The sequence below is a fragment of the Setaria italica genome, chromosome V, assembly GCF_000263155.2.
Source record: "Setaria italica strain Yugu1 chromosome V, Setaria_italica_v2.0, whole genome shotgun sequence".
NCBI classification, from domain to species: Eukaryota; Viridiplantae; Streptophyta; class Magnoliopsida; order Poales; family Poaceae; genus Setaria; species Setaria italica.
The window spans coordinates 38,039,684-38,107,767 of NC_028454.1; the positions used below are offsets into that span (position 1 = coordinate 38,039,684).

General features: G+C 50.2%; 6 protein-coding genes and 1 long non-coding RNA gene across 7 annotated transcripts; 1 reads left to right on the forward strand and 6 right to left on the reverse strand.

Moving 5' to 3' along the window:
- Window positions 1-19,776: 19,776 nt before the first annotated feature.
- On the reverse strand, window positions 19,777-20,815 carry LOC101766116 (protein LURP-one-related 5-like). The gene has a single exon (XM_004970056.3). It carries the CDS (start codon window positions 20,610-20,612, stop codon window positions 19,944-19,946), a length of 669 nt encoding a protein of 222 aa, XP_004970113.1. The 5' UTR covers window positions 20,613-20,815; the 3' UTR covers window positions 19,777-19,943.
- A 662-nt stretch (window positions 20,816-21,477) lies between these two features.
- On the reverse strand, window positions 21,478-21,977 carry LOC106804355 (uncharacterized mitochondrial protein AtMg00810-like). The gene is made up of 2 exons (XM_014805227.1): window positions 21,846-21,977; window positions 21,478-21,705 (listed from the first exon to the last, which is right to left on the reverse strand). The coding sequence occupies exons 1-2, from the start codon at window positions 21,975-21,977 to the stop codon at window positions 21,478-21,480; spliced, it is 360 nt and encodes a 119-aa protein (XP_014660713.1).
- A 7,574-nt stretch (window positions 21,978-29,551) lies between these two features.
- On the reverse strand, window positions 29,552-32,818 carry LOC101766526 (uncharacterized protein At2g39795, mitochondrial). Its single transcript, XM_004970057.3, has 3 exons — window positions 32,190-32,818; window positions 30,265-30,432; window positions 29,552-29,970 (listed from the first exon to the last, which is right to left on the reverse strand). Coding segments are annotated over exons 1-3 (732 nt in total). The 5' UTR covers window positions 32,753-32,818; the 3' UTR covers window positions 29,552-29,969.
- A 430-nt stretch (window positions 32,819-33,248) lies between these two features.
- LOC101766945 lies at window positions 33,249-35,310 on the forward strand. Its single transcript, XM_004970058.2, has 2 exons — window positions 33,249-33,614; window positions 34,636-35,310. Exons 1-2 carry the CDS (start codon window positions 33,427-33,429, stop codon window positions 34,994-34,996), a joined length of 549 nt encoding a protein of 182 aa, XP_004970115.1. The 5' UTR covers window positions 33,249-33,426; the 3' UTR covers window positions 34,997-35,310.
- Window positions 34,307-34,640, reverse strand: LOC111257399. The gene is made up of 2 exons (XR_002677862.1): window positions 34,499-34,640; window positions 34,307-34,376 (listed from the first exon to the last, which is right to left on the reverse strand). It is a non-coding gene; the product is annotated as an uncharacterized LOC111257399 (long non-coding RNA).
- Window positions 35,311-35,768: 458 nt separating the features above from the next.
- LOC101767344 (protein SPA, chloroplastic) lies at window positions 35,769-37,634 on the reverse strand. Its single transcript, XM_004970060.3, has 4 exons — window positions 37,288-37,634; window positions 37,159-37,195; window positions 36,189-36,272; window positions 35,769-36,054 (listed from the first exon to the last, which is right to left on the reverse strand). Exons 1-4 carry the CDS (start codon window positions 37,570-37,572, stop codon window positions 36,002-36,004), a joined length of 459 nt encoding a protein of 152 aa, XP_004970117.1. The 5' UTR covers window positions 37,573-37,634; the 3' UTR covers window positions 35,769-36,001.
- A 551-nt stretch (window positions 37,635-38,185) lies between these two features.
- Window positions 38,186-53,138, reverse strand: LOC101768019 (ubiquitin carboxyl-terminal hydrolase 12). The gene is made up of 33 exons (XM_004970062.3): window positions 52,882-53,138; window positions 52,572-52,707; window positions 51,474-51,609; window positions 51,228-51,385; window positions 50,142-50,407; window positions 49,849-50,067; window positions 49,654-49,762; window positions 49,447-49,562; window positions 49,062-49,160; window positions 48,491-48,600; window positions 48,111-48,185; window positions 47,722-47,800; window positions 47,499-47,645; window positions 47,341-47,421; window positions 47,144-47,263; window positions 45,086-45,208; window positions 44,832-44,912; window positions 44,609-44,697; window positions 44,416-44,524; window positions 44,241-44,309; window positions 44,054-44,164; window positions 42,500-42,555; window positions 42,237-42,414; window positions 42,064-42,165; window positions 41,919-41,990; window positions 41,765-41,830; window positions 40,418-40,483; window positions 40,207-40,281; window positions 39,421-39,537; window positions 38,981-39,055; window positions 38,794-38,883; window positions 38,638-38,709; window positions 38,186-38,521 (listed from the first exon to the last, which is right to left on the reverse strand). Exons 1-32 carry the CDS (start codon window positions 52,903-52,905, stop codon window positions 38,668-38,670), a joined length of 3,396 nt encoding a protein of 1,131 aa, XP_004970119.1. The 5' UTR covers window positions 52,906-53,138; the 3' UTR covers window positions 38,186-38,521; window positions 38,638-38,667.
- Between the last annotated feature and the right edge of the window lie 14,946 nt (window positions 53,139-68,084).

Sequence of the window (68,084 nt, forward strand, 5' to 3'; positions counted from 1 at the left end):
GGAGCCTCATTCGATTGTTCTTCCATCTTGCTTAGATAATTATCTGCATCCAAATCCAACTTATCCATGGCTTCCTCCAAAATATCAAGAAGTTCTTTTGACTTTGAACACTTCAATGCAATAGATGCACCGTCCAAATCCCCTCTTTACTGACACTAAACTGAACACGAGCATCGCAATCCGTCCTTGTAGTGTGCCTTGATGACTCAGTTTCTCGATGACCTTCGTTACTGCAAACCAAATACTTTTGACGTAGAGTCCCATCACCTCGTCGCTTTGTATGGCTCTTTCTAATACTAAACCCAATCTTGCCAGCATAGGTGTTGTACATCTCATAAGCTTTATCCTCTGATTCGAAAGCCATTCCAACTTTAGGAACGATCATAGGTTGCACAACTTCATCAACCATCTGCTGTACATTAAGTCAGAATTAATGTGACTTACCTTTACGATACGAAATAAATTATGCTCTTAGTTAAATAAATTATTTGTAATTTAGTTACCTTATCTTGTGCTTCATCTGCTATTTCTTCAGGTATCATGCAACAAACTCTGATGTTATTGTCGGAGTAGTTCTGTGTAATCTAGCATATATATGGTCACAAATCAGTGGAGCTAGAGGTCATGTAACACGGTCAAACACACACGTGAAAACTCATGATGACCAAAGAATGTGAAAAAAATATGTAACTGCGTTGGCTGCATTCCATTGTGTGCTAGGGTAGGCACAGACGACACCATAAGCGACGAGTCGAGAACGTTGTCCTTCTCCTGGCTTCCTACTGCCATTGCAGCTGCGATATGTGAGGATGCTTCTCCTGTCGTGGAATGCATACTGCTATCCTCCTGGCCTCCTTCTCCCATGATGGCTGCTACGGCTGGGATGCTCGTCGAAGATTTTTATGGCGGCTGTCCTCCTGTGCCACAATCAGGATCGCACAAGGACGTCTTCTCCTGATCGAGGCTACGGCGTCGGAAAACGGTGGCAGCGTCGGTGGCACACAAGGGATGCGGTGGCAGACAACGAACGGATTCTCACGCGAAGGTTTTGATGAGAGGCGGTGCGGTTCTCATCTAGCAGAGGTTTTAACGCGAGCGGACGACGGTTTCTGCTAGATGCGCTGGTTTCTATTTCCCATTTGGTTTTGACGATGAGCCGAGTGAGCGAGCTAGCGACGGATCGATCGAGCGAGCCGAGCGAGCCGAGCGAGCTAGCGGCCCAGGCGTTCCCACGCGACAGAGCCGAGCGCACGCTTCCGTTCGTACAGAAATTTGGTAAAAAAATGTACCGCTTGTAGATAATCCAAGAAACATGTGCTGGACACCCACGCGGCAGAAATCAGGAGGGGGGTCGCACGGGAAAAGTATGCGGACGGTCCCCACCCAATTTTTTTCTGAACGGTGGATGAAATACCGTCCACCCCTGACCTCATCTGGGCGGCTGCCACGCATCACAGAGCCGCCGCGTTCCCGCCGGTACTACCTACTGGCTTTGCGTGTCTTATCTCCCGGATAGCGGGTTGCAGCGACCAAGCAAGGGATGGCCATGCTGGTCTCGTCCCCGTCCAGCAGGCACGCAGGCGTGGGCGTGCAAGTCGGTTGCCACTCAGACGCCGCCGCGCGTGTCGACGGACTGGGGTAGACAGCCTATATAGCCTGACAAGTCTGCGCTCCAGTCGAGCGGCGACCGCGCGAGCGCGGTAGACGCACCGATGCGGCCTCGCCGAGAGTTCCAGACGCCAAGAGTTTCATGGGCGTGACCCTGCTCGGCTGACGCACGGATGCCGTTTTGCAAGCCGCGCTTCTCAGCGTCTGTTGCCGGTTCAGTGACCAAAAACTCTCAAGAATGCGCGTTCCTCGCGGCAACTGAAAACCTGCAGGACAACTTCCGAACCAAATTAAACATGCTCCATTTGTGAAAATAGCATGCAGCAGCAGTGTCGTTGTCAAGATCAGCAGATCAAGACTTAGACTAGTAAATTTCTTTTATGCGCGTGAGCCTCAGGTGGTTGCGCGGGAGACACAGATTAGACTGGTTCGGGCAAAGGAAGCCCTACGTCCAGTATCGAGGATGCTCGTGTTGCCCACGCGGGGGTTCTGTAGTAGGGGGTTACAGATTGGCGAGAGAGGGACCGGTCCCAAGTCTCTTCGGTTTTCGTGCTCTTAGGAAGAGTGGTAGTGTACTAGGGTGTGTGGGAGAAGAAGCTGATTGATTGATCTGATCCCCCCTCTCCGACCCCGAGTTCCTCCTTTTATATCGCAAGGGGACGGCCGGAGTTACATTTGGGATCGGGTAAAAAAGAACTGTAAAGGGTAAAGCGTAAAAAGGTAAGAGATATGACAGGAAGGAGGAGCGAGATCCTAGGCGTCCGATGCCCTGCTGACCCCAGACGCGTGCCGGCGTGCATGCCGGAGGGGGAGGTCGTTAGGTGCCAAGTGTGGTTGCTCCCCGCAGATAGCTACTTCGATGCTCGTAGGTATCAGATCATGATGAGAGTGTTCCGTCGTTACCCCAGTGTCCGTTAGGGGGGACGGTGGATGCCGCTGCTCCGGCGATGGCTGTTGAGAGGGAGAGCTTCACATCCGTACTGCTAGCTGCGCGGGACCCGAGGGCGTGTGGGACCCGAGGACGGGCCGCTCTCTCCTTTGCTCCGGTCGGCGCAGGCCATGAGTACCCTGCGGCGAATGGGAGCCGGCCGCCAGCACTGTAGCCTGTACAGGGCGGTCGTGCACGGGTACTTGCGCCGGGTTGTGTGAGGGGCGCGGTCGCCCTGCCCTCTGCCAGGCCTGCGACACATTTATGGCGAGGCCGACGGGGGGACCCACTGGATTTTGTATGTCTTGCTTATGTGGATCGCATCCGAGGGGGGTTCTGGCCCCGTGGGCCCCAGCGTGCCCGACTCCTTCGCTTGGGGTCGGACGAGGCGGAACTTTCGTGGCACAGGGTCGGGCGCCCCCGACCCTGGGGTCGCGGTCAGGCGAGGCGGAAACCTTGCGGAGGGAGGTCGGCCGTTCCCAATCCTGGCGTCTTGATCGGGCGAGGCGGAGTTTTGATCACGTCTTGGTGGGTCTGGGCCTTCTGAGTTTGCTTCCTTAAATGTTGCTTAGGGGATCGTTAATATTTCCCCCCAACAGTAGCCCCCGAGCCTGTGGTGGAGCAGGAGTGCTCCTCCGGAGGCTTTTTTCCGCTGTTTTGCCGCGGGTTTTGTGTTATGGCGTGCTTGTTTTATTTCAGCCACGCTTGTGAGAACCTGCAAGTTGTGACCACACGCGTGGCAGTTGGTTGCGAGGCTAGCCCCCGAGCTCCCGCTCGTTGCAGGAAACCGATCGGGAGGCTAGGTCGACTTTTTTGATCGTTGCCCCTCAAGCGTCCGTTCGCTTGGACGGAGGGGTTGAGCCGTGCCACGTTACCCGTGTTGGACGAACCGTGGTGCTCGTTTGAGCTGCAAACAGGTAAGTTCGAGTGGAGTCCCGGTCCCCGTTCGGGGGGGGGTCCGGCTTGGGCCAAGCTGGTGGCGTACTCCAATTTCCCGTCGGTCAGTTCATATAGTTCCCGGACCCGTTCGACCGGATCTGAGGGCTCGTTGCCTTTCCCCGTGGAAAAACCATGAACTTTACACCGAGCGGGACTCGAACGTGAGGTTGGGGCGCCCTTGGCGTTCGCTTGCCTGGGTGTTGGCCGCTAGCGGGCCCGCCCCTTCTCACCCCTTGCTCGGTGGATGTCCTGAGGCAGCTGTCGAACCCGTGTTGGGCCAGCTTTCGAACCCTTGGACCGTACTGGGCCGTAGGGACGTTTTCAGCCCCGTATCCCTTTCTTACCTCCCTGTGGGCCTTGGACCGGAGCGGAGCAGTTGGTGCGCCTGGGCCGAACGTGGGGAGCGTCGTGGGCGTGGTACCCGGGAAGTGGAGTTATGGAAGCGCCGTCCCGCGAATCGAGGAAGGTAGGATGTTTTTCGCGGCCGATCGTGCGCGCGGTTTTCAAAAAGGAAACGGGCGTGGCAGGGGCGTACCTGGCGCCGCATTTATGGCGGCCGGGGTGTCGATTTGGCTTCCCCAGTACCTTTCCTATAAAAGCGGGAGCTCGCCGTGCCGGTTCTTCTCCTTTCGCACTCGAGCCTATTTGCCTTCCTCTTGGTTCAGCTGCGCTCGCCTCGCTCGCCTCGTTCCCGTCGCTCCACGCCACGCGCTTTCGTCTTCCACCTCCGTCGGTCTCCTCCCTTTCCCGGCGATGGCCTCCTGGGGAGTTTCCCACTTCACCTCCAACCGCGCCGAGGGCCTGGTGCGAAAGGGGCTCCTCTACGAGAAGACGGAGGCAGACGAGTGGTTGCTGCCGGGGCTGGAGCAGGTTCCGTCGCCTCCCGCCGGCTACGTCGTCTCCTTCGCCCACTTCCACGAGCGGGGGTTCGCCTCCCCCCAAGCCGCTTCTTCCGCGGGCTCCTCTACTACTACGGGCTCGAGCTCCAGCACGTCAACCCCAATGGGATCCAGCACATCGCGGCGTTCGTCGCGCTGTGCGAGGGATTCCTGGGCATTGAGCCCCACTTCGCGCTGTGGAAGTATTTCTTCATAGTGAGCTTGTATCAGAAGGCGGGGAAGGCCGGGAGCCAACAGCGGTCGCCTCCGGTGCCGATTGGGTGCGCCGGGATCCATCTTCGTCATACCCGCTCCAAGGAGTACATGACGGTGAAGACCTCGGTGTCCCACAAGGGGTGGCACAACCAGTGGTTCTACGTGAAGAACTACCCGAACTCCCCCCTGCCAGCTTTCACCGGCCGCACCATCGACGCGGCGCCCAAGGTATGGGCGTACGGGCCGGTGGAGAAGGAGAAGAAAAAGATCTCCGACCTGCTGCAGGCCATTGAGCAGCTGAAGCGGAGTGGGCTCACCGGCGCCGGGGTCATCGGCGCGTACCACGCCCGGCGGGTGGGGCCGCTGATGCTGCGGGTCCGGCCGCTTGGCGTCATGACCCCCGACTTGCCGCCCGAGGGCACCGTCCTGGCGACAGGCGCGCTTGCCGCCTCTGAGATCCGGCAACAGCTCCGGGAGGCGCTGGAGGACAGGGACGTCGACTACCCGATTCCCGGGCATCCACCGATGCGCCCGGAGCCGGGCTTCGTGGACCTAGTAAGGAGTTGGGGCACCGTTTCTTTTTCCTTGCGTCCCGCCGTTTTGTTGTTCTGACGCGGATCTGCTTTACGTTTGCAGGGCATGCTGACCCGGGTCGCGGACTCCCTCCCGCCGGTGTCGGAGGATGCCGAGCGGAGGGCTCGCAACCGCCTCCTGGCTGAGGAGCAGAAGCGCCGCAAGGACAAGGAGATGGCGAAGCGGCGGAAGAAGGCCGCCAAGGAGCTCCAACGGCGGCGGAGGGGGGCGGTTGTGTCTGACGACGACGACGATGGAGAAGAAGAAGAAGAAGAAGAAGAGGAAGAGGAAGAGGAGGAGGAGGAAGAGCTGTTTGCCCCCCGATCGGGGGCTTTGGTGATCCGCGACGCACCCCCGCAGACGGCTGCGGGGGGTGCAGTGGCGGGAGCGTCCGCCCGGGGTCCGGCTCCCCCGGGTCCTGGGGCTGTGCCTCAGGGGCCACAGGAGCCGGTGCGGACCGCCCCTCAGGGGTCGGCGCAGCGCGCGCCCAAGGAGTCGGCGCGGACTGCTCCTCAGGGGGCGGCGCAGGACGTTCCCCGGGGGTCGGCGCAGGGCCTACCCCAGGAAGGGGCGCGGGGCGCCCCCTCGGGGTCGGCTCAGGGCGTTCCCCAGGAGCGGGTGCGGGCCGCTCCCCCGGGGTCGGCACAGGGCGTCCCCTAGGACCGGGCGCGGGATGCTCCCTCGGGGCCGGCAAGGGATGCCGCCCCGGTGTCGACACCGAGCGCCCCTCAGGGGCCTTCAGAGCCTGCCCCTGCCGCCGCCTCTGGTCCGGCGCGGGGTGCTCCCCAGGAGTCCGCTCGGGGTGCTCCTCGGGGATCCGTGGGGACTGCCTCCGCTGCCGTGCCTATTGGTGGAGGGCAACGGGGTGGCGACAAGCGGCCACTGCCAGATGCCCCGGGGTCGGCGTCCGGCTCCGAGTCGAAGCGCGCACGCCGCCCCTGCGCTTCGAGGGCGTAAGTTGACTTTCCCTACGTGTCATCCTTCCTTTCTTTTTCCATTTGTTTCTGCTGACGCCTGGCCGTCGACGTGCAGTACTTCTCCCCGCGGTGTCACCTTGCGGCTGGCGCCCAAGAAGGCGCTGCTGACGTCATCCTCCTCCGGGGGGCGGGCCGCGGCCCCGCCAGCGGCGAGTGGCGGGGTTCCTGGTGTGGCCATAGGTCCCCCCGCGGAGGTGGCCCCTACGGAGTCGGTTGGCGGAACGGCGGCGGAGTCAGCCGCAGGAGGGGGAGCGGACTCCACTCCGCCTGCGGCCCCACCGATCGCCCCTCCGGCTCGGGCCGTGATCCCCCCGGGCCCTCAAGCCGGGGAGGTGATCGACCTCGACGCCGACGAGGCGGAGGAGGTGGAGACGACGGAGGGCAGGGCGGATGCCCCCGCTGCCATGGTGGGGTCAGAGGCAGAGGGGGCGCTTGCTCCCGGAGACGCGGTGGCGATAGAGGCGGTGGTGACAGAGGCAGGGGCCTCCGCCCCGGTCACTCTCGCGGGAATAACTCCGGTGGCTGAGACGGAGGTGCCCGCGGGGGTGCCGTTAGCGGCCTCGGTGGCGACGAGCGCGCAGGCGTCGGGGCCGTCGGCGGATCCAGGGGTCTCCGGCGTCGTGATGCCGTCCCTGACGGCGACGTCAGAGTCGACCCCTGTTCCACCCTCGGCTTCCTCCATCCCGGGGGCGTGGAGAGGGCCCGTTCTCCACTGGACATCCCGCGATGACCCGCCGAGGCACCTCTACGCGCTGGATGATGCTGCCGAGTGGCATAGGTGGCATGCGATGCACGGCGGCGTCGCCCAAGTTCAGGTGGCTCTGACCTCGGCGTTGGGAGTTTTGGCCAACACCGTGGTCCCTAGCAGCCAGGTATGTTGTTCCTGCCGCTTGGCGATGAGTTCCTCCTCTTTGCTTTTTTGCTTTAACGGCATGCTGCTTTGCAGGCTCTCCAAGAGGGCAGCCGGGAGAAATCTGATTTCCTCCGGCGGTAGCGGAACCTCTGGGAGCACTACAACACCGAGAGGGAGCGCACCAGGGATCTGACCCTGCAGCTTGGCGCCGCCCAGGGGGCCGTCCGTGACCTGGAGGGGCGTGAGCAGGCGGCGTTAGAGGGGGCGCGGCGTGCTGAGGCCAGGCTCCAGGCCATCACCGAGAAGGCCCACCTCGACCTCGAGGAGTTCCAGGCCACCATGGACAGGGCCCGCCGCGATGCCGAGGGGCTAAAAGCCGCTGCTGCTGAGCGGGCCCGCCGCGACGCCGAGGAGCTGGCGCGGCTGAGGGGGGAGGGTGGAGCCCTCCGCGCGGAGAACGAACAACTCCGTTTGCAGGTGCAGGGGCTCCAGTCCGCCTTGTCCCGCAGCGTCGACCGAGAGCGCGAGCTGAAAGCCGAGGCCGACGGTGAGGCTCTTTCTGCTCCTGCGTTTTTGTGTTGTTGGTGTTTTGCTTCTTCTAACTTGGTGGGATTTCTTGAGTGGCTCCTGCAGGTGAGATCGCCAAGTTGCGGGCTCTGCTCGACGAGGAGCGCGGCGAGTATAGCGCCCTGCGGGATGCGGTCCGCGTCATCTGCGAGGACTTCGGTGTAGCTCCGGAGGAAGGGTCGAGCTCGCTACCGGCTCGTGTCCTCGAGGTGCGCCGTCGCCGACGCGAGATTGCCGTGGACGCGCTTCGCCTTGGCGTGCGGCGCGCCTTCGGGGTCTTCGGCTCTCACTATTCCGACATTAATTTTGTCGGGATGAGTGAGGGGTACTGCGCCGGCTACACCGATGCCGAGCTGGACGAGATCGACGCCAGGGTGACCGCGCCGGCGGAGGCCCTCGCGAAGCTCCTGGAGGATGAAGCCGTCCCCCCTGCCGACCCTGAGGCCGCTCCTTCCGACCCTGAGGCCGCCGCCGCTACCGACCTTGAAGCCGCCGCTCCTGCCGACCCCGAAGCCGCTGCTTCAGCCGACCTCGAAACCACTGCTCCAGCCGACCCTCCTGTCAATTAGTTGTACCGGGCTCGCGCCCGAAAAAGTTTGTACTTATGTCAGTCGTTTTGAACTCGTTTGCGTTGGCCATACGGGCCTGTTCTTATGACTTTTTATTTGCGCAAAGGAAACTGTTTCCCTTTGTTATTCCTTTGGTCTTGAAAGCTTTAGGATGCGTTGCCGGGTGCGTCAGTAAGTTTTTGATGAGCGAAGGTACCGTAGCCGCTGGGGCGTAGGCTTTTTCGCAGTCTGATCGTAACTTGCCTGAGTACCGTTCACGCATCCTTATCTTTTTGCATCCAAAGGTTTTCGAAAGGGAGTGTTCGGTCTTGAGAAAAGAAAAAACATTTTTCTTTTTAGATGGCGCCCAGCGGCTGGGGTGGGGACCCGTGATAGCCCCCGAGGGGTATGCGGTCCTGGAGCCAGGCCAGGGTCGGATACCCCTGAGCTAAAAAGAAAAGGCCTTCTTTTCTCGTAGAAGATCAAAACTGGTAGCCCTTGAGGGGTATGCGACCCTGGAGCGGGGCCAGGGTCGGATACCCCTGAGCTTAAACGAAAGGACCTGAGCCAAGGTGGCTCAGGGTTTCTTTTTTCGCAGAAGAACAAAACTGGTAGCCCCCGAGGGGTATGCGACCCTGGAGCGAGGCCAGGGTCAGATACCCCTGAGCTTAAACGAAAGGACCTGAGCCAAGGTGGCTCAGGGTTTCTTTTTTCGCAGAAGAACAAAACTGGTAGCCCCCGAGGGGTATGCGACCCTGGAGCGAGGCCAGGGTCGGATACCCCTAAGCTTAAACGAAAGGACCTGAGCCAAGGTGGCTCAGGGTTTCTTTTTTCGCAGAAGAACAAAACTGGTAGCCCCCGAGGGGTATGCGACCCTGGAGCGAGGCCAGGGTCGGATACCCCTGAGCTGAAACGAAAGAACGGAAAAGACGGCAAGACCATGCATAACTTGGAAATGAGAGCTATGGGTAGAAGCGCCTTAGCTGTTCTATGTTCCAGGCGTTGCTGAAGATTTCCCCGTCGGGAGTTGCCAGCTTGTAGGTGCCTGGCCGTAGCACTTGTGCGACGATGAACGGGCCTTCCCATGGGGGAGTCAACTTGTGCCGACCCCTGTTATCTTGGACGAGGCGGATCACTAGATCTCCGACGTTGAAGGTGCGGCCTTGTATCCTGCGGCTGTGGTAACGCCGTAGGGCCTGCTAGTACTTAGCCGAGTGTAGCAGGGCTACATCTCGCGCCTCGTCGAGTTGGTCTTGTGCGTCCTCGAGTGACGCCTGGTTTCCCTGTTCGTCGTATGCTTTGACCCTCGGCGACCCATACTCCAAGTCGGTGGGCAAGATGGCCTCTGATCCGTAAACCATGAAGAACGGGGTGAACCCTGTCGCCCGGCTGGGGGTCGTCCTTAAGCTCCAGAGGACTGCTGGGAGCTCCGCAACCCATCGTCCGCCGAACTTTTTAAGGCGGTCGAAGATCCGTGGCTTGAGACCCTGAAGTATCATGCCATTGGCTCGCTCGACTTGCCCGTTTGTGCGGGGGTGCGCCACTGCCGCCCAATCCACTCGAATGTGGTGGTCGTCGCAGAACTGGAGGAATCTCTTCCCCGTGAACTGCGTGCCGTTGTCGGTGATGATGGAGTTTGGGATCCCAAAGAGGTGGATGATGTCGGTGAAGAACTGTACCGCTTGCTCGGACCTGATTTGCGCCACAGGCCTTGCTTCGATCCATTTGGAAAACTTGTCGACAGCGACGAGTACATGGGTGAAGCCCCCGGGCGCCCTTTTGAAGGGTCCGATGAGATCCAGCCCCAGACCGCGAACGGCCACGTGATGGGGATGGTTTGCAACGCCTGCGCGGGCAGGTGGGTTTGGCGGGCAAAGAACTGGCATCCTTCACAGGTGCGGACTACCTGGGTAGCGTCCGCAACCGCGGTTGGCCAGTAAAAACCTTGTCAGAAGGCGTTGCCCACAAGTGTCCTTGGCGCAGCGTGATGACCACAAACCCCAGCGTGGATATCCTGGATCAGCGCCTTTCCCTGCTCGATCGGGATGCAGCGCTGGAGGATCCCAGCGTGACTTCACTTGTAAAGCTCCTGGTCGATGATGGTGAAGAATTTCGCACGGCGCGCGATCCTGCGGGCTTCGGTTTTGTCGACCGGGAGCGCGTCGTGGACAAGGTAGTCGAGGTACGGGGCTCTCCAGTCGGTCGTGGGGTCGGCCCCCGAGGCGGGGCCCGCCTCGATTTCCATAACCACGGGGTCGGATGGCTTGGCTTCCGGGGCCGGGTCGGGTGGGGCAGCGTTGGTTCCCTCGGGGTCGGTGCTCGGGTCCAGGACAGGTGGCGCGCTGCCGACCTTCCCCGGCTTGGGTCCCGACCCCAGGGCTGGGCCTGCCTTGCCGACCCCTGCTGGCTCCGGATAACGGATCGAGGGTTTCAGCTGGTCGCTAACGAAAACGCCGTCGGGGACGGGCATCCGGCCGGACGCCGCCTTTGCTAGCTCGTCAGCGGCTTCGTTGAAGCGCCTTGCGACGTGGTTGAGCTCCAACCCGTCGATCTTGTCCTCAAGCTTTCGGACCTCGTTGCAGTAGGCGGCCATTTTAGGGTCATGGCAGCTCCATTCCTTCATGACTTGCTCGACGACCAACTGGGAATCGCCTCGGACGTCTAGTCGACGGATGCCAAGCTCGATGGCGATGCGGAGCCCGTTGAGCAGGGCTTCATACTCAGCGACATTATTGGATGCAGGAAAATGGAGGCGGATCATGTACCTGATGCGTACGCCCAACGGAGAGATGAAGACGAGGCCTGCTCCGGCGCGGGCCCTCATCAGCGACCCGTCGAAGTACATCGTCTAGTACTCCCACTCCTCTGTCGCCGGCGGTGTTTGTACCTCTGTCCACTCGGCCACGAAATCGGCAAGTACCTGGGACTTGATGGCGGTGCGGGGGACGTAGGTGATACCCTGATCCATAAGCTCAAGCGCCCACTTCGCGATCCTTCCTGTTGCATTTGTGTTCCGGATTACTTCACCAAGCGGGAATGAAGAGACGACCGTTACCGGATGGGAGGTGAAGTAGTGACGCAGCTTCCTCTTCGTGATGAGGACGGCGTAGATGAGATTTTGGATCTGCGGATATCGTGCCTTGGACTCGGACAATACTTCGCTGATGAAGTACACCGGGCGTTGCGCCTTAAGAGCGTGCCCCTCTTCCTCCCGCTCCACTACTAGGGCCGCGCTGACCACCTGGGTGGTTGCCGCGACGTAGAGCAGAAGGGTCTCGCCGTCGGCCGGCGGAACTAAAATTGGGGCCTTTGTCAGGAGGTCCTTGAGTCGGTCAAGTGCCTCCTGTGCCTCGCTGGTCCACTTGAAGTGGTCAGATTTCTTCAGGAGCCGGTAGAGATGAAGTCCTCACTCGCCGAGGCGCGAGATGAAGCGGCTTAGGGATGCTAAGCACCCCATGATGCGCTGTACTCCCTTCATGTTCCGGATCGGCCCTATGTCGCGGATGGCCGCTATTTTCTCCGGGTTCACCTCAATGCCGCGCACGGAGACGATGAAGCCTAATAGCATGCCCCTTGGGACACCGAACACACATTTCTCGGGGTTAAGCTTGATACGCTTATCCCTCAGCCTTTCGAAGGCTAGCTCTAGGTCGGGAATGAGCTGGTCGCCCTTCCTGGATTTGACAACGATGTCGTCGACGTAGGCCTCAACGGTCCGCCCGATGAGATCTCCGAAACACTTAAGCATACATCGCTGGAAGGTAGCCCCCGCGTTTTTAAGGCCGAACGGCATCTTAACGTAGCAGTAGGGGCCAAAAGGGGTGATGAAGGAGGTAGCGAGCTGGTCGGCCTCTTTCATCGTGATCTGGTGATAGCCGGAGTATGCGTCGAGGAAGCTGAGGGTTTCGCACCCGGCGGTTGAGTCGACTATTTGATCTATGCGTGGCAACGGAAACGGATCCTTTGGACACGCTTTGTTGAGACCGGTATAATCAACACACATCCTCCATTTCCCGTTCTTTTTCGGTACAAGAACAGGATTGGCCAACCACTCGGGGTGGTGTACCTCCTCGATGAACCCGGCCGCCAGGAGCTTCTGGAGCTCTTCACCGATGGCTCTGCGCCTTTCTTCGTCGAAACGGCGCAAGCCTTGCTTTACTGGTTTAGAGCCGGCCCTAATGTTCAAGGAATGCTCGGCGACTTCTCTCGGGATGCCTGGCATATCCGAGGGCTTCCACGCGAAGACGTCGCTGTTCGCGCGGAGGAAGTCGACGAGCACGCTTTCCTATTTGGGGGATAGGGCCGCGCTGATCCGTACGACCCCACCACCAGAACTGCCGGGGTCAAGAGGGACTTCCTTAATACCTTCGGTGGGCTCAAAGGAGGTATCTGACTGCTTGGCGTCGGGCTGGTCCTTGATCGCCTCCGCAAGCTGGACCGCCACGTCGCTCGAGAGGGTGATGGCCGCGGCGTACTCGCAGCACTCCACGTCGCACTCGTACGCCTTCAGGAAGGTTGTGCCGACGGTGATGACCCCGTTGGGCCCCGGCAGCTTGAGCTTGAGGTAGGTGTAGTTGGGGATGGCCATGAACTTCGCGTAGCACGGCCGTCCCAAGATGGCATGGTAGGTTCCGCGAAACCCTACCACCTCGAAGGTGAGAACCTCCTTCCTGTAGTTGGAAGGGGTCCCAAACGTGACGGGCAGGTCGATCTGCCCGAGAGGCGTCGCTTGCTTCCCTAGCACGATGCCATGGAAGGGCGCCTTGCTAGGCCGGAGACGGGAGTGATCGATCCCCATGGCATCGAGGGTCTCAGCGTAGAGGAGGTTGAGGCCGCTGCCCCCATCCATGAGTACCTTGGTGAGACGCGTCGTGCCGATGATGGGGTCGACGACGAGAGGGTAGCGCCCTGGATGCCAGACGCGTCCAGGGTGGTCGGACCTGTCTAAGGTGATGGCCGGTCCGGACCAATCGAGGAAGGCCGGAGTCGCAGGCTCGGCCGCGTAGACCTCCCGGCGCTCCAGCTTCTGCTGGCGCTTGGTGTCATACGCTGCGGAGCCCCCGAAGATCATGAAGCAGCCGTCAACCTTAGGGAAGCCATCTTCCTTCTCTTCGTCGCCTTTCTTTTCCTCATCGGGTTTCCGCTTCCGGTCACCCCTCACCGGATTGCCCACGAAGAACCTCTTCATGAGGTTACAGTCTTTGTAGGCGTGCTTGACGGGGAACTCGTGGTTCGGGCACGGTCCCTCGAGCAGTTTGTCGAAGAAGACGGGAGCGCCTTCGGGGGGCGGCTGCCCTCGCTTGCGTTCGACCGCGGCCACGAGGGGGGCCTCGCGTCGCTGCTTGCCCTTCTTCTTCTGCTGCTGGCGGTTGGAGGTGCCTTCGTCGGCGTCCTCCTCCCGCTTCGCCTGGCCTTTGGATCGATCGAAGATCGCTCCGACAGCCTCTTCACCAGAGGCGTAGCTAGTGGCGATGTTGAGGAGCTCTTCTGTAGTTCGCAGGCCTCGGCGCCCTAGCTCGTGGACGAGGGGCCGGCAAGAGGTCCCTGCTAGGAAGGCCCCTATGACGTCGGCATCGGCGATGTTGGAGAGCTCAGTGCGCTTTCTGGAGAAGCGCCGGATGTAGTCCCGGAGGGACTCGTCCGCCCCTTGGCGGCAGCTCCGGAGATCCCAGGAGTTGCCAGGGCGTGTGTACGTCCCTTGGAAGTTTCCTACGAAAACCTCCTTCAGGTCGTTCCAGTTGCGGATGCGCCCTGAAGGGATATGTTCCAGCCAGGCTCGCGTGGAGTCCGCCAGAAAAAGGGGTAGGTTGCGGATGATGAACAGGTCATCGTCCGCCCCGCCAGCTTGACATGCAAGCCGGTAATCGCTGAGCCACACTCCAGGATTTGTCTCTCCCGAGTATTTGGCTACACTTTTTGGTTGCCTGAAGCGCGGTGGAAAGGGCGCATTTAGGATGCGCGTGGAGAAGGCCCGAGGCCCGGCCGCTCCGGGGCTCGGGCTGCGGTCTTCCCCGCTGTCGTAGCGCCCGCCACGGTAGACATGGTAGCCTCGATCTGCCCCGTCTTCTCTGTCCGCACGGGAGCGTCTCCGCGCGTTCAGGGTGTCGCGGGCGTCGCGGACGAGACCGACACGTTGGTGGACGGATCGAGCCTCGCCTACCGCGGGTGGCGGAGTTCGTCGGGCGGACGCGGCCTGATTTGCCCCCGGAGGGGGCTGATGGACCGATTCCCCCCGCCGTTCCGGGGGCGCGCCATGCATTGCCTGGCTGGCGTTCTGCCCGCGTCGCCGTGACGCTGAACTTTCCGCCTGCTGGACGGCGGCGCATTCAAGCAGGTTGCGCATTTCTTGGCGTGCCCGTCGCTCCTCGGGCGTCGCTGGCTCGGGGAGCTGTCGGAGCAACACCGCCGCGGCGGCGACGTTCTGGCTAGCGTGGGCAAAGAACGGCGGACGCTCTCCATCCGCACAGATGCGTTCCTGGACGTCGCGCGCCCGTTATCGTGCTCCCTCCTCGTGGTGGGGGTGCTCTACTTCTTGGCGAGCGCCCACGTGCGCTTCCGGTTGCTGAGAACACTCTAGGGCCCCGTTGCCTCCCCTCGGCACCATCGCCATTGGACCCCTCGGAGTGCGCGTCAGCCATGAAGCACTCGCGCGAGGGGCGGGGATTCTCGTTACTGGAGCCAGTGTCGGAGATTGTCCTTGCCACGCCCACGAGCTCGTTGCTCGCGGGCGACGTGGTCAAGGACCGCGCTAGGAGGCGACCGTGAGCCCCCGTGGTGTTGCGTAGCCCGAAGAGCCATCCTTCTGGGGAGGTCCTTCTAGTAGGCGACCGGCCGCTCGCCACCGTCCTGGCGGCGGGGCCGAGGGCAGCGGGACGAGCGGGCAGGACGAGGATAGGGATCAGCTCGATCCCTTCCCCGGTGGCCAGGAAGTCCAGGCTCTCGAAACGGATCAGGGAGCCCGGAGCAAAGCCGCTATCGCGATTGGCCATCTGAGGCTGGAGATGCACGCGCAAAGGTCCCCTACCTGGCGCGCCAACTGTCGTTGTCAAGATCAGCGGATCAAGACTTAGACTAGTAAATTTCTTTTATGCGCGTGAGCCTCAGGTGGTTGCGCGGGAGACACAGATTAGACTGGTTCGGGCAAAGGAAGCCCTACGTCCAGTATCGAGGATGCTCGTGTTGCCCACACGGGGGTTCTGTAGTAGGGGGTTACAGATTGGCGAGAGAGGGACCGGTCCCAAGTCTCTTCGGTTTTCGTGCTCTTAGGAAGAGTGGTAGTGTACTAGGGTGTGTGGGAGAAGAAGCTGATTGATTGATCTGATTCCCCCTCTCCGGCCCCGAGTTCCTCCTTTTATATCGCAAGGGGACGGCCGGAGTTACATTTGGGATCGGGTAAAAAAGAACTGTAAAGGGTAAAGCGTAAAAAGGTAAGAGATATGACAGGAAGGAGGAGCGAGATCCTAGGCGTCCGATGCCCTGCTGACCCCAGACGCGTGCCGGCGTGCATGCCGGAGGGGGAGGTCGTTAGGTGCCAAGTGTGGTTGCTCCCCGCAGATAGCTACTTCGATGCTCGTAGGTATCAGATCATGATGAGAGTGTTCCGTCGTTACCCCAGTGTCCGTTAGGGGGGACGGTGGATGCCGCTGCTCCGGCGATGGCTGTTGAGAGGGAGAGCTTCACATCCGTACTGCTGGTTGCGCGGGACCCGAGGGCGTGTGGGACCCGAGGACGGGCCGCTCTCTCCTTTGCTCCGGTCGGCGCAGGGCATGAGTACCCTGCGGCGAATGGGAGCCGGCCGCCGGCACTGTAGCTTGTACAGGGCGGTCGTGCACGGGTACTTGCGCCGGGTTGCGTGAGGGGCGCGGTCGCCCTGCCCTCTGCCAGGCCTGCGGCGCATTTATGGCGAGGCCGACGGGGGGACCCACTGGATTTTGTCTGTCTTGCTTATGTGGATCGCATCCGAGGGGGGTTCTGGCCCCGTGGGCCCCAGCGTGCCCGACTCCTTCGCTTGGGGTCGGATGAGGCGGAACTTTCGTGGCACAGGGTCGGGCGCCCCCGACCCTGGGGTCGCGGTCGGGCGAGGCGGAAACCTTGCGGAGGGAGGTCGGCCGTTCCCAATCCTAACGTCTTGATCGGGCGAGGTGGAGTTTTGATCACGTCTTGGTGGGCCTGGGCCTTCTGCGTTTGCTTCCTTAAATGTTGCTTAGGGGATCGTTAATATTTCCCCCAACAAGCAGGAAAATTAAATTAGACAGCGACGGAATTGTTGCACAGGACATCCTTGGTCGTTGGCCGCAGTCCTTCCCGCTGAGCGGTGAGCATGGCCAACGACGAATTGAGATGATCGCAACCAGAACGCTCGTGGCACGCCGGTCATGGTGATCTCGGACGCAGCGACCGGCGACAGCCAAGGGCGGTCTCGTACATCACAGAACAATAGAGCATCCTCAGTACCCACTGATCGATGGACGCGCGTGCGGCCGACGATGCCCCGTCCGGGCGTCCGCGACGCCGCCGTCGACGTCGCACGTCTTGGGGCCTTGCAAGAGCGCCGCCGCATGCCCGCGGCTACTATCCGGCCCCGACAACAAAACGACCAAGTCGATCCGAGTGATCTCCTGGCCCATCCCGGACCATACATGTATGATCCGACGGCCATCTGGAGCCCAAGGGGTGGACGGTTAATGAAATACCGTCCACCCCTAGCCGGCGACCATATATATGCGAGCGCGCAGGAGGCGTCAACGACGACGACGCGGTGGTCTCCACGGCGGCGCGCGGCTGTCCCTCAGGTTAGAATGGGTTCTTGGTTGTCTCCGCAGCTTCTTGGATCCATGTCTCAGATTGGTTTCGCTCGGCAGGAATCGCTGTAGGGCTGTAAGTGCAGTGAACCTGCAGATGAATTAGGGTGGGTGTCCGTGTCTAATCGTTCTTGAGATCTACGCATTTCTTTGACCGATCGTTGAATTAGTCGTACTCACTAGCCTGTGAACTGGTGCCCACATATGGAAGAAGGGCGAGCCGTACTTTTAAGGCCTACGCATGTCTTGGGCCCAAACTGGGCTTACTTTCTCGTACTGCGATCGACTGGGCCGATTCTGCGGAATGCAATGTCTATTTTACGAAATGGCTTCTCGGTGTACTTGCACTCCCCTTTTTTTCAGCAAAAGATGAAAGCTTTGCCTGAGGCTTGAGCCGGTTGTGGGTACGGTATATTTCACGATATGAATGCATGGTATGATCTGCACATCGAGTTTATTAATGTTACCCTAAGCATCTCGTCCTGTTAAAAAAGCATCCAGGAGGAAGAGAACCAAAAGCATCATTTGTGGTAGCAGGTGCAGCATTTGTGTTCCTCGCAAAAAAAAAACAGCAGTTATAAAAGACCTCGCTGATCATCATACTTAGACAAAGTGAAGCTGTACACACCACACACGTACGTACACGCCTCTTAGCCGCAGAGGCGTTAATTAATTAAAACACATCAGTGTCCTCGCATGGAGATGGAATTCGCTTTCTTATTCCATATAAAAGCAACGTGCCAATAATGCGAGCGGCACTAAGCAGAACGTAAGCTAGGTACACATGCTGCACCTGCTACTACAGACTGAACGGATGACCAAGACCAACCAGCATTCTCTTTCAAGTCCTGTCCTGCATTTCTTCTCCCTCCGTTTTTCAGCAAAAGTTGAAAAGCTTAAAAGGAGGCAAAGACCGCTGAGAGAGCGTTTGGAAATCCTAGAACTCCAGCCATTGTTCTGTGGACTTGAGCACTGGGTAGTGTCGGTTCAGTACTGCATATATTTGAGCTTTCAGGCATACGTTCTGCATGCGCATTTTGCAAAGCGCTTTTTTTTTTTGCGGGGTTTGCAAAGCGCTTATTGATCTGCATTGCATTGGCCTAAGCATCTCTCGCCGGTCGCCCCCTGCAAAAGGGCCCGCGTCCAGGCGTGAAACAGAATCAAAAGCAGCTAGCACTCGTAAGCAACGCGCCGATCAGACTATTGCCGTTACACGTCACAGGATGAGGCGTTCAATCGTCATGGAAACGAACCGCGTTGCCGTTTAGTTTTCGCAGCACGTTTGTGTCGCTGTTGGGCACACTGTTCCCGCCCGGCCGCCCGTGTTGGGGGTGCACGCCGTCTCGAGTCTCGACACCGCCTAGTGCGGGGGGCCGTGTTCGGTGCCAACCCCCCGCCCTGTACGCCACGTCCCGGCTCCGGACGCGAGTGAACGGCCGCGCGCCCGGCCGGGTCCCTTTTGCTCGAGAGCACGAACGCGACCGGCCGGGCTGGGCGGTGGTGGTGGCCAACAGACTGACCGATCGCCGCCGCCCCGGCCCGTCTCCTGTACGCCGGCGACCGGTCAAGCTGGAAAGCAACGGCACACGCTGCCCGCGTCCTCTTCGTCCGGCATTCCAACTCCCAATAATTGTGCTGGTGGAATTGGTAGGTTTGCACGCAGCGGGCCTGACTGTGTGGGGTTTATATTAGCCCCTGGATAAGCTGTGGGAGAGCTAGGCGCAGCGCGTATATTATATGGCATCATGTTCATGTGCTGGTTCAGCAAAGTTGATCGCCGTATCTTCTCGTTTGGGAGCATATGTGCAATGCCAGGGGATTCCACGTACTATTGGATACCTTTTCTTTTTGTTGCGAAAGTCGTACTATTTTGATACTGCAGTGTGACATATACAAATGATACGGCAGCTTAGCTATGTATTAAATTCGCAAAGCGCAAGTGCAATTTGCGGATGTCTGGTTGGTCTGTATTATAAGCAAAACTAATCAGGAATTCAGGATCATCACTTCGATGCGAATAGGAGCATGCATGCAAGTGGTGTGGAGAGTCTGTGTCTGACGTAAAAGGTGCAGCTAGCGAAAAGAAAAGCGCATGTGTTTCCCGTAGCATACTAATAATAAAACCGGCAGCGGATGAGATATCCCTGTCGGGGTCGCAGCCTGATCAGCTCACTGCTCACACCGTTCTTTTTTCCCACGCCAAGATTCCTTTTCTTTTGTTGTTCTCCTCCAGCTGGCCTGGCCCGATCTAATCAGCAGTGCAGTACTACAGTCTACAATGATCGCTGCCCTTGATTTTTGTGTTTGGATTAACGAACGCCTACGTAATTATTGGTAGTATCTCTATCTCTACATCCCAACGCCAATGCATGCAACGTGTTTCACGAGACGACGGAGACCGGAGGCGTCTTTGTCGGATGCGTCTCTGCAAATAATGATCTGCGTCGTCGTCGTCGTCATCGTCGTCGTCGTGCTGTTCGACATGAACTTCTCCTTGTGGGCACGTACGGGGTAGACCAACAGACCTGCCAAGCAAGCTCTGCCACGGAGAAAGCCTCCTCCGTATGCAACTTGCGCTTCGAGGGCCTTGACTCCTGAGGCTGATGGCTTCACTTTACTGCCGCACGGCACGACGTCTCAACGTCGCTGACTGGCTCCAAGATTGTCGCGTTTTGATGACTGGAGCAGTTGAGGTGGATTACCAAAGTTAGTGATACAGAAGAGGAAGACCCAATTATTGGGAGGAATGGGATTGGGGAAAATGTTGAACACCAGCAGAGAACTGATCGATCAAAAGATCGAATCATCACTGCAAAGTTTGATTGAACATGGCTACTCCTGAGTCCTGACAAGGTTCACAGGTTCCTGTCTCATGCAACAACAGTGAGTAATCGGAAATTTCGAAACGTAAAATCGAGAACGTATTATGCATTGCCATTTCTCTGGAGCCATGCGCGTACACGAACACGCGGAAAAAAAAGAAGGAAAAAGAAAACAAGATCCACAGCTCTATACACAGCTAAACCAAGAAGCGAGCGACCTGCAAAATCATCGGTCACCAGATCTTGGCGTCGAGGACGTCCGCTCCGGCGTCGGCTCCGACCTCGTCGCCCGCGATCTGGTCGAGCACGAGCACGATCCCCATGGCGAAGGCCGCGTCGAAGCCGGGCCTCACCTTGAGCACGAACACGTCCCTGCCCATGACCACCCGCGTCCCCTCGTCCACCTTCCTCTTGATCTCCGCCACCATCTTCGCCTTCTCCCCCTCGGCCCTGGGCGCCGCCACCACGCGGCAGCACCGCCGCGCGAAGGATCCGTCGACGCGGAGCAGCTCGGGGGCGCCCGACGACGAGGAGAGCGGCGGGAGGAGCTCGACGATGGCCCCCGCCGCGGCGCCGCCGAGGATGGAGGACCGGCGGGCCGAGAAGAGCGGCTTCTGGCCGTCGGCGCGGGAGCCCAGGAAGCCCTCCCAGCGCTGGTGCAGCGACGGGCGCCGCCGGCGAACGGTGAGGAGCGGCTCCCCGGCCGGTCCGAGCAGCGCGAGCTCGCCCGACGACGCCGCGCCCCCGCCGTGGCCCCGGCCGTAGGTGTCGGCGCGGAAGGCCAACCCGCCCGTGCGGCTGTCGTAGGCCGCGAAGCCGTCGCCGGGGGAGAAGTGCGAGGTCTTGCGCACCGTCAGGACGCGCTCCTCGGGGTCGCAGTACTCGGCGCCCACGATCGCCATCGCTTCTCCCTCCCTGCCTGCTTGCTTCCTCTGAGCTCGAGCTTGACGCCGCGCGCGCGTGCTTGCTTGCTTGCTTCGGCGGCTCGAGTATGCCGCTAGCTGCTAGCTCTGAGGTCTGTGCGGCGTGCCGAAGCGGAGGCTGCTCCGAGATTTTAAGTAGGGGTGAAGCGAGGGATAGACGGCGCGGTCGGTGGAGATTTCACAGCCAGCAGAGCGAGAGGAGAGAGAACCAGCGTGTTGGTGTCGCGATGCCTGCCCTTTTGAGGCGCCTGGACTCGGTCCACAGGCGAAGGTGAACTAACAACTGGTAGCGTTTAGTCCAGCAGGTCGTGTCATCAGATATTCAGATACGTATCAAAGGATTGATTCACGTAGAGAAGTAGATGGAAACACCACACTCCCTGAGACCCTGACTAATATGGCTTGAAGTATAAGAAATACATCAAGTGTATAAAGAAAGGATAAATACATTCTAAAATACACATATACTCCATAATACCCGCTTGCAGTCGAAGCGGGACGATCACAGATGCACAGACTGGTCCTAAATAAACAAAGGAGTTGGCAGACCCTTTGTCATGATGTCTATGAACTGGTGAGAGGATGGCACATGGAGGATCCGGACCTCACCCAAGGCCACCTTCTCACGGACGAAGTGAATATCAATCTCGATGTGCTTCGTGCGCCGATGATGCACCAGGTTGGCTGTCATGTAGACAGCACTCACGTTGTCACAGTAGACAACAGAGGCCGAAGCAAGCAGGACATGAAGCTCCTGAAGAAGTTGACGCAGCTAGCAACACTCTGCCACAGCATGAGCCACAACCCGGTACTCTACCTTAGCCCTGGAACGAGACACCGTGGTCTAGCGCTTGGAGGACCAAGATACCAAATTGTCGCCGAGGTAGACGCAGAAGTCGGAGGTCGAGCGTCTAGAGTTCCGGCAGCCAGCCCAATCGAAGTAGGTAGTTAGAGACTGAATAGGGCCGGTACCGATGTGAAACCCGAAGGAGAGCATTCCCTTCACATAGCGTAGGATGCACTTGATCAGGGCCATGTGGAGCTCGCGTAGGTCATGCATGAAGAGGCACACCTGATGAACCGCATACGCCAGGTCAGGTCGAGTCAGAGTAAGGTACTGAAGAGCCCCAGCAAGACTCTGATACTCAGAGCCGTCCTGGAGCTTGGCGCCATCGTGTGCTGAAAGCTTAGCATGAGTGTCAACGGAGTCACTGTAGAGTGATACTCAGCCATGCCAGCATGCTGAAGATCCAGGGCGTACTGTCGCTGAGACAAGAACAGGTCCTGGGAGGAACACGTGATGGAGATGCCGAGGAAGTGGTGTAGGTTGCCAAGATCCGTCATGGCGAACTCGGAGTGAAGACACCCCATGATGTGCTAAAGAAGAGTCGAGGATGAGGCGGTGAGGACGATGTCGTCAACGTAGAGCAGCAGGTAGCTGATGCTCGGCCCCTCTTTGGATACAAAGAGGGAGGTGTCAGAGGTGGAGGTGATGAAGCCGAACTATCGAAGGAAGGAGACGAACCGCTGGTACCATGCCCTTGGGGCCTGCTTCAGTCCATATAAGGACTTCTGCAGTAGATAGACGTGATCGGGGGTGGCAGGATCGACAAAATCAAGAGGTTACTAGCAGTAGACAGTCTCCGCGAGGTGTCTGTGAAGAAACGCATTCTTCATGTCCAGCTGGTGGACCGACCAAGCGCGAGAACTGGCGATGCTGAGGACGGTCTGTATCGTCGCCGGTTTGACAACCGGACTGAAGGTCTCATCATAGTCGAGACGTTGGGAGAAGCCACGAACCACCCAGCGCACCTTGTGCCGAGCGAAGGACCCATCAGCATGGAATTTATGCCAGAAGATCCACTTGCCCGACACGACATTGGCACCGGGCGACAGTGGGACAAGGCGCCAGGTGTCCAAACTTCACAGTGAACTAACTCAAAAGGAGCAGAGCTGCGAGAGCTAGAATGTGAGAAAGGTAACCGCACATGTTTCCCTAATTGACATGAATGACATAGAGTGTAATTGTCTTTATTACAGGCAATAGATGAAGTTTGTCTAAGGGTAGTGATGGCGGTAGGACTAGGATGACTAAGATGGAGATGCCACAAACTGGAGGAGATGGCAAGGCCGGCGTAGGGCGCTGCAAATCTGGATGCTGGAGGCATGGTGTAAAGATCGCCGACGCTATTGCAACGAAGAATCACGTGTCTGGTTAGAAAATCCTTGACATAAAACCAAAAGCATCAAACTCTATGGTGCAGTTATTGTCCTTTGTAAACTGATGAACAGAAATCAAATTACGAATTAAAGAAGGGACAACAAAGATATTGTTAAGGCAAAAGTGGGAGGAGGGGGTGGTGAGGGTGGAGTTGCCATAGTATGTGTGGAGTTGTCATAGTATGGGAGTGAGAGCGAGGGAGGCGGGAAAGAAGAATACCATCCAAGGACGACATGTGGCCGGATGCATCCAAGTCAACGACCTAGCCGCTGTTCTGCAGCGTCATCTGGTTCAAGGCGGGAACCAGGCCCGCCTGGTCCCAGGTTGGCGCCTGAGGGGGCGCCTGAATAAGGGCGTAGGCGGCGTGGGCCTGCAGAGGAGGGCCGAGGAGGCCAGGGGCGCTGGCGCGCCAGCCCCTACCGTCCTGACTGATAGCCGGCTTGAAACCCAGGGCGCCGTAGGAGCTAGTCTCGGACTAAAGCAGAACCATGGGCGGGTGGGCCGTGGGGGCCTGCCGCCGTGGAAGCTGCCGCTGCCCTTCTTATGCTGCTACTTCTTCTTGCCACCGCCGCCGGTACAGCCGCCATTGCCGCCGCTACGGCCGCCGCTATTGGTGCTGCTACCGCCAGTCTGGACAGAACCAGGCAGCGGGGGACACCCGCCCGTACAGCCGGAGGATGAAGACGACAAAGAGTTCCCAGCGAGGAGGGCGGTGGAGTTGGAGATCTTCTCCTCGTTGGTGAGGGAAAGTTCCTTCAGGGCGAGCATGTCCCGCGCCTGGGCGAAGGACAAGAAGCCGGTGGTGAAGTTGGCGATATCGTCGACGGTGTTGGAGAAGCGCGGGTTGAGGTTGCGGAGGAAGTTCAGGATAAGCTAGGAGTTCTAAACGGGATGGCTGACGTCGTGGAGGGCGTTGGCGAGGATCTTCATGCAGCTGCAGTACTCGGTGATGGAGGAGTCGTCCTGTGTCATGGAGTGAAAGTCATGGCTAAGGATGATCGCTCGGGACTGCTTGTTGGTGCGGAAGAAGCTCTCGATGGCGAGCCAAAGATCCCGGGCGGTCTGATCGTCGTCGGTTATGGCGAGGTGGAGGACGGAGTCATCGACGGAGCCGAAAAACTAGGAGCGGACATAGCAAATCCGCTTGATCCCAGTCGGGGTCCTGGGGGGCGCCACCATACCATCAATGTGCAACTTGAGGCCGAACTTGCCGCACATGGACTTGAAGAAAGACGCCCAGTTGGTGTAGGCGGAGTACTTCATCGTCAACGTCATGGGAACGTGAGACTTGACGGAGACGGTGACGTAGGGATGGATGACGGGTGGCGGAGCATGAATAAGATGCAAACTGCCACCAGGGGAAGCGCCACTGCCGGTGCCAGGAGGGGGTCCTGGGGTGGCACAGGGGCACCACCACCGGCGCCAATAGGCGCACCAGATGGCGGCACAGAGCCATCAGTAGGAGCGGTGGCATTGTCGGACACGGAAGAATCGATGGAGGAGAGGGTGGCCATGGCGTGTAGCAGGGAGGGGGGCACGCGACAGAAGGTGCAGCGGAGGGGGTGGTGGCGGCGTAGCAGGAGGGGTGCCGCTCTAGGGTTACGTGTGCTAGGGAGAGGAGAGGAGGCCCACGATCTAATCTCGTGATACCATGTAGAGAAGTAGATGAGAAACATCACATCCCCTAATGAGGGAGGTAACCTTTCTATATATAACCAATATGGCTTGGAGTATAAGAAATACATCAAGTGTATAAGAAAAGGATAAATATATCCTAAAATAGGCATATACTCCCTAATAATTCCGATCAATGGTGGATTAAGAAGTGCGCAGAAAAACACGCTAGTGGCTTAAGAAACACACTAGTGGATTAAGAATCGGGAATCATCATGGTTTCTTACAACTTTAGCGTATCGATCGCATAAATCTGGCGTTGTTGACCTGGATGTACTGAAGAAAATTGCTAAGATTACGAATTGATTGCTAATCGAAGCGACCGACGCCACAGCCTGCTCTGCTGGTCCATGCGCACGGTACGCGCGCAAACATGGCGAGCTCTCGCCGGCTCGATTGAGATAGGGTGCACATCGACGAGACGTACGAGGTGCGAGCGGGAGGCGCCCCACGGAGCGGAACGGAGGCCACACCCGACGGCCCGCCGCCGCGGCGCGGCGCGCCGACGAGTTAGCCGAAAGCTACCTAGGCAGGGGCAAGGGCGCCGGCGCACTCGGTTTCATGTTCTCATCGACTGATCAACCACGCGCGCGCGCCCTCGCTGGTGGGTGCTCGTGCGCGCGCCCTCGCTGGTGGGTGCTCGTGCGCGCTTCGTCAACAGGGACAGAAACTGAAGCGTCTATCGGTCGGTGGCTGTCCGATTCGTTCCTGTCGGGTCGCAGCAAGTCGCCAGGCGATGGGAACGTGTGACGCTGGGTGGGTTTGGGCGGAAGATCAAGATAGGGCCGCCTCGTGGCGAAACGAGTGGATATGACATCCGAGTGAAAAAGGTCCCTCTAACGTGGGAAATTGATTATTGGTATTTCTTTTTTAACCCCCAAAAAAATGATCTTCACGCCATAAAGACGTTTGCTTTGGGCGTAGCCCAGTCGAGTGCTAATCAATATGGTTTTCCACTTAACCTGAAGTTCATGAGCACTTAACAAAAGTATTATTGGTCACAACAATGTAGCATCGGTACAGTTTATTTTTTCTTTAGAAATAATTGCCAATGACAAATTGACACAGTTGATAAAAAAAAACCTGTCTGGGGATTACTATCGGATTATCTTTCTTCTAGATTCGTCGGCACATAATCAACATTGACAAAAAGAAAAAGGAAGGGCGTCATAGTAGTCTAGAAGTTCGATAGTAATTTCAAAATGTCGGACAGCCTCGTTTGTTTCTTCATCTGATTGCCAAGCGCAGATGTCATACTCATGGCAGTTCGACGTGAAACTACAGCAAAGACCAAAAGCTGGCAATGTTTACGCTCAAAGTACAGCCAATATGGCAATGTTAACACCATCACCGCCACAAAATGAAGCAGAGTTCAGAAAGGAAAAAGTGGTTACGTGCGCATCATATCTTGCCTAGTCACCAACCTCTGTCCACTGTTCCGTCCACGTACGTGTGGACCCTTTATTTCCGGCCGCTGACTCAGCAGCCGGTGCACGTCAGCCCCCGTCGGCATCAGAGGAAGAAGAAGCTTCGTTCCCAACGCCGCGGACCTGCATCCTCGTATGCATCTCCGGAAATATCCCGTGGCGAAGTCATGGCCAAGATCCTCCCGTGAAGCGGTAGCATGGACACACTGCCACCTCACCGCACACGGGCAACACGTACTACGTAGGATAGGATGGGGTTGGGGAAGGAGCCATGCTTAGGCCACGCCGTACCCCTTCCCTGACGGGGCTGAGCCATCCCGCCGTGGCGTGTGCGCAGGGCGGAGGCCGCCGCCGAGCGCCGACGGCTTACGCTAGACGGTTGGGTCGAAGCGGCAGCAGAGTCTCCCGTCCCCCCAACGCGAGCCGGCGGTTGCGGGGCGTGCCGCGTCGTCTGGATGAAGCGTGTGGCCGTGGGTGGGTGGCGCGAGGTCGCCGACCTCGGCCAGTCGGCCTCGAAGATGTAAAACGGGTTGACGTTTCGGTTCACTGCACCTCGGCCGCTGGCACCAGGCCCGGCCCTGAGGGGGCTCCTGTTAACGCCCTGTTAATCCACCAAATCAGCTGGTCTTATTTTTTTCTAGCGTTGAAACCGGCCGGAGGACGGCACCTTCTTACGTGCACCTTGATTTTCGTGCAAAATGAAGATTCGAAGGGGAAAAAAAACGTAGTTTCCAGACAAGTGTCCAAATCAAATTTGGATTGAACCATGACGTTACTTACGACGAGATCTGCAAAATGAGATCACAATTGACCATATTTTGAATCAAATTATTTTTGAACATTTTTCGAATATAACAACATTTTATTGATGTTGGTCAATATTTTTCTTTTTAACACTTTTTCTTTAAAATTTTTAATGTAATAATATTTTTTTACATTCACCAACATTTCATTAATATTCATCAACATTTTCTTTAAAGCCGAGCTTAATTGTTACCAACATTTTGTGATATTAATCAATATTTTTTGTACACACCAACATTTTTCTTCAACTTTTTTACAAATGGTGAGGTAGTTATTAAAAAATGTTGAAGTACTACATTAAAAAGTTGAAACAGTACGTAAAAATGTTGAAGTAGTTATTAAAAATGTTGAAACAATACACAAAAATGTTGAAATAGTACATTACAAATGTTGAAATGTTAAAAAAAATGTTGAAACAATACTTAGAAAATGTTGAGTACTTATTAAAAAAATGTTGATGTAGTACATTAAAAAAGTTGAAACATTAAAATAAAAAATTTAAAATAACATATTGGAGCTCATTGTGTTGCAACAATTCCAAAGAATATTATGGTTTAAACGGGTTTCAAATCGGATTCATGGTTTAAGAGAAAAAAATATTTGAAATTTGAAACTCATTTGACATCCCATCCGCCCCCACCTCTCCCATGACGACACGTGTGCTGTACTTGCTCCACCCATGCAGCGGTACGCGCTTCACATGCTGCTCCCTGGTGCAGATTAATCCCACACGTTTATTAAGACTTGCACTGATCTCAAACAACGAAAGATACGTTTGATTTAAATCTTTGGATAGGATTTTCGGAGAGGGGCGCCCGGGCCCCAAAATCATAGGGCCCCCACGTATGTATGTACAGCAGTCGTCAGTCCGTATCCATCTTTCAGTCTTGCCATCCTGATTTAAGCACAAGTAAAGTTTTAAAAAAAAGGATTTAAGCACAAGTAAATAACAGACCAGCACCAGCCAGGACCCGCTGGCAAGCAGGCACATCTACAAAGCAAGCCAACTATCAATGCAGCAACCGGGATAGAGAGGGTAGGAATTTTTAATTTCGCCCTAAGACCGTAAATCCTCACCGGATTAAGATAATTAGAAGAGTTGATATTTCATATTTGATATATATAAATGACGATCAGATCGATATTATGTGCTCATTGCAGTAGGCTGTTGATAATCGATTGATTTGGACATTTATCTATAGATGATATTTGGATTTGAGTTTTCTTCGTAGTAATTAGTAATATTTTTGTAAGTTGATATAATACACTTGCAACATGCACGCTAGCTAGCTTTCATTTAGTAACTATTATTACTTTTTCAGCATATTCATAATCAACAAAGACTTTGTATTTAGAAGTGTTTAAAGAAATTTTAAGGTAATATGTACAAAATATTTGATATAAATATATTGTATATGTATGTTGAATTATTGGTATTACTATTACTATCCCTTCGTCCAAAATTACAATTCACTTTGACTTTCTTAGATACACAACTTTAGAATAATATATATCTAGATGCATAACAGAAGGTACATATAAAACTCAAAATGAATAAAACTCAAAATGAATGAATAGTAATTTAGGATTGAGGAAGTAGAGATCCCGGTGGTTTACTACCACACCCGGGCCTGGTTGGCACCGACCCAAGCGAGACGTCGTTGTGCGGGGAACGGAAGATGGTAATCTCGCACGCCAAAAGACTTGTCGCTGTGCGTTTACTTCTGCAAGTGGCGTCGCGCGCATCGACTCGAGGCGCTTCGAGCTACCTGAGCTCAGGCAGGACGCTTTCACGCTTCCTTGCTCAGTTGCTCACCGTTTCTTCGTTCACCAAATTACCAAATGCGTGAACCGCGCGGCGTTCCTTCTCCGATGCAAGGAACTTCGAAGCGACGGGCAGTAAGAATAATCCAGGAGCAATGATAGCATGGGTTAATACTAACCACAAAACAGTAACTTTTGCAACAAGTTAAATTAATCAGGGTTTGGTCCACCAAACTTTCTGCTCCCCGTTGCGGCGACACCAGCATCACTCGAGGACCCCCATCCAGTTGCCCTTTTCCGCATGTGTATCAAGTCAAAGCACGCCCGCGTCAGCTGCAGACTCGGGCGACGTGCAATTTGGGAAATATCCCGGGCATGGGGGCTCGGCCACTCTCCCACGGAGTCTATCTCTTTTGGGCAGGAGGGCAGGTTAGGTTAGATTCGGGGGTGACGCGAGGCGGCGTCCGCACGCGAGCTTTCCCGCTCGGCCGCGCGCCACGTCGCTGCCGTGACGCGCCGGCGCGGGGACACGGAGGCATGCGCGCCGGATCCTTGGGCCCCGCCGCCGCCGGCCCTCGTGCTCCGGTGGACCGCGGGGAGCAGAGCAGAGTCAGTAGCCCGTAGGAGCGTAGGACTATACGCCAGCGAGAAACAAAAGGCAGCCTCAACGAACGCTCGGTTCGATTCGAGCTCTTGGATGTGCCGCGATACGGATGCCGAGCAGTAGAAGCACCTTGCACAAGCGCAGCAGGTAAAAAGAGAAGATTAGGATAGATCACCGACAACCGCTACTAGATGTTTCAGCGCAAGTGGTGCAATTATTGAGGTCGAGCGCAGCTGATTCAGGAACATTTCCCATTCGCATTTCTGATGAGAAACACAAATTCAGGAATATTTGCAGCATAAAGCAGTCTACAGTTGCTTTTGTTTATAATGGAAAAATATTGGGCCAGCAGCATATTTTGGGATGCCACGATTGGCAAGCCCATATAAAGGCATCCAACTTTTTTATAGGAGAACTGCATATAAACGAAGCAAACCGGCATATGCACTAAGACATACCCATCGCATATGCTCCCCGCCATTTGGAAGTTACAACGGCGATATTTATGAAGAAAAATGTATACACGTGCGTCTTTGCAGGACGACATGTTGCAGTGGACATGTGTGGAGTCTGAATGATTGAGAGTCTGACAACCTAGCAAGGTCAGGCAGCAAAGCAAAGGAATAATGACAACTCATGCAACCACTGCCCCCAAACACATTAAGCACACCAGTGGCATTATCAACCCCTAATCCCCCAGGGCACAAAAACTGAAGAGAAGCAAAAACTCCTCGCTGGCGATACTTTGCACTTGATTCCCTTATCCTAGCACTATTCTCCATCCTGGCTAAAACTGTTCTGCAACCGCATTTCAGATGATCTTCAACATGGGGTTCTTCACATCTGTGAGAAGAAAAAAACAGCAGTCAGACCACCACATTTCTATCTGGTGCCAATAGTGAGTATGGTATTACAGTTCCATGAAATTCCACCATGGCAGCTTGACTGCAAAACATAATGTCTTGCTTTGTGAACCTGCAAGCCTACTCGGATAACTTTATGCTAAGTAACATTCACATACGTACTTCTACAGTGGGCGCAATTTTAGTGTGGCACTGAGTTACAGATAAACAGAGATATTCCACATTGAAATGACATATTAATCAGCACAGGAGCAACGATGGCAATGTGCCTTACTATGGCTTTGGCTCACTGATGAATGTGGCCACACTCTTGAACCAACGTATGAGGTTGCGGTGATCCTTTACATAAAGCCAAGCTTGTAGAAAAGGGAAGAGCTTCTCATTTATGCCACGGGCTTCAATGTAAAGATGGAGTGCATCCCGAACCTTCTCATCTAATTCTCTGTCCATTCACAAGAAGAAGAAAAAAGATATCAGTTCAAAGTTGTCTGTTAACACTCATGTGGTCTGTTCACTAATCCTTTGTTGGTATTATCAGTCATGTATTTGTACTGTATCGACCAAACTTCAGACCACCACATGAGCCAGATTTAGTGAATCAAAAGTTAGATGGACAATGGTAAAGAAGAATTACACACTGGACCATCAATATTACTTTTAGTATTTTTTATGCATTGCACATTGAATAGAAGGAGCAAAGGGAAGACATGCATTTATCTGCCTCAAACTCTTATGGCATCAGTAACTTCACCAATTGGCCCATCAACAAACATTTCAGCCAAGTAACCAGAGCAGTCACAACCACAAGACCCTTGTTTGTGACAACTGAATATCCATAGCATAAATTGCTATTTTAGTCACAAGGATTTGTTTCATCTAAATATTCCAGAAATGCTGGAATATTCCTTGCTAAATGATGTTAGTGACTGAAAAAAGGAATAGGTTACAAGGGAAGAATCAAATTACGGGCATGCTAGTACACCTTAGATTCTTCTATATTCAAAAAGGCCAAAATGAATTTACATGGGGCAGCCCCAATATGTCTTTTCAACACCTTTGCGTACGAGTTATTCTTAGAGGTTAGGTTAGTATCCTTTTATAAGTTTCAAATATTCTATCTGAGTTGTCAGCTACAGTCGGTCACAATGGGGGAATTCAGGATATGACACTCAAATCAAATTGCAATTCAGAATTTGTGATCCAATGTCTCGCATTCACCTGCAGCCCCTGAACCCCACATGTCATTGAGCCATAACGTCACAAAATTTTGAATTGCCAGTGAAGAGTGCCATATCCTAAATCATTCAAATAATCCATTGTTTTACAACTAATAATCAATCAAAACAAAGTCAAAATAGCTTTTCACAATATTTTGCACCATTTCCCTGAAGACATCAATAACTTTACCAAGTGGCTCATTATTCGTCGTATAACATTTAGAGCAATAATGGAAGCAGCCATTATATTACATAACACAATTTTCATGGTTATTATTATATCTAAAATTTCCGTAGTGTCACAACTTGCTATTTCGTTAAGCATAAGGATTTAATTTTCTTAAGTTTAACTCGACAAGTAAAGTTCACAAGAAATGTTTGTGATTGGGAATTGTCTCAATTGATGGTCTAGCAAGTAGTCACTGAAAAGTGGAATTGGCAAGAAGCAGAATGCACATGCTCATGCTAGTACCTAAAATTCTTTCATGCTCAGAGGAACAGCTATTAGAATCATAATAAAAAGCTTTAAAGTACTGACAAGTTAACTTGAACCACATTTGGACAGGGGATATGCAAACAGAATATCTCAAACCACTGCAGGATAGTTCATTCTTCCTATCAATTTCAAACTTCCAAAAAAGCCACTGGCCAGTGGCTACCGGAATATCAACCATGGTCCATCTTAAGATCAAAACTACCATCTTCGAGCTCAAGCCTTTAAAGTCAACCAATAGCTAGAGATCGCAGAAAATACTCTTAAATTAATTCTGATTGCTGGAAACAAGCTACAAAATTTGTCCTTAGCACACCCATTCTGCCATCTATATTTTCACACCTGCATTGCACCATAATTAATCCCCTCCTAACTAATCCTACTCAAGCAGTAAATCAAATTCCTAGAAAACCAATGAATTGTATACAAACTCTTGTAGAAAATTAAGGAAACACCTAAATTTCTCATGCATTAGGAAGAACAACTTACTGGAAGATGCGGCCCCGGTACTCCCCACCACCCTTCGAAGCCATATTCCCCTCCCACGACTCGGCGCTCTTTGACCGGAGGCAGACCGAGTGGATCCCGACGGCGTCCGGGTACAGCCCGCAGAGGAACTGCAGCGACTTGCCCGTCCCGGGCTTGGAGATGTCGACGTGGAGGAAGAGCTGGCTGATGGACGCGCTCAGACCGCCGTCCCCGCCGGCGGCGTCGGAGTCGGAGTCGGCGCCGGCGGGCAGGATGTTGGCGAGCCTTGCGACGGAGATGGAGATCTCCTCCCCCGCGTCGCCGTACTCTCGGCGCAGCACGGGGCCCGATTGCTGATCCAGGGCTCCCTTGACGATGGTGAAGGGCTTGGGCGGGCTGGTCTTGGGCGGCGGCGCCATCTTGGAGACCTCGAGGTAGTGCTCCTTGAGCGAGCGGAGGAGGATGGAGTTCACGGCGGAGGAGGAGGCGGCCGCCGTGGCCTCTGCGGTTGGGGAGGGGGATGCCGAGGTGGAGACCGCCCGGCGGCAGAGGGCGGCCGCGGTGGGGGCGGCGCGGCGGAGCATCTTGGTGAGCAAGGCGGGGGAGAAGCGAGGGTTTAGGGGTGGGGTCGTGGGGAAGGAACGAGGAACGATCAAAATTGGTTGTTTTGGTTTTCACTACGGTGGAGGGGATTTCGGCGCTGCGGGTGACATGTGGGTCCCACTGCACCGATATGTGTTTTTCCCTGTGATTATTTACATGTACTAATTTCGGCGTTGATCGTAGAGGAGGCTCTCCATTTCCAAATGAGTTTTCTCACTAAATATATTTTTCGATAAATTCCTAGCCACAAAATCCTGCTACCTATATGAACTCCACCAAAGTGTGGAACAACGCTTACCACTGCAGAATATAATGTAAACTAAAAGAATATGTAAACTATTTCGTTATTTCAATTATTTTGATTCCCCTCATCTGAGCCTAAAATGGCATTATTAATTAATTATTTTTTCTTGGAGAAAGAAAATGCTATCCATTTTTAGATGGAAAGCCTTCGCCCAGTGAGATACACGCGTGGGACAGACAAACAAGGCGCCTTCCACATCCTTCTAGAGCCACCCAGCCCACGCCGGCTTCCGCACACTGGATTGCTCCCCAAGACAAGCAAAGCCCAAATCCGTGTCCAGAAATAAACCGCAGCCGAGCGGGAGCAGCCCAAACCCAGATCAGACTCGATTCGCCAATTCGATTCGTTCCCATGGGTTGGCGTTGGCACGACGACGACGGCGACAGCGGCCGGGGCCTCGCCGGCGGCGGGGGCGAGGGGGCGCAGTGCGCCACGCGCCGGGTGGTGCAGTCCCGCTGCCACACGGAGGAGGTCGAGCCCGGCCGATTCGTCCGCAAGTGCGAGAAGACGGAGCAGCTCCTCCGCGACTGCGTCGGCAGGTACGTTAGCCTGCGCGTCGCTCTTCCCCTCGATCCGTTCTGCCATCCCGGCACGAGTCCAGTCTTCAGGTTATTATGTTTCAATAGTATTGAACTATTGATGCCCCGTTCTCTGGGGTTTAATCGGTGGCGACTGTGATCTTAGGTTGTGTGAATTGATTTGCGTGAGATGCGAGATCGAATGAGGTCATACGGGGATCAGGGGATGATTGATTTCATTAAGAAAGTGAAATTATTTGCCGGAGCACGCTGATCAACTTTTTCCCAGTACGGTTGTCCTGATGAGTTGGTAAATTTGTGGGGACTTCTTCTATGGAACCAATACCTTTTAGGTTTACAACAGGGGATGGCTATGCATGCCAACTCTAATGGCTTATAGGGTTAATTTTTTTTCTGCTTGCGGCTAATTTAACTGTGCTCTACTTCCATTTCCAAGTAATCGGCAATTTTTCTAGGTAAAGGTGGTACTATTACTTTTGAGACCTATAAGTTGTTGTTGGTAACTTGATGCTAACACATTTTCATCCTGTTATGTGTTATCGGCAATGGAGAATTTTTCAGTGCTATATTTTAGTCTGTTCTTATTAGTGAAATTTTAGGAACTGCTTGAACTGTTCTTCCTGTATATGCTTGCGTTGGTGTGTCAGAAGGGACAGTCAATGCTGTTTTAACTCATCAAATATATAAACATCTCATTTGAAAAACAGTGACTGAATGGATTCCAGTTTCTTGTATTGACCCCTTTCATTAAAGACCTACTCCCTCCGTTCCAAAATGTAGGTCGTTTTGGGTTTTCTAGATACATGGACTTTGCTATGCACCTAAATCTAGGGTTATGTTTAGATACATTGCAAAATTTATGTACCTAGAAAAGTCAAAACGACCTACATTTTGAAACGGAGGGAATACTTCTTTTTCCTATTTTGTATGGCATTACAAACTTCTTTGTACCACTTTCCCAATTTTGTTATTGGCACAAATTTCTTACTGAGTACCCATGGAATGCTTTATCTCTGTTTAGGCCCTCTGAACTGGTTGAATCCAAAACTGAGAACACTGAAGAAGATGTTACAGAAGAAATGAAAAGTGGTTCGCTCTCTCTTGGCTTTCCAACAAACGAGCCCTTTGCATTCCCAGGACTTCGCAGTGACATCGAAGCCCTCGAGAAAGGCTTGTTTGGGAGCCTTGGTAGTGTCCTAAATGAAGCTGAGCGGATGACCAATGATTTCTTCAAATCTTTTGGTTTTCCCTCTACCCACGACAGGGAATCAAGCCCATTTCCAAGACAACCTGCAGAGAGGCATATTGAGGAAGGTACTACTACAAAGAAGGCGAAGGAGGGTGACTACTCGGAATTCAGCAGCCAGATTTCGGATGTGTAAGCAGCTGCAGTTAGCTGGCATGTGTCTTCAGAGCTGACACCTGTGAAGTGAGAGGTGTGCTTTACAATCTTAGGTCTCTTATGTGTATCTTTTTGGAACAAATTGCGTTACTTGCGACTTGCAGGTGCAGTTCAGCCTTGCTTAGTATGGTAACCGTAATGGTAGATGATGAAGCAATTTACCTGACTCTGTCATTTGCAAGGCTATTTTGTATAGCGCAGGTTGCAAACCCTGCAATTGAACTGTGTTTTGAGCTGAAAGTTTGTCCTGAATTTTTCCTCCTCCGTGGTATGATGTATTGCTGCTTTTTGCCCCCTTATTGGCATTCAGCTGCGCTTGGGTTGATCGACAAGCTGCAACATGTTCACAGGCAGGCACAGCGGTCTGTAGAACATTGTTCGTGCTCTAATGTCTAGCTCGGTTGTTTCAAATGTTGGGTTGCTGATGCAGCGACATGCTTCTTGTTTCAAATGTTGGCCGAAACATGGCTCGATCCTACCACAGCGCACACTATCATGCGTTATCCGCTTCTGTGATCAAAACCAGCCCGAACTCGGCCACGCAGGAGGCAGCTCCGAGCCTGGTACACACCGCAGCCCCGCGCGGCCGCGCATCGGCAGTTTTACCTCGGATGCCTGCTAGCTTTTGCCGAAGATAGCAGAACGCTGATAACTAGCGGCTCGTGCCTTTTGCGAGAATTGATCCTGAAGAAGCTTTCCACCTGTGTGAGGCCGTCAATGGTATGGCTATGATGACGCGTGCTCAGTCAATCTCCCACACAAACACGAAATCTCGTCGTGTGTATTCAACAGTTTGATCACAGAGAAGAAAAGCGTCGTCAGTGAACTGCAACTGGTAATACATCTGCAGGCTGTAATTAAATCATCTCCCCTTCAAACCCCTCTACCTGAACATATTCCCTGACGGAGAAGAGTTCGTATATCTGTACAAAAGTCCAGTTTTCAGATGTAAAACTGCACAGGATGTCAGCTAACTGGGGCTCCGCTACAACCGCTTGGAGTATCCAGAACCAGCACACTTCTTGCAAAGTATCAGCCCTGCACGGGAAAATGCAAAGAGTCAGAATAGATACGGAAAGGATAACCACTGTGACCCCAACTTCAGTTCCAGATTTGTTCTCTTTGTGCTATGTGCTGATCGAAAGGTTATGAGAATAAGGGAACGTGACAACCTGCTCCTCTGCATACACGGCACTCCACGACTCCATTTTCCACCTTCATTTTGCCATCGTTGCAGAACACACACTTCGTGCCCCCTAGTTAGCAACAAGGAAAAGGTTTTAGTACATCATACATGTACGGAACACTATACGCATGTACTGGAAGGTGCTGTTGGCGAACCACATCCACATTTACTGAATAACGCAAAAGGGTCATTTGTCTCAGTAACATCTTTATGAGTTCCTCTCTTAAAAAAGCCTATATTGTGGAAATGCTCAAACATGTCTTCTGTATCCATCAGTAAAGCAGTGATGTAGCAAATGTGCATGGGCATACCAATATAGATAGGTTAATGTACTCTGCCAATAAAATGCTGGATGGACTTTGCCAGCAAATTGAAGGACACAACTAGCCCAAACATTAGTCACATCTTACAATGGTATAATACCAAACCAAAATACTAAGAAAATTGATAACCATAATCTTTCAATGTATACAAAGAATTAGATGTAAATTGATAGTTTCCAAGAATTTGTAAGGGGGCATCGAAACTACTATGAAAACAACCAAACAAATTAAAGCGCTGATCCACATTTGAACTATGCAATCATCTAGATATTGTCTTAGCAGACTAAACCGAATGACTCACAAATTGAGGTCATTCACAAAAGCAAGTGTCTATATATAAGTATGGCACTCAAGCTAGCTAATGGTGAACTCTGAACTCCCACTTAGATGATGCGGCAAAAGGAACTTACTACGCATATATCCTAACATGCACCATGGAACAGACATACACCACATTCCAGATGACTAGATGAGTTACCAACGCAAACGGATATATACTGTTAGCTGTAGGCTTTGGAACAATCATACAGCAATGCTTTACATATAAACAAAATCATGCAGCAATGTGTTATGCGTATCAGCTGGCTAATTACTAGATATATCACACATAATGGAGGAGAGGCTGCAAAATACCGTTTCCAGCGCACCTGTCGCACGGCACCGGGTCCCCCTGCAACGAGGCAGCAAAGAGCATCACAACCCGAGACCAAGACCAGCAGCCTGCCATTCAGGCAAGAAGAGAGAAAAGCCAGCGGCGGAGACCTTGAGGCCGAGCACGAGGGAGAGGGAGACCGCGGATACGACGGCGGCGGCTATGATGATTGTCTGCGTGTCGATAGGCCTGAGCAGGTCGCCGCCGCCGTAGCCGTAGGAGGCCGCGGCGAGGGCCCGCGGCGGCGGAGGAGAGGCGACTGGGGGCGCAAGCGGGACTGATGGTGCGCCGCCGTGGTGCTGCCTGTAGGGGAAGGACGGCGGAGCGGGAGAGGAGGCGCGGCGGGGAAAGGAGGCGGAGCGGCAGGAGGAGGCGGGGCAGAGAAGGGAAGCCATGGGATGTGGGGAGGAGAGCTGTAGGACAATGCGGTGACGTGGGAGCGATAGGAGGGCGTTATTCGGATAATTTTTTTTCTTTCCAAGCCCCCGCTTTCTTTCCAATTGATTCACAACGCTTCAACATTCAAGTCACCGCGGGGAAGGAGAAGAGGAGCCGATTTTGGAGAAGTGAACGGGTGAATATTTCCCAAGCCATACTCCCTCTTCTGTCAATTTTTTTGAATCTTTATTCATTATATAATGGTTCATTAGTGTTAATTAATGTGACATCGACGAATCGCATGAAGGCACGGATCATGGGAATGTAACACTCTGTAATCCGTTTAAGATCACCAATAGCCGCCGCACTAGGTAGAAGCTTCATTTCAGCAGATCCGACCACCCTTGCCCTTTGTATCTAGAGATCAGAGCCTTAATCCAGCTTCAACATTTCTGCCAACTATAGCCGTAGTACCAATAACAAGCGACGGAAACCTGTTTTTCTATTCAAGTTCAGCTGCTCACCAAACAGGCAAATACTTTGCCAAATGAATCGGCTTCGACATTTCAAACGACAGCCAGCCACAACTGTAAACTTGATCAATTCTACCGCTAGGTACCACCAAACGGATAAAAAAGGTCACAGCCTTAAGAAACGATAAAAACAACAGAACACTGAATCAATTGTATTTAGACCTGTAACAGGTTCTCCGAGGCTAATGTTAACAACTTCCCACAGAACAGTGCTGGGGAACGCAAAAGAACACGGTGGTCGGACCCCGATTTACAGCTTCCAGAAACTTTCTACAAGGAAAGGTTGCTATAGAACCCTGTACATCCACCAAATGAAAATTCTTTAGATAAACTGCCACGGATCTACTCTATGCAAAGCCTTCCACCCTGTACATGACCAAAAACATAATGAGATTGCTTTTGGAACAAGACAGCGCCCTCATATCCAGTTCTCCTGTGTTTGCAAAGCAGCACACCAAAACATGTAGTGAGACATACTTCAGAACATCCAGTTCAACTAAAGATAATTCTAACCACTCATTTTCACAATTGAAACAAGGAGGCACTCACAATTCCTCGCACAACAACATATTGCCACTTTTAGTTGTAAATCTTCACTGGCTTCTCAAAAGAATGACGGTTCTGCAATTGCTTCAATCCACTATCAGAATATGCCCAACAATATTTAACAGTGAGCCTTAATGTTAGCATTCTTCAGTGTAATACCTGACTGGCTAAGAAGGACCTTTTTGGGGTAGTAGCTGTATGCTCCAATCCAAGAATATGTTCCCACGCCCCATAAATAGGTTTCTGTTTCTAAAAACATAGAAGGAAAAAGACTGTATAAGTCTTTATATTTTGATGAAAGCCTTGCAAAAAGGATTCTGTCCCCCAAAAGGAAAATTTAACTAACCTGGAATCGGCTCAATACAATATCTGAATCTTGGAGGTATTCTGGCCGACCGTATGTAACATAAGCAAATTTCCACTGATGAAAGAGATGTAGCATCATATATATTATCCAATATAAGAGAAAACCCAAGTAAAAAAAAAGAAATGAAACATCAATGTTACACTACACCACAGCAAATATTAATTGAGCCAAACCAAGATGCCCGTTCAAATTAAATTTAGATGAGACGATTAAAATCAGAAAGTGAACCATGTGAATGCAGCAACGCTATCCACGTAAAAAGACTGCAGAAAGTAGGGGGGGGGGGGGGGGAAAGGAATGACTTAAAATAAACAGTAAATAGCAGTTGATAGAATAGATGGTCCAAAGGTGCTTAAATGACAAAAAACATACATGATATAATTCAGAGGTCGATCATATAACAAGGTTGAAACGAGTACCTTTAGAAACTGCTCATCAGGAACTTGAAGTCTCTTCTGAATCCGTACTTTGATATCCGACAAAGCCTCACCATCACGAATTAAAAAGAAGAAAGGTTCTCCAAAATATTGAATATGCTGAAGGGATAAAGCGGTTAAGTCAATGAAAGTAACAACTGTTGAATCATGATGCCTTCTCAAAAAGTGTAAGCAAGCACAAAAGTAGCACTGTAAAACATCAGAGAAAGAGGATTTCCTAAGGGGGGGAACTAGGTACAGAAGACATTTCATAATTGAATCACAACCCCAAATGAAAAGGTTTTGGCAGGTCAGATACCTGCAGGTAGCCAGAACCTTACATAGTGTTTCACAAAGCTAACAGTTAGTCCCCAGTAATTTTGACTGCAGCAGTAAAATTGTGTGATCTGGTAACTCACCAATTTTATAACTATTTAAAATTTCAATCTGCCCAAAATGCACCTGGTGAATATTAATCAGTTTGTAGGATGACGTGTGTGATACTAACATGAGTATGCATCTCTATGACGACCTATGTTCATTAGGCATTTCAATCACCAACTTTGGTGAAGGTAACACTCCATTTTGTGAGCACTCTTCACCAGCGTAAGTTTGTTATTAGCAAAAATGAACTGCCAATCCTCACCAATTTCTAATATTCTCCATTGATATGACCCATTTATAACAAGTATTTTAAGAAAAATGTGCTCCTAACTTCTTTCAAATGAGCTTGAAAGGATCAAATTACTACAAGGATCCTTGAATCTCAAAATGCTTAAAGATACATACATGAATATCTTTGAAGAAGTGATAGACATGAACCAAACGGTCATTAGGCCCAGCATTTTTCTCTTCCTCAGGAACCTGGTAAAACAAATAAGAAAAAAGTGTGAGGGGGGTCAAATTTACTTTCAGAAACACTGTAACTGTAAAAATAGTTTATGGAAAATGACCCCATCAAAAGTCCAGTGGAAAACCACGCTAGCATAGTGGTGCATACCTCTTCAATACGAAGGGGTCCAGATTGGTCACTAACTGAATCTATCTTATCTCCTGGTTGATAAACCTAAAATTATACAAGGCCGTCAATTGATCAATATAAGAGATCGACATGGTAAATATGAACATCATCTTGATCAAATATCAAAGGAAAAAAAGGCAACTTTCTATAAATAAAGCCAAGGGTAAAATTTAAAAGTTGTACAGCCATAATGCATCACGTTCTTCCAAATCAAACGAAAGGAAACTCCCAAATCCCATTCTAGTTCACCCACATGCATGCCCCTCAACCTCAGATGCACCAAATATTTGGCACCATTAATAGGGCCTCAAGCCCCACATCCCAATCTGTCAGCAAAAGATATCTACATCTTCTGTGACACCACATAGCAGGTGCACCTTTCCCTATCAGCATACCCACCAGTATCTATAGTTGAGAGAGTGGTATAATGCACAAGAGATGGTGGTGGGAAAAGGGGGCAATGCAGGGACATGGAATTTAACTCCCTCCATTTCGTGATAATTGCCTGGTCGACACACCTAGGAGGCAACATTTCAGTAAAATTTTACTATCTAACAGGAATACAAGATAAAAAATTATCCGATCAGAAAAAAAAGGATTACTTAGCTTTTGTACCTCCTAGGTATGTGATGGACAAACTACAAACAAAGGTTTACGCAGCTACGTCCCCTCAAACTCAAAGGAACATAACATTTAATCTTATCTGCTCACCAGCCTCCCTCCCTATCCCAGACAGTAAGTCCTCAAAAACATCTAGTGGGATCTTTCCATAACTTGTGCAATGCCTTCAGAAACACTACCTCCATCCGCTAATATATGACGTTGGTTAGTTCATTTTTTAGCTAGCCAACGTCATATGTTAAAGGATGGAGGGAGTAATATGCGAGTTAAACATACTCTGATCTCATCCAAGCCCCCTGATACCTTTGATACATCTAATCAGCCTCAAGCACCGCCTCCTGAGCTACAATACTCACATCTAGAGTGCACAATTATCTAACCTCCCACCGAGATCTACAGTTTAGATCCTGAGATAACTCATAAGCAATTGGCTTGAGCAAAAGGAGGCTAGACAAGGATTTGAAATTCTACTAATATGATGAGGTATGGCTGCTGTCCTGAAATAGAATTATATAGTACAATATCTGGATCCCACCATACAAATTCCCAGTTTGATCCAAGCCAGAATAAGTATGAACAGTTAACTCAAACGACATCCAAATTAAATGAATTACCCAGATAGTGGTGCTGAAACCATTCATTCACTAAAACAATACTAAAAATAAATAAATAAATAAATAGAGAAGGATATCTTCCATTCAGTACCTTGCATATCTTGTGAAGGTGGACATTGAAAAACCGAAATTCAGCATCATTACAAGAAAGTTCAACCTAATACAAGGAACAAAAGTATGCAAAATGAAATAGCTATGCCAATACCACATTCAAAGAAATTTAGCAATTGTTGCAGCCAACACACCTTTGACTTTAAGTCTTCGATCAAATCAAAAAGAGCATTACTTTTTGGTGACCTCATAATGTGAAATGACGCCTGACAAGAAAACACTGCCTTAGAACATGGTCAGCAAAATATATGAACCTGCAAAGAATGTGTAGAAACTAACCTCACAGTTTTTCGCATTTTGAAAAGCAACTTTCAGTGTTTTCAGACCTTCCAGCTCAGGCAACGGAATGTCCAGTGTCTCATAATATAATATGTCACACATCTGCTAAATCAAACGAAGCTTGTGTAATCTGAAGAGGAATATAGTTAACACTCGAAAAAAGGAGTTCAAACCTGATTGTGATGCTGTAGCATGTCCGAAAGATAATCAAGACCTCTGTATTTGATGTAGTAAGGTTTGGGTTGGTGAGAAAGTGGATGGTGTTGAGTAAGCCGAATTTTAGAAGGTTCATCCAGACCAAGTTGATGAGCAACCTTCTCAACAACATCATCATATGTGGAACGCTTTGAACTTCACCAGAAAAAATTACATGTTATTATTGGTGCAATACTGTCAATAAATGGATGCAGGCTCACCAAAACATAATAACACGTACAGCTCCAGAGAGAAGTAGTCTTCTTTTGGCTTCTCCAGCAATCTGAAGCGAACAATCTACAAATAATATTAACCAATTATCAGAAGAAAAAAAGATAAATCAACTAACCATTCAAACTAACAAAGTAAATCAATCATTGCACAGGCAAACAAACACTCCCAGATAAGAAAATTGATGGTACGTTTTAATCAGAATTTAACAGCCAGAGTACAGTTATCTCCTACACAACTATGTCAGGTTGCCTGACTAGAAACTAATTAATGTAATTTCATTTTTACGACCAAATTGAGCTCACTCAAGAGGTCAGCGTTGAACTGTGCACAGTCAACAAAGTTCTCCCCCTATTTTTGTTGTGCCAAAGATGCAATACATTATTTTGGAGCAAATTTGACCCATTCTGTTTCTCGAAAAATTAGAAACCAGTTAGAAAATACAATAGCTTAGATCTGCATGCAAACAGACCTCCAATAAAATTTCTCAAACTACAAATAATGTATTTCAGTGGCATTCATAAAAAAATCCCTTTCAAACGGACAAAAAGTGCCTAATATATGGGCATGGTCTTGGTACACATGAGCATACCAACGTGCTAGTTAGGTCGGAGCTTCAAAAACAGGAACTAATCGATTTAACTCAATTAGGAAAAAAGCAAGAGAAACAAATAAAGGTATCGCGTGTGGATGAAACGAGAGCAGTGGCCCAAAAAGAATTATCAATCTATAAACTGGCATTGCTGTTACAATCTAGAATGGAAGAACTACTTTGAAGACAAGGGAACTATCTTGCAATATGTTCCGTTGTAAGAAATCTTGACATTTTACATACATTCTGACATACAAAACAGCTAAACCTGGCTACATGAAAACTATGAACATACAAATATACAATCTTATACATATATTATATCCTCTGTTATATATAGCCTTTTACAATTTTCGGATCAGAGGGAATTGGTTGCACATAAATTTAAAATCAATTTGCATGTATTATTTTCTTCCTCAGTTCTTTTCTAGAGATTTTCTGTCGCAATCTTGCCTTTCGGTAACATTAAAACTTGCCCAGTAAATTTATCTCGTCAATCATTCTATCTGTAACATATAACACTAACACCAAACTGAAACTTTTATCCATAATGCAATCAATCAGCAACTATTTACAGCGACATTCAACTCAATTATGCAGTACTGACAGTTGACCTAACCAATGAAGTTGGTTCCTTGTATATTATTTTCAAAAAACTACAGATAATATGGTCAATGCCGAAGGATGCGTTTCCGAATTTGCAAGCCCCACAATTCCAACAAAGCAAGATGTCTAACCAACCACCAAAACACACATCCTAGTTGAAATGAGCACTTGTTTTCAACGAGCAAAAGATAAACAGAAGGGCAGAATATGCAGAACAACCTTCACTTGTCAATGTTATTGATAGATGGCACATGAAAGGCTCATACATTGTTAACAGGATGCAGGAAGTATGAGACATGAAGTAATTCAAGGAAATCGAATGAAATAATACGCATATACCGCTCAGCCTCGCGCCATGTGAATTACCTGTTTATTATGAATATATTCGAAGAAAGAAGATACAGTAGGATAGCGATATTGATCCATTTTATCTGGCAAACAGCGTTTTTGGTAGCATATTATATCACCATTCTCAATCTGCCAGAACAGAGCATAAGTAAAGCAAAGATAATATCAACAAGAACAAAACATCAATATAAAAAAGGGTACAAACCTGGCTTGAATGGAAAGATACATTACTCTCAATTGGTTCGCACATCACACTTGGATCATACATTATTTCCTAATAAGAGATTTAAGAAAAATAAGTAGGGAGCACAGATACTTCCTAAAGCTCATCCAAATTTGAGGAAAATAAGGTCTGATGCTCCAGCAAAACCATTTCTAACCTCATAGAGATCAATATCTTCATCAGACGGAAATCCGGCGATCTGATTCAGCCTTTCTACTATATCAAATGGTTTCCCCGATGCTTTCACAAAAAATTTTCCAACATATCTGTTTCATTATAACAATGATAACAAACCTAATCAGTTTGATTGGTTGAACAATACATAAAGAAAGCAGAGAGAGAAAGATAACCTTAGGTCTTCCTTTTCAGGATCGTAGAGCTTGAAGAAAAGTAATATATCTTCTTTGGTCTTCACAGGAGGAGCAATCGGTTGATTTTCCTGTATGTTTTATAAGCTATGTTTAGAATGGTAACGGAACAACCAAGACATAGCAAGGTTACATAGATGAATGATTGCATTAATAAAAAAACTAAGGGACCAAATGCAATCGAAAAGGTATTTAATCATTTAACCTGGCCAAAATGAACCTCCAAGAATAGCCTTACTTCAGAAGTCTGAAATTTTGTTACAGTTGCATCTTTAAGCAGCCCAATCTGCCCAAAAGAAAAACATACATTAGTTGAAAATCGACAAAATTGACAGATATAAAAATAAATGAAAGCTTGTAGAGGCAGTTACCCAACTTGTTCTTTTAAAAGAATAATTTGAATGTTATTCTAACAGCATCAAACATCATCACAACATTGAGAATGGGCATTCCACTTACAGCAGTTTTTTCCTCCTGAAGGGTCAACGGCCGACTGGGCCTGTAGGTACTGTTCTTCCGCTTAGCCCACACCCAAAATCGTTGGGATTCCACCGGGATGCCAAATTCTTTTGAAAGCTCCATCTGCCAAGAGAGCATCATGAAATTTAAAAAAAAAGCTTTCTTGCCAATACAAAAGATAAGAAATATGATAATATTCTGATCTTAACAATTACGAAGTGTATCTCAAACAAATGCAATTGTTCTAACAGCAGTCCAGGGTGGCGTAGCAAGAAATTTTCAATAGGGCGTGCCCTGGTGTCCAGGGTAATAGACCGTACAAGATTTTAGGTCATAAATAGCTTATCTCCATAGACATTTGCAAAATCAAGCTGTGCTAAGGTACACCAGGACACCCACCTGGTTACGCCGCTGGCAGTTCAGTAAAAATATTTTTCTTATTTGCTACTCCCTCCATTTCAAAATGTAGGTCGTTTTGGCTTTTCTATATACATAGATTCTGCTATGTATCTAGACATAACCTATATCTAGGTACATAGCAAAAATCATGTATCTAGAAAAGCCAAAACGACCTACAATTTGAAACGGAGGGAGTATATACTAACAACACCAATAAATTAGTTTACACTTGCACCAGTTGGCCAGCCATAGTCTTACCAATTTTATTTTCATGTGACAAACCTAAGCAACTCATCGATATATTAGTGTTTAAATTAAAAAGGTCCCACTGCACACCTTCTGAAAGAATACTTAAGAAGCTCAGCATGAAACTCCTGGAATGATTGAATTATAAAATATGATTTAAGATTCATAATAATTTGTTAATTATTATTACAGCTGTCAACAATCAGTCTAGTCATCAAATCACTGTGTTTCCATGCCTAATGCCAATCCATAATAATTTGTTAATTATATTATTATTACGGTAGTTGATACTCAGTCGAGTCATCAAATTACTGTGTTTTCGGGTAGGTTTGGTTTGCTGCCGCCGTCTGCCCTGCCAAAGACATCGGCCGGCCAAATCTTGGCAACCGATTTGGCTGCCCAGGAATCGGCCGGCGCGGGGCTCAAATGAACTATGGATGGGCAGGCAGGCCAAAGCATGCCAAAAATTGGTCGGTATCCAAGTGCGAACCTCGCACGTCGTCAACGACCAAAATTTTGGTAGGGCTGTCGCAGGAACTCATCCAAACGCGCCCTTCATGCTTAATGCCCTAATCCTCTGGTCACAAACTATTATAACTCTAATATAAAAGCCTTCTCCTCATCAGGTGACTTATGTTGGTGTTTTTTTGCCATCAGATAAAAAACCAATGGCTCTCATCACCCTCCCAGCCTCCCTACTCAACTTCTCTAGCCTTAGCCTCCCTACCTCCACTCTCCTTTGTTTCTTCTCTCACCCTGACTCCACCCACTGCGCTGCCATTGCCGCCAGCTGTCATTGCCGCCAGCGGTCTCCTTCATCACCCACGTGCCTCCTCTCTCCTCCCCTACTCGCCTGGCACCATATTCTTCAATTCCGACCAAGCTCCCACATCGCCACACACTCAGCTCCTGCGGAGCTATACCATCCACTAACCACTCAGCACCTGACACCCTTTCCAGCCCCCACCGCCCACCAGTGGCTTCCCATCACCGCGGCTGGTGGCACTGCAGGTACCTCGGCATCCCAGCTCAGTGCCGCAACCACTGCTGGCTGGCAAACCTCCCCAGGATCCCTCTACAGCCATCGGCACAAGTAAATTCAAATATAAAACTAATGTTCAGTTATTTAAAAATGTTGGTAACTTATGGATAAGCAAGATTTCAGTTCCCTGCTGAAGAGTAAATTTGAATATAAAAACTAACATTTGATTATTTAAGTGTAAATACTGTGAACACTTGAAACAAGAGGGGAACTCCTAATGTTGCAGCCAATACTCAGTATTATAGTAAAAGGTAAAAGGAAGGATAATCGATAGTTAAGTACATCACAGAATTATTCGACTCGGAGGAAGTAACTACACATACAAGATTAGTAACTATAATCAAAACAAACCATAAGGCCCAGCGAATTACCTTGACCTCGTTGATTGACATGTTCTTAGGTGCACGGAAGCTATGAACTTTGTCAAAGTCCACGAGATCAAAGTGCACATGTCTTCCAATTTGCTCTTTCAAATCAGAATCCCAGGCCACCTAAGTAATTGTTTAAATTAGTGAAAACTGAGAAATAGCCCCCATCAGACATTGAAACGGACAAAATCAAGTTAAACCTTCAACGCAGTGAACATGTGAGCCTCAGCTTTCTCCCTTTTCTTGTATTCCTTTTCTTCCTGTTCCTTTCTTAACCTAACCTGGGAAGATTTAAATAATATTAAAACAAACTCTATGGACTTTATTAAATAAATGAAATTGAATAAACAAGTATTACCTTAAGGTGTTCTGATATGTCTTCCTCGTCCAAATCACAGATAATTTTCTCTTTGTCACTTTCTCGAATGTAAACAAGCATGTAGGCATTTGAATGCTTAGTAAATCTGAGGGGGGTTGTATTCAGCCCAGGGTTGGTATGGGGGAGCTGCAAAAAGGAATTCTCAGCAGAACATCATGCACTTAAGGCCAATTGAAGCAGTTTTAGTGTTTGCATGTATTACCTCTTCTTCACCACCATATTGCTCCTCTAAAGCCCGCTTCGTGTCTTCTTTTGTTACCCGTTCATCATCAAACTTGTACCTAAATTTCCAATTTGTAAAGTAAATGAATTACAAATGTAAAATATCCCTGCAGAGATTGTACAATGTAGTGCAGAATATTCTTAAAAAAGGAAGTATAATTTGCATAAGAGTATTGAAAAGATTTGTTTGTGTCCACTTAAAATTGAATGTGTATGGACATCATACAATGTTGATTGTACAGCTATTGCTTGAATTAACCTTAATCAGATCAGATTAAAACAAAAACACAATTTAGTACTATCAGTGAAATATCTATGGTAAGTAGAGAAATAAGAAGAGTTTGACTCAAATATCAAACTGAACAGTACCATTGGTCAGACAACGTCGGGCGAATGAAGGCATAGTAGTGTCCTCCATGAACTCCACCACTATGAACTAGTACACTGCATCGAAGAGAGGCTATAAATATTACTATAAGGATCCAAACTGCTCACAAAATAAAAACCACTAGTCTGCATCTAGCCAGCAACTACAGAATTGCAAAAGTGTTAATCTCACGGGCAGGTATTTTAAATTTTTTGCATGCCTTCAACATGTGAGTTTGTCTACTATTACAGTTTACAAACGGGAAATATAAAGAGTTATCTAAAGTAAGGTGAGCATAATTAATATATATATAACATGTAAATTATAACATACTTATAGTATTCATCATTTTCAAGTGACAAAAGAACATGGTAACCATTACCTGTGAAGAGTATATAGGTTACGCACACTTCTATCCGCTTCTGGAGAAAGATATTTTCCATCATCTCTATCAAGATCCAATTGAAGTGGGAACTCATAGCGGTCGTTTATCTACATCACGCAATAAATTGAATTAAACCGAGCAAAAATGCAAATAACCTATAAGTAAACAAAAAAAAGCATCTTGAATGTGTGCCTCAGATGATAAATATTTCCATCCGAGGACTATATTAGATTATCTTTACAGTGACAATTAATGCAACGAACCTTTTGCCTACTCAAATCATCCAGAAAAAACTGTGTGTAGCATTTGCATTGTTGACCTTTTTATGTTTCAAAAGTTCAAGCCAATGAAAACTAAGCCTCAAACATGAAATATGACAGCTGAAAGGTCAAGGGTAGTTCAAGGCTCCTACGATATAAAATATAGCATTGACAGCTCTAATTTAACCATATCCTAACATGTTCAAAAACTTATCTATGTGATTGTAAGAACCACAATGTAAGTACAAAACATGGAAAAGGGAAATCCACAGATAGGGTAAGATAAAAATAAGAGGCCAAGCACAGACCTTGACCATTGTATCCCGCACAAAATCGTATTCGAACCGTTTTAACTGAAGTTGCAAGACTGGAGGGAAGTCAACAAAAAGCATTCCTTTCTTGGCATCCTGAAAAAAAAAGATAGGAATCTCCTTTCAAACAGCAGAAATAATCTAACCATTATCTTCAGTATAACTCTTTTACATCAGTTCGCTACTGCATCTAGATTAGCACTCACCCCACAATGACCCAAATAACAATTAGATAAAGTTCAGTAATTTAAACCTAGATTACCATGCTATACCTGTATCATCTAATTCAGCTGCACAGACAAAATTTAAAAAGAAAATAGAAAGTCTTCTAAACTTTGACACGGAATTTGAAAGTTGTAGATATCAATGCCAAGTCGCTCACCTGCAGACCATGTTCCTCAGATTGATACTTATTATCGCCTTCTAACCTCTCCACTGCAACATACTTATCAAATGATGCGTAGACATCAGAACACCCCTTGACATCAAGTGCAAGATCTGTGAAGAAAAAAAAAGGTACACAAAATACTCTATTGACTCTTGTCAACCAAAACACTAAAAAGAAAGCATATTTCCCCTGGCTACCTACCATAGAATGACTCTTTCCTGGTAGATTTGTGGTCAACATTAATGCACTCGATATAATTCATATGGTGACCCTCAAATAACTTTTGTATTGCTCCTTCCACAGTGGTCCCCTGAGAGAGAAGAACAGCTGCAGATCCTTGGAAGAGTTGGGGGGGGGGGGGGGGGGGGGGGGGTTCAACAAAGTTAGATGACAAACCTTCATCTTGTTCTCCAGCTTTTCACAGAGAACCCTATTCAATTCTTGAACATCATGCTGCATGAATGAATCATAGCTATCCCATCCAAAGGATTTGGTGAGCTCTTTTGTAGCAACACTATTGTCATTATGCTGAAGTTTGTAGAAAAGACTTTGCAAAGCGAGCGGAATGCTCCCTGAAGGTGTATCATTCTCTGAAGTAGGCATATGATATACAGCCTAAAACATTAATTTCAGTATCAGCACCACACTGAAGGATCAACTATAATAGACAAAAGTAGAAATATTCCTACCTTCCGAAAGTAGGGAATGTGATACAAAGTCTGAAGGAGAGAGTTCATGTAACATGTAGCTCCTTGATTCTTCAGGCCGACATAACCGGTCATCTTTTTGGAGTCATAGTTCCAGAAATCAACAATTTTACGCACAGCAACCTCAGCTTCAATAATGCATTTATCATTCACAACATATCCTTTACTTGAATCATATAGATCCATCAAAGGCATAAAAGATGTGAAGCCCCAATCACTTTCTCGGGCATTGAATTGATGTGTTGCTTCTGTGGGGAAAAATAGAGAGCACATCAAACAATGGCAAATTTACATGCTTCCTAAAACCTATTTAATGGCATAAAAACGAAGAACTAAATTTCAGAACAGACTGCAACTTGATTCCTAATAAATGAAAACGATGTTCTTTCAGTCAAACTAGAGTGAAAAGGAAAGCAAGGAAAGATGTTAGTTACTCTGCATTGTGCAAATTTTTGTTTAGCAGGTCAATTTCTTTCTCCTTTTTATTGTGTTAATTCAGACCTTTATCTTCCTTTGCTCTCATTCCGCCTTGAACACTCCCACCCTTATGTTTAGCAGTTGGAATAATTCAGCTTCCCAATTTTCAGTTGAATTACACATCAAGCATGTCAGGGGCTCAGGGCATAACACAACCATAGCACAAAACATTGATGTGTTACTACTACCCATCCTTTTCTTGGGAAATTTGCTCTACCAACCAACATAGAAAGTGTAAGAATTACCTACTTCACAGCAGAGAAGAACCGAGCAATATATATCAACCATATTAAGAAATGCCAAGGGATAATGAAGCATATAGCACACTTTTGTGTAATTACCGATGAAAAAGACCATCATTTACTCTAGAGATGTCATAGAATAAAGAAACATTGGAAACATAAAAAAAAAGTTAAGTGCCTATCCTCACAAATAATCAGAGTCAAATTCATGCTGAGTTGCTGACTAGATGAATGTACAATTGCACTCATCCAAAAACCCAAAAGCAAGCAGTAATATTGCTAGGAACAAAGAAAGTACTATACATTTTACATCAGATGTATAATGAGGGTGAGAGGTAACAGGAAATACCTTTTCTTAACGACATTTTGCTGTCTATTTGGTTTACCACAGCAAGGCTGAATTGTGCATACCTACTCCATCCAGGAGGCAGAAAATTTGCATCAGCAACATCCAGGTACATTGAAAGGTTATCTACGTTATTTCCTTTGGGGAAAACCAGCACTCGCCTGCGAGGAGGTAATATAAAGCACTGAGACAAACTCTATAACTGACTAGTGCACAATTAGAAGTGATGAGCAGCTGCATTTTGCTCACCATTTGTATCCTCCGACGACAAAATCATCAGAGTAATGCTTTCTAACATTGCGTTTGAAGAAATTTTCAATGGTCCATGTAAATCTGGATGTACAGGGATCTGGCACAGTTTGGTTCTCAACAGTTGATGCAGATTCTGCAAGACAACAAAAGAAATAAGTGATATAATGGAGTAGAAAACAATAAGTAATATGCCTTTCCATACTTCAGGCTTCATTGTACTTCACCCACAGTATCAATTGTCAAAGAAACTACAACCATTGTACCAACTATGCACACACCTAGCATTTTGATAGTCACTCTGCACTGTCAAGACATCATGACCTATTTACCAAACAGTAGACACTAGTGACAACCAGAACTAACCTAACAAACCCATGAAAGTTCACTTAGTGAACATAGGTAAAACACTAACTACCACAGGTTGCATAATGAACAGAATGCGTGCAAGGCTTACATAGAATGTCTGATCTCCATCAGAGGCTCTAGTTAAATGACCCTATCAATTATCATCTTAGTTTCAGACACGTGAGAATAACTGTAGCATTTGAGCATACACTTCACGATATTCAGTCCGAAATTCCATATCCACCATTTTAAAATAATCAGCGAAGATCACAAACGAGCACGAATTGTGATCTTGTGATGTAGAATTTTTATATTCTCTTGAACATTTCGTGGTTCAATAATTTACATTCATCTAAAAAACAGTAGCACGACAACACCAAACATATAGGTTATATCTACTCCACAATAGACACGAATACTGGAAGTCATCACAAAAGATGATGAAAAAAACTTTACAAAATGATTAATCCTTCTATATATAGGGTTTACTTCCAACCAAGTTGACAACTATCTCAATATCATGATTAAACAGATACAAGTGCAAAGCTTCTGAGAGTGGCAGCCAACAGGTATAAAAAACAACAGCCATCAAAGAGCAGTGCTATACTGCTATGTCCCTAATCATGTCTCACCGTGGAAAACAAGAAAAGGGCACTGCAAAGACAATGCATTAGCAAAAAAAATCCAATAATGTAGCCTACATCAAACTATGCCTGAGAAAACCCCGAAAGGCCAACCAAAAAATCTCACCTTCCATCGGCTGCGGACCCTCCACAACATCCTGCTGCGGACCCTCGACGACATCCTGCTGCGGACCTTCGACGACGGCCTGCTGCGCGCCCTCGATAACATCTTGATGCGGAACCAGCATCTCCTCATCCTGGTCCTGCACAAGAAGCAGCCGGACAGTTCAGGACACAAAGAAGAAAAAAAAACTGCAACCCCCAACCGCAGCACCTCGAATCGATCAAAGGTCGCGAATTCCTTCCACCGAAACGCCCCCGACACGGTAATCTGCGCGTTACAGTGGGCAAAGGCAAACTGAGTCTGGAGCTTTTACCTCGGGGGCGCGCGGTACAACCATGGTGCAGCGCGGCGGCTCCGGCGCCGATGGACCGACGGAGCGTCAGATCGCGGCGGCGATCGCTCTGGACCAAGCGGATTTTGCTAGGGTTTAGGGGAGAGGAGAAGAGAAGAGGAAGCGGAGGGGAGAAGGAAGAGCAGTAGGGGAAAAAATTAAAAAGGGTTTTCGCTATAAAGGCTGCGGATGCGGCTTTTTCCAAGAACGGTTTGCAGTTTGCCTCTTGAGTCTTGACCGGCTTGCTTGGTCCTCCTTACGAGCGGAGCATGGTTGCTGGAGAGGAAAAAAAAAACAGCAGCTCCTACCATTTGGTCGCTATTTGTTTTGTGCGCCTAATAAGCGTATGAAAAGGAAGTTTCTGGCACCCTGCTTCTTGTATTGTTAGAAACGAGAGGGAAAATGAAGTGCGAGTGGTAAAGGGCAAAAAATTAGCTTAGTAGAAATTTAAGAATGTTGGACTAAATTTTTAAAAGTTTGTGAGATAAAAATGGTTAAAGGTCTGCGAAGCTCAGAATGACTTGTTCTGGTAATCAACCAAGCAGGGAATTTCTTTCATTCAAATAATCACTTCTCTTAGAAATCACTTCAATAGATCAAAAGTAGGAGTTCTAGTAAACTGAGCTTAAAATTTATTTTCTCGTTTGGATTTTAGGTTAGGGATAGGAAGTGTGTTTGGACATGGGAAATAAATCTTCTTTTCCCAAACTTTGAAACCTACGATGAGAGAGTGGATATAAGGCTTTTATTTTGGCTTCGGCTCCACATGTTTTCCGCAAAATCGAGATATTATATATCGTGAAGTCGTTTTGTTAGTCAGGGTTAAAATAAACTAGGAACTGGGTGAAGTTAGTTTTTTTTACTTCACTAGCTTTGGCTTGACTGGTGAAATCATTGGGAGAAGCCCTCCCAACCAGCCCCCAAGTAAGAGATGTGAAATGAAAATCTGCCTTTAATTATATGATATTTGATTGGCTCTCCACTTCTTTAAGAAGGGATGAGAGATGTGTCATGATATATAAAATATTATTTTTATAAAAGATTGACTAGATTCATACCATTATAATCTCTCCATAGACCCAAACTGTTGTGGGGAAATATTAACGACCTCCTTATACCCCTTAAAACAACAGTCATGAAGGCCCAAGCTCACCTGCGGTAATGACGACCACCGCTGACCTAGCATGGGCAGGGAGCATCCCACTCCGTCTCGCCCGACCCAGGACCCCGGGGTAGGACACGCCCGACCCTCGGTGGCAAAACTCCGCCTCGCCCGACCCCGGGTGTAGGGGGTCGAACTCATCCGGGCCCACAAGACAAGGGTCCGCCTTAGGCGTAGACCGACAGACAAGGCGGTAAGCAGGACTACAGGGGTCAACCGCTTCCCCCAACGTGCACAGTTATGGCGACTGGATATCATCATCATGCTTGGCGGCAACGGTCGCCCGGAGGATCGGCGATAGGATTCGACGACAGCCGCAATCCTCCGGTGGCCACGCTGATAGGAGCCGAAGGCCGGAGCAGGAGGCGGCGATCTGGGGACTTGGTCCTTCTCCTTGTACTATATTTTACTTAGCTTATCTCTTTTACTTCTCCACACACCCGGCTCACCTCTAACCCTGAGCCCTCCTTGCGCTATAAAAGGAGAATCAGGGGCCCCGAGACAGGAGGACTCTGAAGCCAAAAGAACCCACACACTCACCTCACGAGCATCAGTGCACACCCAAGAGACTTGGGACCGGCTCCCTCTCTCGCCTGTTTGTAACCCCTACTACAGACCACGCGTGAGTAACACGAGCTGCTCCTCATACTGGACGTAGGGCTTTCCTTGCCCGAACTAGTCTAACCCCGTGTCTTCTAACGTCACCATCCGAAGCCTTACGCGCATAAAAGAAATTTACTTGCCGTAGTCTTGATCCGCTAATCTCGACAACGACAGTTGGCGCACCAGGTAGGGGACCTTTGCGCGTACATCACCGGCTTCAGATGGCCAGCCGCGACGCCAGCTTTGCTCCCGGCTCCCTCGTCCGCTTCGGGAGCTCGGATTTCCTCGCCACGGGGGAGGGAATTGAGCTGATCCCTCTCCTTGTCCTACCTGCTCGCCCCGTCGTCCCTGGCTCCGCCGCCGGGATAGTGGTGAGCGGCCGGGGGCGCTCCACGGGGCCCTCTTCGGAGGAGTGGCCCTTCGGGCTGCGCAATGCCGCGGCGACCCACGGTCGCCTCCTGGCACGGGCCATGACCGTGCCACCCACGAGCAACAAGCTCCTGGGCGTGGCGAGCACAGCCTCCGACGCCAGCTCCGACAACGGGAGCCACCACCCCTCGCGCGAGTGCTTCATGGCCGATGTACACTCCGAGGGGTCCAAAGATGACGGCGCCGAGGGAAGGCAGCGCACTCCTCCACCGCGCGCCGCAGCTACGACTGGGGCCCTTGCCAGGGTCCCGGTGCGGCCACGACAACCGGAGGCGCGCGCGGCGCTGTACCAGGAGGTCGAGCGCCCCCGCAACAAAGGCAGGGCACGACAACGGGCGCGTGACGTCCAGCGACGCATTTGCACGGATGAAGATCGCCCTCAGCTCTTCGCCCGCGCCAGCCATAACATCGCTGCAGCAGTAGCCCTACTCCGACGACTTCCCGAGCCGGCAACGCCTGAGGAGCGACAGGCCTACCAAGAGGTACGCGACCTGCTTGAGTGTGCAGCAGTCCAGCAGGCAGAGAGCTCCGTGTCCCGGCGACGCAGACACGGCACCAGCACAGTCACACCCTCCGCGCCTCTCGAGAGGCGCGGAGGGTCTGTCCACCAACCTTCCTCCCACGGGGGAAACCGGGCCTCGCCCATTCGACGGACTACACCACGCACGGGCGGTGGGGCTTCGTCCGTCCACCGCCGCATCGGCCCCATCCGTGACATCCGTGACGCCTTGGATGCGTGGAGGTGCTCCTATGCGAGCAGGGAGGACAGAGCCGACCGCGGCTACCACGTACACTGTGGTGGTCGCCACGACGGTGGAGAAGATCGGAGCCCAAGCCCCGACCCAGCAGGGCCCAGGGCCTTCTCCGCGCGCATCCTGAACGCGCTGTTCCCAGCGCGCTTCAGATAGCCCACCAACGTGGCCAAATACTCTGGGAGACGAACCCCTGGCTTTGGCTCAGCGACTACCGGCTTGCCTGTCAGGCCGGCGGAGCGGATGACGACATGTTCATCATTCGCAACCTCCCGCTGTTCTTGGCCGACTCGATGCGAGCCTGGCTAGAACATGTTCCGTCAGGTCAGATCCGTAACTGGAATGACCTGAAAGAAATCTTTGTAGGGAACTTCCAGGGCACGTACATGCGCCCCGGGAACTCCTGGGACCTCCGGAGCTGCCGCCAGGGGTCGGGAGAGACTCTCCGAGAGTACATCCGGCGCTTCTCCAGGAAGCGCACTGAGCTCTCCAACGTCGCCGATGCCGACATCATCGGGGCCTTCTTGGCGGGGACCTCCTGTAGGTCTCTGGTCCACGAACTAGGACGTGTAGGCCCACGGACCACCAAGGAGCTCCTCGACATCACCGCTTACTTTGCCTCGGGCGAGGAGGCCGTCGGGGCGATATTCGATCGCTCCAAGGGCAAGGCAAAGCGGGAGGAGGATGCCGACAAAGGCGCCTCCAATCGCCAGAAGAAGAAAAAGGCCGCGGCGGAACCCCGAAGGCTGCGGAGGGGCTCAAGCACGACAACGGACGAAAACGATGACGATGGTGATGAGGATGATGATGAAGAGAGCTCTTTCGCTTTATAAGGAGCGCGCGGCAAACGAAATACGAACAAACCGCATCTATTGCGACGTCAGGTACATCCCATCACCTCCGCCTTTCTCCGGAAACCGTACGCATGATGTCTTTTTGACCGTAGGGAACACCGCGCCTCCCGGAGGTCATACGCACAACTTCCTCTGCAAGCGGACCAGGGCCCACTTTAGGTAAAAAAGGATACAGAGCTGAAAACGCTCTTACACCCCATTACGGTCCAGGGGTTCGAAGGCTGGCCCTCAAGAGGGTTCGAAAACCGCCCCAGGACATCCCCCGAGCAAGGGGTGAGAAGGGACGGGTCCGCTAATGGCCACCACTTAGGCGAGCGAAAGCCAAGGGCGTCTCGACCTCACGTTCGAGTCCGAGCTGGCGTCTAAGTTCATGGTTTTTCCCCGAAGAAAGGCAACGAGCCCCCGAATCTGATCGAACGGACTCGAGAACTATATTAACTGGTCAGCCGGAATCTGGAGTACGCCACCAGCTTGGCCCGAGCCGGACCCCCCCCCCCCCCGAACGGGGACCGGGACTCCACTCGAACCGACCCGTTTGCAGCTCAACGAGCACCACGATTCGTCCAGCGAGGATAGCGTGGCACGGCTCACCCCCTCCGTTTCAGCGAACGGACGCTTGAGGGAAAACGATCAAAAGCTGATCTAGCCTCCTGATCGTCTCCTGCAATGCGTGGGGGCTCGAAGGCTAGCATCGCAACCAATGACCACGCGTGTGGTCACGATTTGAGGTCTCGAGGCGGGAGTGCCCCACGGAACAATGAGGAATCCTCCCGCGCCAAGACATCCACAGGACACCTCGCCTGATCAAACTCCCCGGCCAAGCCGAACAAACAGCACTCCCTATCCGTGATCAACCGCAGCCTGCAGGGCGAGCAGAGATCCCCGATGAACAACGAAAGCAACCTCTGGAGGAGCATCCTCGCTCCACCACAGGCTCGGGGGCTACTGTTCGGGGAAAATATTAACGACCTCCTTATGCCCCTTAAAACAACGGTCATGAAGGCCCAGGCCCACCTGCGGTAATGACGACCACCGCCGACCCGGCATGGGCAGGGAGCATCCCACTCCGTCTCGCCCGACCCAGGGCCCCGGGGTCGGACACGCCCGACCCCTCGTTGGCAAAACTCCACCTCGCCCGACCCTGGGCATAGGGGGTCGGACTCATCCGGGCCCATAAGACAAGGGTCCGCCTTGGGCGTAGACTGACAAACAAGGGCGTGGATCTCGTGGGCCCCCCACCGATCTTGCCATAAATGCACCGCGGCTCTGGCACGTAGAAAGACGCCCGCGCCCCTCGATGTGACCTGCCACAAGTACCCGGGCGGAACACTGTAGCCACGACCGCACAGGCTACAGTGGCCGCGGCTCCCCCTAATTCGCCGTAGGGCACTCATTGCATGCGTCGCCTGGCACAGGAGGGAGCGCCGCTCGTTCTCGTGCTCGGCCTATCCGGCGACAGGGATGCGACGTCCGTGTTCCACGGGCGGTAAGCAGGACTACAGGGGTCAGTCGCCTCCCCCAACGTGCACGGTTATGGCAGCCGGACATCATCATCATGCTCGGCGGCAACGGTCGTTCGGAGGATCAGCGACAGGATCCGATGACAGCCGCCCTCCTCCGGTGGCCACGCTGACAGGAGCCAAAGGCCGGAGCAGGAGGCAGCGATCCGGGGACTTGGTCCTTCTCCTTGTATTATATTTTACTTAGCTTATCTCTTTTACTTCTCCACACACCCGGCTCACCTCTAACCCTGAACCCTCCTTGCGCTATAAAAGGAGAATCAGGGGCCCCGAGACAGGAGGACTCTGAAGCCAACAGAACCCACACACTCACCTCACGAGCATCAGTGCACACCCAAGAGACTTGGGACCGGCTCCCTCTCTCGCCTGTTTGTAACCCCTACTACAGACCACGCGTGAGTAAGACGAGCTGCTCCTCATACTGGATGTAGGGCTTTCCTTGCCCGAACCAGTCTAACCCCGTGTCTTCTCACGCCACCATCCGAAGCCTTACGCGCATAAAAGAAATTTACTTGCCGTAGTCGGCACCTGGGAGGCTGGGACATCCTATCTGAGAGCTGTTGCTTGCCACCTCAATCCTCTTCATTAGCATGATTGTTCCCCACTTCTCTGGCTACGACCCTTCCTCTTATGATCCTTGTCATTTCCCAACGGCAGGTGATCAACGAGATGAATAGAAAGGAAAAGGGAGAGAGATGGAGAAAGAAAGTAGATGCATCAAAGGCATTGCAAAATGGCAACGTGGTGGCAGTACGCCGAGGTGAAGGCATCAATGCCGAATGACATCACCCTAATGGCTGGCAAAGCAAGCAATGGGCGAGGTAAGCCACGAGGGGGCACAAAAACATGGACCGGGGAGGTGGTGGTGGTCTCGACAGTAGGGATGTTACAGTAGCATCTTTGCAAATGACCTCGTTCAATCTGATCCGCACGATGACACCCCACACCCTTGATCCACCTCGCCAATCCCAATCCCACAATGCCTCCCCAACAGGCGCAATTGTGCGTCGCAGACACGCCGCTAAAGGCGACAATGAGCACGCAACCCAAGACCGCCGCCACCACCTTCCTCCCAGCACGCCCCCACGCCGCCTTCCTTCTTTGGCTCCGGCAGCTCCCGCCGCTGTATCCACCACCCTAATCCAGCTTTGTCGAGGAGCTCACCTCCAACCCTTACCCCCGCCCGTCCATGGCCCACCGGTTGTCCTGACCCTGTCTGGCAGCGTCCCCGCTGCTGTGCCGCACTGCCCCGCGACCCGCCTTTGTCGCCAGGCCTACCTGCTGCCCCAACCCTCCTTTCTAAGGTTGGCGGCAATTAGGGTTCCCCTGGTAGCCCCAAACCCCAAGCCTGAAGCCCTAACCTCGCCGGCGGAGGCGGCAGCCTGAAGCCCTAACAGGAGAGGAGGAAGGCAGGAGGCTATCAGACGGAGGCAGAGGAGGAAGAGAGAGCTGGTAGGTGGGCTCTGCATATGCGACAGATTGTCGTGGCGCTCCCCATCGCCTCCTACCCCACGCAACGCTGGACGATGATTTGGCCCCTCGATCCCACTGGTTGCCTCCCGCGCAGCCTTGCCGTGGCGCATACAAGCACACCGCTCGTGCCGGTTGGATCTAGGCCAGGCGGTGCACATGGCACATGCTCGTGCATGCCGGCACGCAGCAGCTAGAGAGCTGGGTGGACATCATAGGGCAGCGCGTCGTTCCCTTCACGTCTCCCTCCTGCGGCTGTCCCTGCGTCGTTGTCTTGCAGCCGTGCATCCCATCTAGTAGTTTTCATTTCAACGGTTGACTGGAGAGGACAGTGAGACAAGAAGATGCTAGACATCGCCGCGCTAGCTCGCTCTTGCGTTGACGACGTGGTAGCCTCGTTCCAGAAGCTTAGCTTCCAGAACTTCCCATGGCGACGTGGGGGCAGGGATAGATGGAGGCGGCCACTGCCTGGAGATTTGGAGAAGGTATGGTCGTCCAGTCGTCGTCGACCGCGAGTTCCGCGCTGGCACCGTGCCCCGCATTCCCGAGTATCTCTGCACTACTCGTCAGAACAGCAGGCGAGGTGATGGATCACCAGAGAAAGAAGGGAAAAGTTTTGATTTTGCCAGATTTGCCGCGTATAATACATGTCATTTTGGATTCCGACATGCATCATGCATGTGTAATCTCCTAGCTGTACGTTGGGAATTTGCTTGATTTGTTAAGGGCAAGCACATTGCTACACGTAGACAGTCTCGTAGGTTGTCTCATGTAAAATCACGTAGGATTTTTGCTGATGTGGAGGACACAGATAAAGAAGAGAGAGAAAAGTTGTTGTCTCGGGAAACAACAGGCTCATTGACAAAGTTTTCGCTCGATGGGATGACATGGCCACAACCGCGTCGTTGCAAGGGAAGCTGATTTTTTTCTCCTCGTCGGATCTCCCGCGCGGTTTCCTCTTCCCTGCGCTAATCCTTTTTCCCTCCACGCGTGAAATCGATTTCATAACGTGAAGTTGCGCGCTATTTTTTTATGTTGTTCATTCTTGGCTTATCCATCTGCCGCCTCTCCCTGACATATAAAAAGAATCATCTGAATCTCCTCCTTTCCTCTCAACCCACATCGTCCCTCTCCGGCTCTCTGACGCCCCAGGCCACGGTGCCGCCGATGGTGACCGGTGAGGTTTGGTGCCGTCGATGTCTGCTGCTCCAAATAGCGCGTCCCCGACTGTCGAACGTAGCACACCCCTCGTCGTCCCTGCCCACGATCATGCCTCTTCAAGCAAAGAGGGCTGCAGCACCCCAGGGGGCATCTCCATCATCGGCACAAGCATCGAAGGCAACTGCAAGTTCAATCGCCACTAACCCTACATGGTTGTCCATGCCTCCTGCTTTTGTACCTAACTGTTCTTCCCCAATCGTCAACTCGGATCCAAATGCCACTAACGCTGAACTAGGTTCTCACCCACCTGGTGGTTTCCTAAGTTACTTTCAACCATCAGACTACTCTCATCTTCAAGAAGTTCAACGTGAGACATCCATGTCACCTAATTTTGTTTATGCTAGTGGCCCTACTCCATATGCTCCATTCCAGGCACCAAAACCATGGATGGCCAAAGCTAGGACATCGCAATCAGCCCCCAAACAAGTCACTACACATTCATCACTTGGCTCACAAGCTGCTCCTGTTATCGATGTTGAAAACTTTGATGGTAATGGAGTCAATCAAGCACGTTATCGAAAAAGATGCTGGTGGAAGTAGGACTGGGAGGAGGATGATATGGACATCTGATGAGACCATGAGATTGGTAAATTATCTTTGTGCTTCCATTTAGTTCTATAATTATCTCTCTAAATTATTATCCAATATTATTAATGTTTATACATTATCTAAGTTTCTATATATACAATGCAGGTCAGTGCTTGGTTGAAAAATTCAAATGATCCAATTAAAGGGAATTGGAAGAGAAATGATCAATATTGGGGAGCAGTAACTGACATGTTTAATAGCACGACCCCAATTGATCGTATTAGAGAAGTTAAGCAATTGAAAGAACAATGGCATTGTGTGAACAGAACTGTGAATGCCTTTCAAAGTTCTTGGATAAAAGCACAACATCTTCGTGCTAGTGGAGAGTCTGATGAGCAGGTAATGGACAAAGCCATGGCTTTCTATGAAGAGGATTTCGAAGAAGGTCAGTTCAAACTCATAGCTTGTTGGAAGGTTCTTCGAGATCAACCAAAGTGGCATGCCTACAATGAGGACCTTAATGGATCTAACAAAACAAAGAATTCCGAGTCAGAGGTTGTGGACCTGACATCATCTCCTGATGTTCTCAATGATCTGCTGCGTCCAGTAGAGTGTAAGAAAGCTAAAGATGAAAGCAAAGGGAAAGGAAAGGGGAAGGGTTCATCATCAACTTTGGATGAGATTGACAAGCTGAGAGAAGGTCAAGCCAAATCTAAGGAAGATCGCATTGAGGTGCTGGAGAGATACCAACAAATTGCCGCGGATAAGAAGGAATCAGCAAGACCGAACCACCTTGCAGCACAAGAGAAGGAGGAGGCAAAGTTACTTGAAAAGGAAGGGAAAATGCATGATAAGGAATCCAAATTGCTGGAAACCTATAAATCACTTCTTACTTTTGACACAAGGCATATGCTTGAGGACTTGAAAGCTGAGCATATGATTGCTGTGAAGAGTACGAGGGAGAGGATTTTTACTAATTTTGCTTCATGATAGGAGGTATGTTTTCTTTTTCGAACTGAAATTTATGGCTAAGAAACCAATTTGCTTGAAGTCTTATGTAAGCAGGCCTTCTTTTTTTCAGGTTGTTTGAGAGGATGGTCCAGCATTGCTAGTGCCTTGGAGGGCTTATTTTACTTTTTTTTTGGTACGAGTTAAAAATAAAGCTGCACATTTAGGCAGCCTCGTATAAGGTTAGGTTATTGTTGCAGCTATGAGCTTACATATGTTTTGTTTTATCACTGTTGGGCCATTTGATATTTTTTTAAAAAAATTATCAGCTATCGACAATTCAATTGTTTTGGTTCAGTACAAGTTCAGTACTAATCTGATTGGCCTAGGAGCAATGTTGCTGCATTATTTGTTAGTCAAGTCCAAGTCGGACTACCGTGCCTTGTGCACTTACGTCAGGTCCAAGTTGAGTCAGGATTGATTGCCGGCTTTGGACTCTAGCATACACGTTGGATTTTCACTTTGCAATACAACTTTAGCATCCGAGTCGATTAAGCTCCGCTAGCTACTATCCTATAATTTACGGCTGTTGCCACGTATTATTCACATAATCCGGTGCGACGAACAAAAGCACAAAGCACAACCGTAAGCCTAGTCATAATCCAGTATGTCGCATCAATCAGGTTCATCTAATAAGCTGCTCCGATGATTCTGATGAGTCGCTTGAGTCGTTGGATTTAGACGATGACGGGTCTAACAGGACTGCTTTCCTACAGCAGTTGGCCTAACGAAGGGCACAACAACGATGAACACCTGGGCTGGCCCGGCTACGCGTAGCCAGGCCGAGGCCCCGATCTAGCCACCGGCCAATTCCTTCGACCAGGAAGCCTAGTCGGCTCCTTGCACAATGCCACCATAAACCTACTCGCTACGACGGAATGGCCTAGCGAGGAGAACAGGGACCGAGGACGGAGGCCATACCGCACCAGATGACGTGGGCTTTGACAAGACTAGGCAGCACCTGTACACTTACTCTCTTATCCTCTCCAACTTGTAAGGCCGTTCCCTTGTACAATAAAAGGGGATGGACCCTCCACTTCTATAGACTCGAATGTTCACACCCACGTACTCACTCTTACGCTTTCACATTCTCATACACTTAGCGCATGTCTGAGCTCCTGCCACTCTCTTCCACTGAAACGAGAACAAGGCCAGGACTCAGGCACCCTTTCTCATCCTCCTCTCATTTGTACCCCCACTGCAAACTTTGAGCACCTGGGCTCAGGAATAAAGTCGACCGACTGAGGGCGTGTTGCTCGAACTAGTATACATCCTGTGTCATTATGTGCTAGGTCATATCCGTTCTAACACACGGCAAAACTACAAATATTTACTTGTGGGTCAGATTTTGCACCGACAGACGACGACTAAAAGATTTCATGGCCGAGCAAGAAGCTTTTGACTCTATCGTTGAAGCTATTGGGTCAAAATTGAAGTCACGACATGAAGCAGAAATCGGCTCGCTGTTGAAGGAGCAGCACTAGGATATACATATTGAGGGATCAAGAACATGCCATGAGGATCTTGTGTCCCAATATTTCTCAGAGGATCCCATCTACACCGACTTCATGTTCCGCACAAGGTTTCGGATGAGAAGGTCGCTCTTTCTATAATGCCCTAGGTAAGTGGTCGCAATATTTCACTCAACGGACAGATGCCACTAACCGAAAAGGACTTTCACCGTTGATCAAGTGTATGGCCGCAATGCGTATGTTAGCATATGGCACCCCCGGAGACTCACTTGATGAGAACCTAAAAATAGGCAAAAGTACGACATTGGAGTGCTTAGGAATGATTGCGCAAGGAGTGATTGAAACATTTGGTCCAGAATTTCTGCAACTCCCTACAGTTGAGGAAGAGCGCAGACTACAATTCAATGAGAATCGTGGATTCCCTGGAATGCCAGGAAGCATTGATTGTAGTGGAAAAACTATCCAGTTCCATGGAGGGGACAATACACCAGTGGTAAAGAGCGTGCTCCTACGATGATTCTTGAGGCTGTTGCTACACATGATCTTAGGATATGGCATGGTTATTTTGATGTTGCTGGTGCTAAAAATAATATCAATGTATTAAACCATTCGCTCTTGTTCATACAAGAGTTGAAGGGTGAAGTGCCTGAAGTGCACTATTCTATCAACGGAACACAGTATAATGCAGGTTACTATCTCGCCGATGGAATTTATCCGCAGTGGGCTGCCTTTGTAAAGTCAATAGCAGCCCCTCAAAGTGAGAAGGACAAACTGTACGCACAAGCACGAGAAAGTGCAAGGAAAGATATCGAGCGTGCATTCGGGGTATTGCAATCTCAATTTAACATTGTTGATCGTCCAGCACGCAAGTGGAAACATGTAGGTATTGGAAAAATCATGCAGGCTTGCATTATTCTTCACAATATGATTATTGAAGACCAAAGACAACCGGGCGCAACTTCTTTAATTTGATTTAAACTCAACTCCAGGGTTATCATATGCTCTACCACCAGGAGTTAGTATAGGAAACAGTATGAGCTTTGCTGAAGTACTTCGAAGAAATGCTGCAATCACGAGAGACACATACCAAACTTAGGAATGACTTAGTTGAACATATCTCGCATCGCTCTCGCAATAGACAGAATAGTTATTAAAACTTACTTAAGTGAGATTGTCATGTAATTTTTTTGGTAATATGTAGAAAGTATTATGCAATAAATATTCCGTTTGAATATAACTCCAGTCTCGTGACTACTTTGCATATGATTGGCCGTCATATATGGTTAACATATTTTATTCCAAAATACAATAGCGTCAGAACACAATATGGTGATACAAACGAGTTACAAAGTGAAAAAGTGTAGTAGATCACAACATTACTTGAGCTCACACATAAATTTAGGAGTTATAAGACAACTTAAAAGATAATTTATTGTACAGATTGTCTGTTAGATCATCTCGAGATTACGTGTCAATGCATGAGACCGCCTATTAGATGGCACCAATGTACTTAGGACTCCTATTAATCTGGTTTCAGACTCTACTAGCTAGTCCGCAAGAAAGACTTGCATCAGGCCGTATTCAAAACGCGCGGTTGTATATATCCACCGAAACCAGGTCCACCAGTCATTAGCTTGCCCCTTGTTTTCGTTTCTCGGTCCTCAATCTAGTCATCTTCCCGACGATATCCGTGGGCGCCGGCCTAATAGACGACGATGAGCGCGGCTTCGTGGAGAGGCACAAGAACAACATCCAGGCTGTGTTACCCCTCGCGTTATTCATACCGTTCCTGCTACATACTGATCGTTTGCACCTACCTCTACGACTTCTCGCCGCCCGAGTTCTGGGTGAAACTGCCCGGCGTCGAGGGGGGCTCGACCGGAGCACCCATGCAGTGACGGCGCCCACCTTCCACATCACCCTCCGGGTCAACTACGACCTTCGCGGCAACCACGGCCTCTGGCCGCTCTGCGGCACGGGGGGCCGCGTGGACGTGGCGTACGCGGGCGTGCCGATCGCGCACGGCGACCTCCCCGAGTTCTGCGTGACCGCGGGGACCGTCGGCTCGGTCCCCGTCGTCGCCACCGGCGACGGGCTGGGGCTGCCCGACGAGCTGTACGAGCGCATGGAGGGCCAGCGGCAACGGCGCGAACGCGTGCCGCTGGCGGTGCGCGTGCGGATAGACAACTTGACCGGCAGCATCGTCGGATCGCCTGTGGTGCTGCATGGACAGTACTGCGTGGGCAACTAAGGCCTTATTTAGTTCCTAATTTGAAAGTTGCAAAATTAGCATTTTGCCATAAATACGTAACTGTAGCGTTTCGTTTGTATTTATGAATTATTGTCCAAATATTGACTAATTAGGCTCAAAAGATTCGTCTCGCAAAGTACAACAAAACTGTGCAATTAGTTTTTGATTTCATCTACATTTAGTACTCCATGCATGTACCGCACGTTTGATGTGATGGAGAATCTTCTTTTTGCATAGTGTCAAAACATGACCCAAAGTGCCATTCATCTGCCCAATGGTCATCAAGTAGCCGCATGTATTTTTTTGTGTTTTTGTTTTTGAGACGTCTTAGTTGCACCGGCCAGCTGACTCCTCGAACAGTCGAACACAACTTATGTGACTGCCAAATTAGTTAATTACTGCCATGTTTAATTTTATATCTTTGCTAATCCAATTCTATCGAGTGTATCAATCACAAGGCTTAACCGCCTCTAACAAAACACATGTAGTATTTAGAAATACGCCTCTAAAAATGCACAGGGGCGCCGTGAAATACGCTTCTGTTCTGATCAGGCCTGCGTTGTTTGGGGTGGATCCCCTGTCGAAATTCTTCTAGCGGTTGCCAGACCTTAGGGCAAGTACATTGCTACACGTCAGCGGTCTTATAGGTCGTCTCATGCAGTGCCATGTAGGATTTTTGATGATGTGGAGGAGAGAGAGTGAGGGGAGAGAAAGAGGTCATTGCTTCGCGAAACAACCACCTCATGAGCTAAATTGTATGACTACGAGACAACTTAACAACCATTGTACGAGTTATTGTTGCCATGCAACTTATAATATTTTATTTTTCTTATGCACAAATTAAGGAATTATATACCACTACCAGACAACTTATAGGACAACCTATTGTACAAGTTACCTGTTGAATCGTCTCAAGATTACGTGTCAATACATGAGACCGCCTATTAGACGACACCAATGTACTTGCCCTTATCGTCAGCGACGAAGTAGTTATTGCAGTCATCAATTGCAAGGAAAATCTACTACCTCTGTAGTGTATTTTTCCCTCTCTGCAGACGTTTTCTCTAGGTCGTTTCCAGTAAAAAACACTAGTTAGTTAGGTCTTGTCTAGTTCCCTCCAAAATCCCAACTTTGACACTATGCAAAAAGAAGATTCCCTATCACATCAAACTTGCGGTACATGCATGGAGTAATAAATGTAGATGAAATCAAAAACTAATTGCACAGTTTTGTTGTACTTTGCGAGATGAATCTTTTGAGCCTAATTAGTCAATGTTTGGATAATAATTCACAAATACAAACGAAATGCTACAGTTGCGCATTTATAGCAAAATGTCAATTTTGCCACTCCCAAATTAGGAACTAAACAAGGCCTCTCTTTTAAAAAAAAATTCTAAAAGCATGTCAGTTTTAGCCCCTTTTACAAATTTCGAACAGTGGTAGGCAATCTCTTATTTAAATGCAACTATATATATATATATATATATATATATATATATATATATATATATATATATATATATATATATATATATATATATATATATATATATATATATATATATATATATATATATATATATATATAAACACGTGCAAATATACACTCATGCAGTGATACACACAAAAACACACAGAGACACGGGCGCGCGGGGGCGCGGGCGCGCACGCGCGCGCGCGAGCGCGGGAGAGCGCACGCGCGGGTGCGGGAGATCGCGCGCACCCGCACGCGCACCGCCAGAGACACGCGCTCCTTCCGCGGGGGCGGGCGCTCCACGCGCTCGCCCAGCCCCTCGGGGAGGCCCACCCCCTCGCTGGAGGCCACGGCGTGGACCGAGCCCACGGGCGCGGGCGGCACGACTTCAGGCGGGCAGGGCGTGGTTGCAACAGCCCGAGTAATTAAAAATCTAAATCA

Coding starts and splice junctions, on each gene's coding strand:
- LOC101766116 (XM_004970056.3), bottom strand. CDS start 20,612: ATGGCGATCGTGGGCGCCGAGTACTGCGACCCCGAGGAGCGCGTCCTG.
- LOC101768019 (XM_004970062.3), bottom strand. CDS start 52,905: ATGGTTGTACCGCGCGCCCCCGAG. Junction 45,209..47,143: donor TGTCAATCAACGAGGTCAAG/GTAATTCGCTGG, acceptor CTCTCTTGGCAG/ATGGAGCTTTCAAAAGAATT. Junction 39,538..40,206: donor ACTTCTTCAAAGATATTCAT/GTATGTATCTTT, acceptor TTATCCCTTCAG/CATATTCAATATTTTGGAGA.
- LOC101766945 (XM_004970058.2), top strand. CDS start 33,427: ATGGGTTGGCGTTGGCACGACGACGACGGCGACAGCGGCCGGGGCCTC. Junction 33,615..34,635: donor CTCCGCGACTGCGTCGGCAG/GTACGTTAGCCT, acceptor ATCTCTGTTTAG/GCCCTCTGAACTGGTTGAAT.
- LOC106804355 (XM_014805227.1), bottom strand. CDS start 21,977: ATGACGGATCTTGGCAACCTACACCACTTCCTCGGCATCTCCATCACG. Junction 21,706..21,845: donor TGGCTGAGTATCACTCTACA/GTGACTCCGTTG, acceptor GCGGTTCATCAG/GTGTGCCTCTTCATGCATGA.
- LOC101767344 (XM_004970060.3), bottom strand. CDS start 37,572: ATGGCTTCCCTTCTCTGCCCCGCCTCCTCCTGCCGCTCCGCCTCCTTT. Junction 37,196..37,287: donor CCCTCGTGCTCGGCCTCAAG/GTCTCCGCCGCT, acceptor GCCTCGTTGCAG/GGGGACCCGGTGCCGTGCGA. Junction 36,273..37,158: donor CGACAGGTGCGCTGGAAACG/GTATTTTGCAGC, acceptor GTTGCTAACTAG/GGGGCACGAAGTGTGTGTTC.
- LOC101766526 (XM_004970057.3), bottom strand. CDS start 32,752: ATGCTCCGCCGCGCCGCCCCCACCGCGGCCGCCCTCTGCCGCCGGGCG. Junction 30,433..32,189: donor TACCGGGGCCGCATCTTCCA/GTAAGTTGTTCT, acceptor GTGAATGGACAG/AGAATTAGATGAGAAGGTTC.